This window comes from Zingiber officinale, chromosome 9A (assembly GCF_018446385.1).
Source record: "Zingiber officinale cultivar Zhangliang chromosome 9A, Zo_v1.1, whole genome shotgun sequence".
In the NCBI taxonomy this organism is placed as follows: Eukaryota; Viridiplantae; Streptophyta; class Magnoliopsida; order Zingiberales; family Zingiberaceae; genus Zingiber; species Zingiber officinale.
In genome coordinates, this window is record NC_056002.1 from 113,736,950 (window position 1) to 113,809,038 (window position 72,089).

General features: G+C 38.3%; 3 protein-coding genes across 3 annotated transcripts; 2 read left to right on the forward strand and 1 right to left on the reverse strand.

Annotated features, from left to right (window-relative positions):
• The first annotated feature begins 20,048 nt into the window (after positions 1–20,048).
• On the forward strand, positions 20,049–21,810 carry LOC122021595 (transcription factor CYCLOIDEA-like). The gene has a single exon (XM_042579719.1). It carries the CDS (start codon positions 20,500–20,502, stop codon positions 21,505–21,507), a length of 1,008 nt encoding a protein of 335 aa, XP_042435653.1. The 5' UTR covers positions 20,049–20,499; the 3' UTR covers positions 21,508–21,810.
• Positions 21,811–28,531: 6,721 nt separating this feature from the next.
• On the forward strand, positions 28,532–30,539 carry LOC122021598 (beta-1,2-xylosyltransferase XYXT1-like). The gene is made up of 3 exons (XM_042579724.1): positions 28,532–28,819; positions 28,918–28,986; positions 29,120–30,539. The coding sequence occupies exons 1-3, from the start codon at positions 28,690–28,692 to the stop codon at positions 30,451–30,453; spliced, it is 1,533 nt and encodes a 510-aa protein (XP_042435658.1). The 5' UTR covers positions 28,532–28,689; the 3' UTR covers positions 30,454–30,539.
• A 466-nt stretch (positions 30,540–31,005) lies between these two features.
• On the reverse strand, positions 31,006–53,454 carry LOC122021597 (DExH-box ATP-dependent RNA helicase DExH3-like). Its single transcript, XM_042579723.1, has 19 exons — positions 52,792–53,454; positions 52,163–52,317; positions 51,962–52,049; positions 51,552–51,797; positions 49,538–49,633; positions 47,927–48,115; positions 47,667–47,826; positions 47,442–47,572; positions 41,877–42,044; positions 41,526–41,798; positions 37,754–37,948; positions 37,379–37,582; positions 36,974–37,043; positions 36,730–36,878; positions 35,976–36,284; positions 32,529–32,588; positions 32,228–32,380; positions 32,017–32,127; positions 31,006–31,822 (listed from the first exon to the last, which is right to left on the reverse strand). The coding sequence occupies exons 1-19, from the start codon at positions 53,248–53,250 to the stop codon at positions 31,376–31,378; spliced, it is 3,663 nt and encodes a 1,220-aa protein (XP_042435657.1). The 5' UTR covers positions 53,251–53,454; the 3' UTR covers positions 31,006–31,375.
• Between the last annotated feature and the right edge of the window lie 18,635 nt (positions 53,455–72,089).

Below are 72,089 nucleotides of genomic sequence, written 5' to 3' on the forward strand. Positions count from 1 at the left end.
TAAATTAATTTTCATAATAAATTAGAATTTTGGATTATGTTGAGAATTAAATTTGGATTAGTTTGAATTTTGGATTATGTTGAGAATAACTTTAATTTCTGAAATAATGAAGTTGATTATGTTGAGAATTAAATTTGGATTAGTTTGAGTTTTGGAATAATTAGATTTGTATATTTGTAAAGTTAAATTGATTAAGTTAATTTAATTAATTTCAAATTAAATAAGAATTCATGATTTAATTATTGTTTGAATTTATTAAATTAAATAAATTAGGGTTGAGATTAAAATTCTTTATTGATTTATTTAGTTTCTAATTTATTGTATAATTTAAGATTAATTAAGTTAGAGTCAGTAATTAATTATGAATTTATTAATTAAGAATAATTGATTCATTTATTGATTAAATTAGATTAATTGATTAAGTTGATTAACTTAATTTATCTTTAATTGTCAATTTTAGATTTAAATAATAAGAGTTAATGAATTAAATTAATACATTATTATAATTGTTAAATTAATTATTAAATATTATTATTTCATTACAAAGTTTATTATCATTTTAAGTTAAAGTTATTTTTATTTTAAATTTAAGAAATTCAATTTTAATTAAAGTTATTAATTGATCAATTAAATTTTGAATTAATTAAGATTACTTAGAGTTAGGGGTTCATTTATAGTTTTAATTTAATTTAATTAAGAATTTGATTATTGTTTTAATAATTTATTTGATTTGATTTAGTTAAGTATTAGATTTATCTTGGATTGAGTTGTCTTTTAATTGATTAAAATAACTTTGTAATTTGATTAAGTTAAGAATTTTAGTTTTGATTAATTTATTGTTAAATTAATTTGTTTTGATTAATTTATTGTTAAATTAATTTGTTTTTATTAAGAAGATTAATTATCATTAATTTTTATTTAAATGTTTACTTTTAGATAATTATTTAATTAATTTTGAATTAAAGTAATTTATTAAATTAATTTCGAATAAAAGGTAATTTATTAATTTCAAAATTGATTGATTGATTATTGGTTATATATTTGATTAATTATTAATTTACTTAATTAATTTTGTTTCATTAATTAAGGTTATGTTTATATTAAATTAGTTTGAATTATTAAAAATTCTTGAAAAGGTTGTTTAACCCTTATAAATTAAAATTTAGCTTTGGGTATATTAAGGAGTTTATAGGGTAACTTTTAAAACTATGTTGAGTCACAATGGATATCATTAAAGTAATCATATCTAAGATAACTTTCCAAAAATGACCAACCCAAAGAACTTAATATTAGGTTTTAGTCCAACTAGCTCATGTTTAATTGGGGTAGCTTCGATCAGATCCACTAGGCCTAGTGCACCAGGTAGAACACACATGATTTAGCCGAGACATGCCTTCGACAAAGTTTCCTTAGTGTACTATCATCCCAATCTATTATGATATTATGTTATTAGGGTTTGTTAAACTTTTTTAACTAATCGTTCTAAGTTAAGCAAAAAAGTAAATCTAAACCTAAGCATGCATATTCAATCAATCAAGTAGGGTAAATAATTTTTCTATTTTCTCTCCTGAGTCATAACTTAGATATGGTTTATCTAAGAGATTGATCTGACTCTTGGGGTGCAATACTGATTTGGTTTAATTTGTTTAATTAAATATGATTTGGAGACCCATGCTTGGACTAGTTTTCTTATGTTTTGACTAAGTAAAAAAAATGTATGATTTGTTTGGTTTGTAATCGAGCCCGAATTTATTGTACACGGCTCGTTGTAATCCAAATACCACATTTAGACACTTGGATCCCAATTCGAACTTTTCCAATGTCTTCTTGAGTCACTCCACTTGACCTTTCAAGTTAGAATTTTCTTCCTCAAGTTTTGTAACTTGAGTTGAAGTTCCAACTTGAACTTGGTCAGTCGAGTGACTAAGCTAATTTGCTCCTTAAGGTGATCCATTTCCTTAAGTAGTAAGTCATTTTGCTCCTTGGACTTGGTTAGCTTTTTAAACAAACATTTTATAAATTTAGTAAGTTCGACTTGGAAGAAAATGTTACTATATTGGAGCCTTCGGAAACAAATATAGATCCATGGCTTCTTTTGGACTCGTCGTCAGACTTGGACTCATACTCATCCTTAGACTCGAACTCGGATTCTAGTTTGTTAGTTTATTCTTTTGTTGTTAGTGCCACGAAGCATTTATGCTTTGGTTCCTTCGTGTTTGATTCTTCCTAGGATGATTCGTTGTTCTACTTTTTATTATTAGAAAAATTATTTAAAATAGGATTGCTTTCGATTACCTTTGAAGCCTAGGTTTCCTGATGGATTTCGACCAACTTGTCCCAAAGCCCTTAGCATTGTTGAAGTAACCAACTTGATCAAGTTCTTCATTCATCAAGCCACATTGGAGGGTGTGTGTGGCCCAAGCATCGAATTGAGCTTTCTTTTTCATATTCGAATTCCATTTCTCCGGATCTAGTTGTTCTCTGAGTTTGTTCACTAGTGTTGTATACCCTTTCTTGATGGTGAGCAATAAGTCGATGCCTGATTTAAGATAGCACTCCATCCTTTATTTCCAGTTGCTAAAATTTTCTCCGTTGAAGAGCGATGGATGAATAGTGCCATAACCTTCTTGGTGGGAATTTGTCATTCTTGCAAAAAGAAAAATAATAAAAGAAGATATCCAAGATCTTTGTCTTGGTATTAGTGGTGCGAGATAAAGAAGAAAAGAGTGTAAAAATAATTTTAAAAAAAAAGAAAAGAAAAGATTTTTAAGGGGTTCGACAAATTGTTAAGTTAATTCAGAGCGACCTGCTCTGATACCAATTGAAGGATCACAAATGTGATAGAAGGGGGGGTTGAATATCACTCGTTAAAAATCTTTTCATTTATTAAAGTAAGCAATGAAATAGAATAGTAAAAGCAAAACAAGTGACTCAATTGATTATTTGGTTCGGAGCCTATATCGACTCCTACTCCAAAACCTGTGATTCTTGATTACTCCAATAGGTCATCCACTAAAAATTCCCTTTCTGAAACCTTCAAAGAAGAGGTAATTCATACAATGGAGTTTACAAATTATTATGCAAGCTAAAATAAATATACCGACAATGAAATACAAGATGAAGAGTGCCAGAGCTTTTCAGTGTCATAGCTTACGTAGGGTTGAAGTGTAGATCAGTAGCAGCATGAACAGGGAGGAAGAAGATCAGAAGTTTCACTAAGTTGTTATTTTTGACACTGATCTTGAGATTCTTTTATAAGTCACGTTCAGTCGACTGATCAGTTCAGTCGACTGATCAGTTCAGTTGATCGATCACCCTATTGGTCAACTGATCAACCGACCTTCCTTCTTCATCGAGATCTGATCTTTATATCATTTAATGTTTAGTCTACCGATCTTTGGGTTTGGTCGACCGATCATGCTATGATTTCATGTTTGCGAGGCTGATCTATTTTTCCATTCTCGCTTGTTTGGTCGACTGAACCTCCGTTCGGTCAACTAAAAAAATTGGCCTAATCAGTTGATTGAACCTCCTGTTCAGTTGACCGATGGTCAAATGAAGATCTCTGAGTTATGCAAGTGTGGTTGTTGACAGAGCATAATTCTGAGTTCTGAGTTAAAAGTTATGATCCTTTGAACTTCAAGGGGTTATATGATCCTGCAACACAGAGTTAGATAATAGATATTGATCCTGTGAAATAGAGTTAGATAATAGATATTAAGTATGCATGAGTATGATAGTTAGGACTGTCTTGATCTCAACTTAGAAACCTCTGTTAGTTTCTTCAGTTGGATCAGCGACCTAGGATTTGTCACTTCCTGGGACACGACCACCCCGTCGCTCCATTTCAGTTGCTTACCTCAACCTACTTGCCAAACATTGAGTCCTTTAGACCTATTTGGATCTTAGCTTAGCATCAGATCGCCTTACTAAGGCTTCCCCTCGATATTGGACCTTCCAGACCTATCGAGTCTAATTGCCAGGTGTCAGGTCCTCGACCCACCTGGACTTCCTGCTTGGCTTCCACAGTCTACTAAGACTTTCTTGCCTAGCCGTGACTAGGGCTTTTTCCAATTAAATAAACATCCTGCACACTTAGTCAATTCATCAAATTACAATAAGACAACTTGAACTTTTGATAACATCAAAACTCAAGTTCAATTCTGGTGCACCCTACACTAACAATCCTAAGAGGCTATAAAAAGTTACATGGAGCTAGGAATTATTAATCAATCATTGTATTTATCTTCCTAGCTATTTCGAGCTTTTAAAAACTATAAAAGGCTACTCTGCCTTCACGAAAAAAAATTTTAGTGAAACTTTCAACTGCCTTGGAGTAATAACCATCTAAGTTATAACTACGTAAAATTCTTTTGTTCTCTTAACTATTTGTTTATATTTTTATTTGTGTTTAATTAATATTGTGTTCTTGCTTGGTCCAAAATTAAGAGATTATTCTAACTTCTTTTCAGAGTTATTCACCTCTCTCTAACTGGTCTACCTTGATCTACAATATCAAGATGAGATTATTTATGAATTGAAAATGATCAGAATAAATATACCCACTATTAATCGGATGTTAGATTATAATTCATGAGTGAATTCAGGATTAGGCATTGGTAATGTCTAGATCAAAATATATATGATGTTGAAATTGAGAAAAACATATACTATGTATTAGTATAGAGAAAAAATATCGTAGCATGTGATTTATACCATATGTGTTATAGTGACGATGAGGGCAGTAGGAAAATAGATTCCTACTTCTTTACTATCTGAGATATTTAAAATTATAATTTAATCTCATTTTTACCCTAAGTGACTATTTAGCTATCTACTTAAAGTTTTGATTAGGGTCTCTTATTTTAGCATGTATTTAATGACTATGGATGATTCGGTCTATGGAACATGATTATGAAAGTAACTAATTAAAATGAATGGATTCTAGCTAAAAATAAAGTAGAATTACATCTTTGACATTTATTCACTAATTGACTAATTACATTTTTGTTGAGTACATAAAATATAATTGTGAATAATTAGATTGATTGAAAATATATATTGAATATGATCTTGACATAATAGTCATTATGAAGGATTAGAGATGTTCGTATTGATATAAATAATTTAATCCGGAATAAATGTAAAATATTAATGTCTCCAATTTCTTTTGATGAGTGGCTATGTAAAGATTGCTCAGTATGCTTGCTGTCACACTGACTATTTTTCCATATGTATGGATTGGATGTTTTTATTTGATCTTGAGACTTGACTTGGATGAATGAGAAATGTTGTTAGTAGGCACACATGGCCATGCATTGGTTGTGGGCACACGTTGCCTTCTCTTACTCTCCTTTAATGTATCCAAGTATAGAAGAAGGTGCTACTAGAACTCCTGGTTTTTTGGTGTTTAAGAATCATCTTCTCTGTGAGAGGAACATCCACATAAGGAGAGGAATTTGGTTCATGAACATTGAAGGGTTGTTTGATCTTATGATTGCTCTTCCGATGATAAGTAAGAAGGACAAGATCAACTAAAAATCATTGTAAGTATTTACAGTTTAACCCGTCTTTCATGCATGTTAAACAACATGTCCTATGTTTACTATTATCAGAAAGAGATTTCTCAATGTTGTTGCAAATTGCCTTATCTATTCATTTAATTTTCTTTCTTCCAACACTACAAAAAAACTGTAAATTAGGGACAAATTTAGGGACGAATTTTCCCAAAATTTTCGTCGCAAAATTTTTTGCGACGAATTTTGTGACAAAAATATATTCGTCGCAAATTAGTCGTTGCCACATTTTGCAACGAAAATAAAATATTCGTCCCAAATTTTGCAACGAACTAAAATTTTCGTCACAAATTTTGTTGCAAATCTACACTGCATAGTGTCTTCAAATTTGGGACGAAATTAGATTTTCGTCCCAAATTAGGGACAAATTCTGGTTTGTTCCAAATTTGGGACGAATTTCAGTTCGTCCCAAAATTCAAGCTCCCGTTTCATTCAATTTCGGGACGAAATTATTCGTCCCGAATTCGGGACGAACAGATATTCGTCCCGAATTTGGGACGAACCAAATTCGTCCCGAATTCGGGACGAAAAAATTCGTCCCGAATTATCCCTAAAATATAGTAAATCAGAATAAATTAGATTTTGGAACGAACCTAAATTTCGTCCCAAATTAGGGACGAACTTTAGATTCGTCCCAAATTAGGGACAAAATCGGATTCGTCCCAAATGTGGAACGAACTCAAATTCGTCCCAAAATTTGTCCCAAAATACAATATCCAGCAACCAAACATTTTTCATTTCTTCATCCTATTTTACATATCAAATACATTCAAATATCTATACACATCCAAACAAACATTCAAACAACTTCATATCCAAACTTCACATTCAAACAACTTCACATTCACACAACTTCACATCCAAACATTCAAATATTTATACCAAACTTCAACACACATCATATTTATACACATCCAAACTACATACAAATATATCAACTCATAATATTTACACATCCAAACTACACATCCAAACTAACATTCAAATATATCAATTCAACAAACATCATATTTACACATGAAAACAAGAACTAGTTTGGTTCAACAACTCATAATCCAAATAACAAATACATCTAAGCATAAAATAAAATACTAATCGTCATGCTCCGAGAGCTTCATGCACCTTCTTCCATGCTTCGTTCTCCTTTTCCTACATCAAATTACAAATGAATAACTAACATTTATAACAATATATATATAGATCTAAAACATACATCAATGATATCATATTGAAATAAGACATCTAAAACTTATGCAACTAACAAGTAAAATATTGTCTTGTTTTAAAAAAACTAAGAAAATTAACGATTCTATAATAAAGAAAATTAACTACAACATAAATGAAAATTAGAAATACAATTGGTAATACAATTTCGACCTGTACCTACATGTGCATATCTAGTGCTTCATCCTATCATATGTGCTCACATCTACATATATATACTTTCACATATTTTAATTTCTAACTGGGTTTGGATACCAAGCTAGTTGATCACTTTAATCCAACTTATGGTATGTTTCACTGATCTAGTTTATGTTTAATCCATGCAAACATAAACATTTACAATTAATGCTTAGGACATAAACAAGTCATACTTTGTTCATGCTAGAATCTTCCTGGAGCTAATGAGTTATTTCTTATCTATTAACTAAGGCAATCTAGATTCACTATATGCCTAATAAAAGCTAGTACAATTTTCACAACATAGCTCAAATGAAAGAAGGGGAATGATCATTATGAGGAGTTTATTGATTATTTTCCATTTTGAAGATGTTTATTATACAAACTTGCACTTCATTTATTTTGGATCTCCCTCCCTCACGTACATCTCTTTTACTATCAACTCAAAGAGTAAAGCATTGTTCACATGGAAAATAGGAAATTCTAATGAGTAATGGATTCTAATTAATATAATTAATAAAATTAAACTAAAGTTATTATAAATTTGTATAATAAATGTTAATCCTACTGATAATTAGTAAGTAGCTATATAGTGTTTGAATTTATCACATAAATGGTAGATTTGAATTTTGATTTTAGATTATAATTTTAAAAAAATTAAAAATAGATTGGAGTCTCTCAATGAAAACACAAGACGGCATAAGAAAAACAAGGAAATCTTTACTTTTATCTTTGCTCGTCTCATTCTTTAAATATCCTTGTGATTCCTAATGGCTACAAGGAAATCTTGATCATTCTCTTAAAGATAATAGAGGGGTAAACAAATTAACCAAAGTGGGAAATAAGTTTACTTACATTATGACATTACCTTTTCTTTCATCTCTTCAAGGCAAGCTTCAACTTTGCACAAAACCCAATAAATATTAGAAGATCACTTCAACATAAACAGTGGAGTTTCATAGCTAGAAGAAGTAAGAAAATAAAATAAGATTAACCAAATAAATCTAGAGATATGGTCTTAATACATAGTTATCATAATAGATCAAAGACTTAGATAGCAAAAAAATCCTTATGTAATCAAAAATACATGTATCAAATGTTTATGACATAATAAAATTATTGACACGTATATAACTAAATTGCATAGATTAGTAATAGACAGATAAAAAATATAAAACATGGCATAAAATGCAAAGTAGCAAGGTAAAGTAAAAATTTAAAAGAAACTATAACAATAAGTGTAAAAAAAATTCTAATATAAAACTTACAATAATTTAACTAAGATTCACCACCATCGCCATCATCATGATCACCATCGTCACCGTCACCGGGAGGATTCTCACTTGGAGCAGAAATTAACTTGAAATGTCGTAAAATCAATTCTTGATTTTGGCGCATTTGTCTCATTTCTTCATCCCTTTCATTTAAAATATCCTTCAACTGTGAAACCTCTTCAGTCAAGTGGGTCATCTGCTGGGTCTGTGAGGAGGAGGAAGAAATACGGCCAACTCTATGGATTCTGCTCAAAGAACCCATTCCAAATATCTTTCCTCCTTTTTTTGATCCTCCACTCGCTTGTAGCCATAAATTTAAATCAGTACCAACAGATGACTCAGACCCCTCCATATCTGCACTAGTAGAACCAGAACATCTTTGTGCTACCTCTAGTTCATCATATTTCTCCTGTATTGTAATAAAAAATAAATTATAATTATAATAACATTAAGTTATTATAGTGGGTACATTAATAATAGAATCTAAGGTATAAATTTAGATCAAAAATTTATTCAAACCTTGATTGCTCTAGCTCTGTCCCCGCTCCAAGTCTTATCTTTTTTCTGAAAGGTGCGGGTGAAAGTTTCTATAAATGTAGGCTCCTTTCCTAGTTCTTTGGACTAAAAAAGATGATTAAAGAAAATCAAATAATGTCAAATAGAGTAAGAAAATAATAGGAGTGTTAAGAAATTACCAATCTGCGTCTATGCTCATCAATATTGATAGATCCTCCCGCATATGTAGCAGACATGTCTCCAGAATTAAAAGATTGATTAGTTTTATTCTGGTGACTTCTTGTTTTAAACTCCTCACTTTCCCAATAATTGGTAATCTTTATCCAGTTTTCCTCAGTAATGAATGGTGGTTTTTTCCCCTTTGACTTCGCATGATTGAGTACATGACGAATGTGATCGCCACATTTTTTCATGAAAATCCTTCTTATTTCCATGTCATCATTCATGTCCCAAGTGAATGATCGCTGTAATAGAAAAAAAATAATTATTTATATGTTTACTTTCATTTAAGATATAAAATAAATGAAATACCTTAAATTCACTCCACCATAACTCTCTAGTCGGTGCTGGAGTGCTAGTATAACTCATCGAGTCCCCTCTCCAATGGTTATTCACGATTCTATTAATCTCGTGAATAACATGGACAGAATTATCGAACCTATTATAATTTATAAAAAAAGCATGTTAAAGAATTATGGAAGTTGATAAAATAAAATATTTTAATTTTACTTACGAATCTCCACAAGGGGCTATAGACTCTCGAGTGTCTGGCCTCTCTGCAATCGAATGTCGAGAAGGAATGGAAGAGGTTGCTGGGGACTCGATCAGTGAAGGTACAGCAGAAGGGGAAGGGGAAGGCGATGGTGCACAGGAAGGTATTGTTGAAGGTGTATGCGACGGTCCTGCAGTGTCAGCTTGATTAGGTGGGGGTGTAGATACAGTGTCTGTAGGTGGTGTATGGTGAGCGCCCCGTCTACGACCACCTCGTCGAAAGAGATTCTGAATATTCAAACAAATAACAAATTTAATACAAATTTGTTTCATAATAAATAATATGAAACCAAAGAACTTACCATATTTGCTAAGAAAAAAGTGAATCCACGAACTCCCGAGAAGACGATAAGATGTAACTTGTAATTATCTATAAAAAATACAGAGTATTAACAAATAAGATATATAACTTTAAAAATGAAACAGTTTTGTATATATTTGAGATAAATAAACTAATTGAGCTATGAGTTATGGGAATTACAAATTGAAAATAAATTTATTCTTAATAAAGCAGTATAATATATGAAAATAAAATATAAAAACTTACTCATTATAAAAACTCAAAGTCTTCATCATCATCCTCCTCCTCCTCCTCCTCCTCCTCGTCCTCCTCCTCGTCCGCATCTTCCTCCTCCTCCTCCTCCTCCTCCTCATCATTATCATCAATTTCAGTTGTATCCACATTTATCACTATTCCGGTAGGATCTTGTAACGTTGGAATAATATATTCTTCTATATGAAATGTATTAGTAACTTCCTCTTGTTGATAAGCAATGTCCTCCCAATGTTCCTCAATTTTTTTCCGTGCCTTCGTTTTACACACAGCCCACCAATCAATTTTGTCACGTTTCAAACTAGGATATGAAGCATAGAATACTTGAATTGCTTGTTGTGCCAACACAAATGGTTCATATTTTTTATAAAATCTTTTATGATTTACTTCAACCAAATTATATTGTGGATGCACCTTCATCCCTCTGATAGGGTCAAACCAGCGACACTTGAATAGAATAACTCGCATTTCTGGGCCAGGGTATGCTACCTCTATAATTTCATCCAATAAGCCATAGAAATCATTTCTTGCATCTCCATCATTTGATGACTTAACACAAACTCCACTATTCATCGTACTCTTTCCCATTCCATATTCTTGAATATGAAAATTATATCCATTTATGAAATACATTGGCCATGTGCGTACCATTGCTTTCGGACCCCATGCTAGATGGATAAGCAATTCTTGCTCAATCTGAGTTTGATTATCATGAACCTAAATTCAAATTTGACAATTATTACAAACATTCATATTAAATTCAAATTTAAATTGACTACTTACAAATGATTTGAGCCATGATGCAAATTCTTCTTCGCATAAGCGATCAAACTCTTGTGGTGATAAGCCAGAATATAAATTTTCAAAAATCCTACGATAAAAAAGTTAAATTATAACACTAAAAGTTGCGACATAAGAAAAAAAAATTACAAATATATACTAACTCATAATGTGATGATACTTCTGGACAATTCAGTAAAATATATGTATGAGCTGCCCGCCATTCTTGACCAGTTAAGTATCTCTCCTTACATGTTCCACTTGGTCGACCAAGATAGTTAAAAATTGAGAATGAGTTTATATTGGGATCAATTGGACCTTCATCATTTCTTCCGGGTCTCTGTCGTTTGCTTTGAACATGAGGCTCAAAATAATATGAAGCAAAAGTTGTTACCTCCTCCACAATATATGCATTAACAATAGACGCTTCAACATGTGCCTTATTTTTGATTTTTTTCTTCAAATGATATAAGAATCTGATTGCAATAAAACAAATTATATTAGATTAATTTTATAATAAAATGAGTATATTTTGATACATTCAATTTGTCGGAATATAGCAGATGAAAATTTTACCTTTCAAATGGATATATCCATCGAAAATGGACAGGTCCTCCAACTCTAGCCTCATATGGCAAGTGAACCAAAAGATGTTCCATGGAATCAAAAAATGAGGGTGGAAATATCCTTTCCAAATTACATAAAATAATTGGAATGTCTCTCTCTAACGTCTCCATGTGTGAGTGTCTCAAAACAGTTGAGCAAATATCGTGTAGAAAAATACTTAACTCTGTAATTGTACCCCATACAAAATTTGGTAATACTTCTTTAAAAGCAATAGGAATAAGCCTTTGCATAAATATATGACAGTCATGACTTTTCATACCAATCAATTTGTATTCTGTCATATCAACACATCTTCCAAGATTAGAAACAAAACCGTCTGGAAATTTTAAAAATTTCAGCCATTCACAAACAACACGTCTTTGATCTTTATTCAATGTATAAACTGCTTTTGGCTTTGGTCCCCTACTATTTTCATCGACATCAAGAGTGGGTCTTTTACAAATCAATTGCATATCTTTTCTAGCATTGAGATTGTCTTTGGTTTTCCCATTGATATCCATCACTATATTTATCAGATTATCAAAAACATTCTTCTCAATATGCATTACATCAAGATTATGATGTATTAAATGACTATACCAATATGGCAAATCCCAAAAAATACTCCGTTTTGTCCATTTATGTGTACTTCCATAATCATATGTTGTACCATGTGGGTCTTCAATAACAGATGAAAAGTGTAGCACTCTGTACCAAATATCTTGACCTGTCAATCTTATTGGAGGAGGTGTTCTTTCAATTCTATTCCTAGTAAATTCATCTTTATTCCTTCTGAACTTATGATTTAGTGGTAAAAATTGTCTATGACAATCAAAATAACTCGGCTTCTTCCCATGTTTCAATCTAATTGATTTTGATCTCTCCATACATATTGGGCATCCTAAGATCCCAGCAGTACTCCAACCTGATAGCATACCATAAGCTGGAAAGTCATTTATGGTCCAAAGAAGAGCAGCTTTCATTATAAACATCTGATTAGTATGCACATCGTATGTAGGAGAACCTTCATCCCATAATTGTTTCAATTCTGCAATCAAAGGTTGCAAATAAACATCTATTAACTTCTTCGGATTTTGCGGCCCAGGTACAACCAATGTTAAAAACATATAAGGTGTTTTCATGCACATCCCAGGAGGAAGATTATACGGAGTTAAAATAACTGGCCAACATGAATAATTTTTCCCTGATTTGCCAAATGGAGCAAATCCATCCGCACAAAGACCTAATCTAATATTTCGAGTCTCCTTTGCAAATTCCGGATATGTTCTATCAAAATTTTTCCACGCCTCTGCATCTGATGGATGACACATTAGTCCATCTTTTGTTTGATGATTTGCATGCCACGTCATATGTTCAGCAGTTGTCTTTGATGCATAAAGTCTTTGTAACCTAGGAGTTAAAGGCAAATAAAACAATTGACTGTATGATTTACGTCGTTGTTGACTTCTTCTGATGATCTTGTACCTATCTTGATTACAGAATTTACAAACATCTGCATCATCTCCCCAATATAACATACAACCATCTCTGCATACATCAATTCTTTCCACTGGAAGACCTAATTCTTTAATAAGTTTTTTCATATTGTAAAAATCATTAGGCAATATATTATCACGCGGCAATGCCTCTTCAAAAGTTTGAACAAACCTATTAAAACAATATTCTGACACATTACACTCAGCCTTGACATTCAACAGTTTTGCAGTGAGAGATAATTTGGTGTGAGTGTTACAACCAGCCCATAATGGTTCATCAGCAGCACTCAACACTTCTTGAAATTTAGTATATGTTTCATTAACACCTGGTACTTCTGCCTCCTCCAAAGGTGATGTATAAGTAGTAAACATTTGTTCAACTGGTGTTGCAAAATGATTTCAAACCTCAGTTGTTAACTCTCTTTCTTGTTCACTAGGGGAAGCATCAGCAACAGATGTCATATTCGAACTTGTGAAATCTCATGATTTATTTTAGATAGCAGTATTTCATTTTCTATGGTAAGATCTGTTGGGTTCATTCTATAGACTTGAAAATGGTGTCGTAATGTATGTTAAAATAAAGAAAAGGCAATATAAAATAAAATAGAGAAAACAACATTGGTTTTCTACTTCAAACTTTGATTAGTAATATTATTAACTCTTTCTCATTTCCGGACTCTTGTCTTCAAATAAGATTAAGAAGTGATAACCATAAAAAGTAAAAAATGACAAATACCTTACATTGCACTCTTTGTCCATTGTTGGAAATTGAGATTTCATCTTCTTTTCATCCAAAAAAAAAAAAAGTTAAAATATATAGGGTTTTGGGTTTAAAAGTGGAAGATGGCAAGTCAGGTCTGGTAAAATAAAAGCTTTCTTTAATATATATAGGAATATTACCGTACATCATATGTCACACATAGGGATGTAAATTAATCGAACCAGTTCTCAAGATTTTCAAGTCTATTCGAAAAATATTCAATTCGTATTCGAAATTAGCGAATTCGAGCTGAACTCGAATATGTTCAATAATTTTTTTAATCGAATTCGAGTCTATAATATTCGTTCGATTATTCACGAGTTGGTCACCAACCAAACTCAAATGGAGTTCTAAATTTTTTTTTACATAATTTTAAGTTAAATATATTCAAATTAAATTTGGAATAACTTGAACCAAATTCGAATTAAGTCATTCCGAATATGTTTGAATCAAAGTTCGAATAATTCAAATCGAGCTCGAGCTAAAATTATTTATATTTCTGAGCTTCGAATCAAGTTTCATATATCATATATGTTTTTCTAGCTCGAACTCAAATATCAATATTTTTATATTATTCGATTTGATTCAATTTGATTCGTTTGCAGCCTTAGTCGCAAAACTCGTGAGCACCCAATGTAATTTTTTTAAAAAAAAAAATAGACTTAATACTATACCCGAAATGGCTAAACCCCAAGCTTAAAATTTTTTAAAACAAATTGCTATGTGGTGCGCATCATAACAATAATGTGTATATAATTGGTATTCAAGTCGGTATGAGTAAGATTCTACCAACCCTATTATTTAATCAGGTCTAACAAATTCATTCATATTTTCTTTTATTCAGGTCCGATATGAATCCTTTTTCAAATTCAGAATAAATTATCATCCCTATTCTATATATCCAAGCCTACAAGGATTGCTTCTAATGTTGTATGTCATCGCTCACTTTCAAAGTGAAAGATAAATCAATATATCAAATTTTTATTGATCGTAAAGAGAAGAGAATCTTCTTTAACCTAAGCCACCCACCATTTTGCTTCTCTTTTTCGGCTCCTTTGTTTCTCTTTTTTTCCCTATGCCAATCTCTTCTGCTGTGAAAATCTCATAGTATTTTGTGAAACAATAAGGGTGCGTTTGGTTCAAATCATCATGTATAATCTTGATTATGTGATTACCAGGTAATCACATAACCAAGGTTATAGGGAATAAAACATAACCAAATGTTGTTTGGTTCAACTTAGGTAATGCAACAAAAACTTGTTTGTTTGAAGGTTTTAATGAATACCCTAATTTAATATTTTACCGTATTATCCTCAGTTACAAAACCAACTATACATAATAATAACAATAATAATAATATTATTATTATTATCATTATTATTATTATTATTATTTATTATTATTATTATTTATTTATTTATTTATTTTTTAATATTTTTTTACTTTTCTTTTTCCGGTATATTTTTTTACTTTTTTATGTGTTTTTTATTTTTTAATGTTTTTATATTTTTATATTATTTTTATTTTTATTTTTTTATTTTTTTTAAATTTTAATTTTTATTTATTTATTTTATTTTTATTTTTAATTTTATTTTTAAAATTTTTATAATTTTTTAAAATTTTAAAAAAAAATTAATTTTTATAAATTTTTTTAATTTTTTTTTATTTTTAAATTTTTTTAACATTTTTAAAATTTTTATTTTTTATTTTTAAAATTTTTATTTTTTTATTTTTTTATTTTTTTAAATTTTTTAAAACATTTTTTATTTTTTAATATTTTTTTACATTTTTTCTCTTTTTTTCATGTTTTTTCTTATCGGAGGGTATTTTTGGTAAAAAAAAATCGTTAACCCCGGAATCAACAAAAACCTTAGTTTTCTGAGGTTTTCCGATTCCGGACTGCATGACCCTTTTGCTGACGTGTCAGGCATAGAACATTACTTGGGAATCATCGAATACCTAAACCAAACAAGGATTTTATTGATAACCTTGGATGGATAACCAAGGTTATCAAGAATAACCCCGAACCAAACGCACCCTAAGCGTTGGGAACATACTCATGTAAAACAAGTGCTCTTAATTTGAGTTTTTTTTCGATAAATTATCCTCAAATTTTCATACAAAATTTTAACTTTGACATCAATTCTTATGTAAGAAAATATTTATTTCAATCATCTAATTCATATTTATTCACTTAATTCATTACCTGTGCATAATCTTATAGAATTATACCCAAGTAGACTATATATACTTGATTTCAAATATTTTATACCTAATAAAGTGATTTATGTATATATATATATATATATATATAGATGATATTGATCGATCTATTATAGATAATGCTCAATTGAATAGTAAATATATTAGATTTTCATTTAAATGGTACTAAATTTAAAAGAAATTTTTATACTTATATTTTGCCACATATCTAAAAAAAAGTGTGCACAGGAATGATGCTTAATTTAGGAGGAATTATACTTCATTATGAACTTCTTATACCTATATTTTACCATATACTTAAAAATTATGTGTATAAGCAGTGTATTAGGTTTGAGTTTAAATGATAGTGAATTTAAGAGAAATTATACCTCATTTTGGACTAATAATACTTTCTTTTGAATTTTTTGTACATATATTTTGTAGCAGTCCTTTGAAATGTATGCATAAATAGTAAATTAAATGAATTGGCATGAATTAAAAAATTGAAATAAATATTTTTTGACATAGGGACTGATGACAAAACTAAAACTTTTCATAAGATTTTAGGATAATTTGGCTTTTTTTAAAAGCTAAGTTGGTAAGTGACACAGGGGTAAATTTTCGACCTTTGAAAATCTCCTGCGCGACAGTTAAGTTCCGCACTTGACTCTCATGCTCCCAACGAATGCACCACAAAGGCACAAAGAAATCTGAAGGCAAAGACACCTCAAAGCCATAAGAAAATCACAGCAAAGCAACACGCACAATTACAGGAAAACTCCCAACCTTTATTAGCCTCAATAAAGGAATACAGGTGAACAATATAGATACACTTACAAATCCCTCAAGATCCGCTCATACAAATCTTTCATGATTTGCTCACAACCCTTCACGATCCGCCTTCACAAATTCCTCACGAATTTGTTCACAATACACACTCTTGCATGCTCTTTTGGCACACCCTTAGCACACTCTAGCACCCTTGGCATTCTCTTGCCAATGAACCCACCATGCCTATTTATCATGCATAGGCGGCGGTTACAAAAGAGTTACATGGTGGTTGCACCAACCACTTGTGTCACATGAATAAAACTAACTCAACTTCCAAAATTGTCTTGTCCACATGTCTTGGCTGCATTGGCACCATGCCAAGTGGCAGCCTGCTTTGCTCCATCATTATGCTGCCTTGGTTCATGCCAAGTGTCGGCATGCTTTGCTTATGTTTTGTCGCATGACTCTACTGCATTGGTCCACGCCAAGTGTCAGTCTGCACGAACAAATCCATTTGTCCGCCCAGTGTACGCACAACGACTCCGCTTCTTTGGCACCACGGACAAGTCCATCTGTCCGCCTAGTATTCGATCCATGGCTCCGCTTCTTTGGGCCCGCGCCAAAGTAAGTATGTATGCATGTCAAGTGCTCGGTCCACTGCTTCATTTCTTTGACACCACGAACAAATCCGTCTGTCTGCTCCCTTGGCGCCATGGACAAGTCCATCTGTTCGAACCACGGACAGTCCGTCTGTTCACTCCTTTGTTGCTGCTTTGGCATGCCCGGCACACATACCATACTCGCATGATCACCAAGTCTACTACTGCATGTCTGGTGTATTGGACAACACCTCACACACTGTCACAAGTCTCCATTGTTTTGGCATGCCTTGGCACATGTCATGCTTGAGAGATTACCAAGTCTGCATAGTGCATGACTTGGGCTTGGGCAGCACCTCGCGTACTACCGCATCCGCTTCTTTGGCATGGCTCGTGCACAAGCCACGCTCGAATCATTACCAAGCCTTTCTTCTATAAGACTTGGGCTTTGGATAGCCACATGCCACCACTCCATAACTTGACATATTTTGCATGTCATGCTTATTGATTTGTCAAGTCTTTGCCTTCTGCATGACTTGGACTTTGACAGTCCTGTGCTGTCGTTCTACTGGCTGCTTGATATGTCTTGCACACATGCCATACCCGTTGGTTTGTTAAGTCTTCGCCTTCTGCAAAACTTGAGCTTGGACAATCCCACGCCGCCCAAATATTTCACTGCTTCACATGTCGCACGCCCCATGCACATGTTCAATAGGTTGGATCAAAGGAACAATGAGCCAATCCTCATATCCAACCTTACTACCAAGTTAGGGGGCTAACAACAAGCCACCTTATTCATACCAAGCAAGGGTTGGATCCCGTGCATAGTTCAACCCTAAACTAGCAGCTAGCCCTAAGTCATTACAAAGATAGTTATCTATAGTCTACAATAAAGGAGGGGTAAGATCTTTTTTAGGGGTGACAATAGTAAATCCAATCCGTTCAATTTGAATCGATTTAAAAAATATCAGATTTAAATCGAGAGTTTTTGGATTCAGATTACGATTTTTGAGATTATGATAGGATGAAGTTGATATCGAATGAAACTAAATTCAAGATTTAATAAACTTTTTAGGTTAAATTAAATTGAAGGAAAATATTAAAAAAAAATTGTTTTAAATAATATTGATCAAGTTATTCGAATTCAAATTTAGGAGTTTAAAATTTTTTTTTAATAAAATTTTTATTTCAAAACAATCCGAACTCATCCAACCTATCCGACACCCTTAAATTTTCCAACATCTATATCATTTTTGAGCCTCGTAATAATCAAAGCTTTGGTTCATTTGTACAGCTTACTGTTTTCTGTTGTCACTTGTGTATATATATAACACAGTTTTCTTAATTCCAGCATTATGTTTGTTTTTCTCGCTAGCTTTCTTTCATCACTCTCGAGTTGCGAGTGACCTAATGGCCACTGCATCAGCAAAGAAGATCAGACTTGGATACGCGGTGCTGTGATATAAAGAAAAGGAAAAAGAACAAACATCTCGAGCTTGGCAAATGTGGATCTGTACAGTACCTTCCTCTGTTCAGAGGAGAGAACAACCCCAACGTCTGCCATTGCCTTTGGCGCACCAGCTAACCAGACATGTATGATGCTACTACGCTAAAGTTGCGAACCACAAAAAACAAAACCAAAAAAGCTAAGTTTTTGCTCGAAATATTAAAGGCGCGTGACTTGGAATCGAAGGCAATGATTAGGCAGAGATTCCAGCAGTGCAATGAACCGAGACACTGAAGCCAATTTGTTCTCGGGCCAATCATGGCTCGACACAGTGAGACATGGCACGCTGGGAAGGCAGGCGGGAAGGAAGAGCAGATGGCTGGCTGGCTATAAGCTCGCAGCCGAGCATGAGGCGATGATTGGGACGGACGAAGGAAACAAGGGAAAGAGCGGCATGTATAAAAAGAAAAGGGACGGGGGGTGGGCGATAGCAACAGCACGAGAAGCTTTCTTAAGTGATGGCACGACTACTGCCACTACCAAAGGCAAAAGGCCTGCCTGCAGCAGCCTACGCGAGGCTTGGCCGCTTGCTTCCTCCTCCGCTTCCTCCTCCTCGATATAAAGCATTTTGTTTGTGTGCCTGTACGAGCCAATAGAAACCAGGGGGTCATTCTTGTGTGCGGGGGGCGGCCCAAACTCAACAGTGTAGCAAAGTGACACCATGCTTCGCTTTTTAGTGTACTGGACAGAGAGAGAGAGAGAGGGAGGAGGGAGGTAATAGGGTTGCAGAGGAGGGAGAAGGGTTTGAACCAGCATAGTGAATTAATAATTGTGCACAATGTGCGTTGCAGGATAAGGACACGCGTAGGCTCTGGAGAGGAGAGGCGAGGACATGCGAAGGTACGTTCGTAGTTGGAAACGTCAAACGCCCACCACCTGTTCGACGACTGTTCTGAAAGAGCCTTAACCCTAAAACCTCGCTATTACCGCAAGGGAGATGCTGTGTTACCATAACGATATGCTTCCTAATGCAGGAGTGTAAATGTCAGACTGCAGACTGATCGGTATCGCTTTCCCAGTGATTGAACGAGTGTGATCTCCTTCCTCCTCTGCCTGCCTGCCTGCCATCCTTCCATCCTTCCTGGTCAGCTTGCGAGTAGCCAGCGACAAGGAAGCCCGTCCACGCTCCACGTGCTTGTGATCTCGACGAAGATTCGTTTAGAATCTTTTTAATTTAACTGAAAATTTTGATGAGGACACGTGGATATCGTGTTCGATATATGATCATAAATGCGAGGGAGACCATCAATGCTGCTTTTCTCTCCATTGTCAAGTCCACTTCTCCACGCTCCTATCCCCCCTTCCTTTCTTCCTCCCAGCCTCCCTCCTACCCTAGAGGTGTGATGGATACGATCTCCTCCGTGCTCGAGTTGAGGAAGATCTCGCCGAATCCATTTCACTGCACATAAAGCAGCAAGTGGGTTGTTGAATTAAGAGGGAGGAGGCCAAGGGAGAAGATGAAACGACAGAACCGGAACTGTGCAGATTTCGTTTGCTTGAGGTAGCTAGCTCCTCTTTCACGCAAAGGTAACTCCCTCGACTGTACGTACGCCTTCATCCCCTTCATCCACGTAGGTTGCGAGATGGGTTACAGTCCATAGATCTCTGTGTCTCTTCCACGCCATTATCCAATTATCCGTCGTCCAAGTCTTTACCATCTACTTAAGGGGAGAGAGAGGGGGGGAATATGCTACCGTTTCCCGATTATCAAGATCATATCTTTGCCAAACCTTTCGCCGAGCAGCTTCAGGCTTACCCTAATCAGCTCGTCGCGGATGCGAGCTATTCCTGGTTCGCTCCCCCTCCGCCAATTTTGTGCCCGGATGACCTCCTCCTCTTCCCCTCTGCTTCTTCGCTGGATGCTTTTGTGAGCAGTACTACGGCGGCAGCGGCGGTTCCGTTGGTACTACCGGCGGCGGCGGCGCCGGCAGTGACGTCGACGCGGGGGAGCGAGGAGAAGAGTTCCTCTTGCGTCGGCCGGAGGCTGAGGAGGAAGGACCGGCACAGTAAGATAGTCACGGCGAGGGGGCCGAGGGACCGGCGGATGCGGCTGTCGATCGAGGTGGCGGGAAAGTTCTTCCAGCTGCAGGATATGCTGGGGTTCGACAAGGCCAGCAAGACGGTGCAATGGCTGCTCACGATGTCCGCCTCCGCGATAAGGGACCTCGCCGCCGCGGTCGCCACTTCCGTCGTCCAAAGCCCCTACAGCACCGAATCCTCCACTCTGGCCTGCGAGGATTACCAGTACTCCTCTCACGGTCCCAAGGGCAAGACGACGACGACGACGACGACGACCAACGACGAGGCGCTCACTGACGACCGCGAAGCGTCCAAGTCAAAGAAGAAGCACAAGACGGAAACCGCCTCCAGGAAGAAGACGGAGTTCCACTCGGCGACCGCGAGGCAGTCGAGGGCGAAGGCGAGGGAGAGAGCGAAAGGGAGGGCGATGGAGAAACAACGGCTCATGTCTTCTTTCTCGGACGCCATGAAGATCAAGGAGGAAACGAAGTCTGCGCAGGCGATAGAGAGAAGCTGTCATCTGATCACGACGACGGCAGCCGGTGGTCCGGTAGCCATGCCGTTGTACGGAAATAACCAACTGGAGCCCGGAGGAGCGGCAGCAATAATCCTCAAAGCTGCCGGCGTCTTCCAACAGCCAACGTGGGACATGGAAGCCATCTCCTACTCCAGGTAATTCTACTGCCAATTAATTTGTGCAAATTGGTGTAACAATAAATGCAAACCTCCTATCGAGTTCTTCAAACTTTCCCTTAATTGTTCGTTCGTCTTTTGCTTTCATGTTGTGCTCGTGTGCTTTCTGTAATTAAAAACCAATCTTAATTATGATCCTCCTTCTCGATTGAGGCACGTACCTTTTTTATTCCCAGTTAAACGCGACTTAATTTGAATCATCCTTAACCACACTTGATCGTTGTGGTGAGCAAAAGCTTTGTGTTTGTGCCTAATGTATGATATCTGACATACTTCTTTTCGAATATTATTAGTTGTTGTCAAGTATGAATTTAAATATCTTTTTTGAATGACAAGAGATCGTGATCATCTATATGCTCTGATTCTCTCTCTATATATAATTAAACTATTTTTTAAAATATTTCTTTATTTTCTTTTGTTTATGACTCTTTTAGCATGATCTCCTAAATAATCCAACCTATTGTTCTCATTTTAACATCTCCATTAATTGGATCTTTTTTGAATAAAAAAAGATACTGAACTCTAGGGCAATCCTCGTAGCCCTTTAGTTCTTCTACTTAGTGTATCTTAATAGACATCAGAATCATTTTCAATCAGCCCATTAGCTTGTAGATGAACTTATTTACACATTTTCGATATCATTTCTATTTCATCAATACTTGTGTTTTATTCATCTTTTACAATATTTATCGTTCCTCGTTAAGTTGTGTCTCTTGGTTGATATCTAACAGGATGTAGGCCATAGGCATTTCTTGTAGTTGATAAGATTAATTATGAGAACATTTACAGTTACTTGAAATCACTTGGATGTGAAAAAATGATTAAGAATAGACATTTCTCCTTTTGTCGATTTTTAATAAGAAGAAAAATTTACAAGTGACACTAATTTAATCATTTCTTAAATTATAGAGGAGAAACTTGGTCTCCGTAATAATCCTAATGCTTACAAAGATCACTTTAGGAAGAACACTCATTAAGTAATTTACAAAGATCACTATGTATATAGATAGATAGCTAGAGAAATACATTGGAAAATACATCAATTAGACATGAATTCACTAAGTCAACTTTACTTCTTCAAATACATCACATAGAGTGACCATATTTTCTTAACTTCAAACTAGGGTAACAATTGAGTTTTGTTTTCTTCATTATGAACCACGGTTTATGTTTCTTCATAATCATCATCATGCCTTAGCTTTTATCCTTTCATAACTAGCTGTGGTTTATGTTTCTCAACTTCCCATTGTGCATTCTTCTTGGTGCTGTATACACATTTTAACTCTAATGAGCTTCTTCTCGTTTGATTACTCTCAATTTCTTCAACTCATCGACATTTTTCCTCCATCTTCAAAAGCAACTGCAAAATCATCGCCTAAAGCTCTTCTCTTTTTTGCCTCAATTCTAGTTATGCTCCTTATCTTTCTAATAGGTGATTTTGAATTTGTCAAAGATGATGGAGATGCTAAATTTGAGAATGGGGTAGTGGATGGTGGTGATTTTTACTCCTAAATAGTTTGCAAAGAATCATTATCTATCAAGAGTAATCTTTGTAACTTCCTTTTCTTTCTCGCAATTTGATCTCCTTAACTCGTGTGTCGTAGAGCTTACTCTACCGGACGAAGATGCATTTTTCAGATCCATCGATCATCATGTTTCCCTCCTAGACACCAAAGCTTTTGAAACGAGAAGAGTGCCACGGCCTGCTCACGCTTAGACCTCCTACTACTCTTCTTCTATTCAGGCATATTTCTCTCTTTTAGAACTTGTATAGAGCTTTGGGACTTTGCATTGTAGAAGTGTTGAGTCGATATAGTCCTTACTTAGGGGAATTTTGATTGGCCTTGGCTTTGCACTAGCTCACTTTTTTGCTGAAACATGCTTACAAAGTATTCAAGAGTCGTCTCTTTGTGTTTGTGCTCTCTTGGCATTATTGGAAACTTACGCGCTAGACACACAAATTTCTTAACACATCATTCATTCTTTGGATTGTATTGAAATTGCATTTTGTTTCTATTACTTCTCCATTTGTTATTCTGATTTTAGAGTAACTGTATCTGTGTCTGAAAATGCATGCTCATTTTCGATCGTATGATTACTAGCTACAACAATTAATTAACATAAATATTAGATATTATTATTTTTGTATTGACAATTGTTTATGAAAGTTGAGTTTCTTTGATACCTTCCTTTTAAAACATGAAACATTAATATGATTTGAGTTTATGTGGCTTGTACCTTTGTGAGTTCTGTTGGTTTTTATCTTAATATGAATTAAGATTAACACTATTTCTCCAAACGTAATTATGAATTGAGATTATCAAAGCTTAAAATATTGATCATTATATGAGATTCTGTCCGAAAACGACAAAGATGGTTGGCTGGGATATGGTTCCTTGGTTGATCGCGTAAAGTCTTTGTTCCACTTTGTAACACAAGGAACGTTAGTGCTGGGTTAGGGAAGGGGTCTTCGGTGTTAGTCCTTCAACGTTCAAGCCAGTCATCGAAGTAGTTGAAAGATGGCATAGCAATGTAACAACAACGAGAGCACATGCACAAATAACAAATAACACATATCTTCATCGGTACATGGATCTCTTTTATATAATGTTCCAATAAATTATGTTCACATTTCTCAAGGTGCGGACACGATTTCCTAATCTTCCTATGAAAAAAATATATTAGGAAAGTGTTTTTGATATCATACTTTAATAGGGCGTGCAAATCTCTAACACGACAAGAGAAGTTTTCATCGTATGATTTGTCTGTTGATTATGTTTTGTTGTCGGCAACACTACCTCTCAGAAGGATATGACGAGATACGGGAGGGGTTCCACTATTAGTCCGAGCAGGTGAGTCATTCGGACAAGATTTCCTGCTCTATCGTTTAAGGTTGTTCTCCGTAGTCTCTTGACTCAGTAGGTTGTTCCTTGTTCGATCGGACAGGTGATTCGATTTGTCTAGCATTTACTTGGTTAGTTATGAGCATATGATGTTCTTTTTATTCCGGTTGGTCGAGCGATCTACTCAGGTGAGCCTCCTACTCGATCGGTAGTTGACGCTCGCTTGGCTAACTTTGGTGAGTCTATTGGTTACCTGACATTGATTGCTTTTGACTTTGATTGTCTTGACTTTGACATCTACATCGGTCGCATTTTCCGCCTCTGATTTATTTCTGGTATGTCCCTTTTACCATCACATCATGTATGTTTAAATGAGATTATCAAACGGTGTAGCACAACAGTGACGGATCTAGGAGGGAGCGGGGTGTGCTTGAGCACTCCTTTGTTCTCGAAAAATTCTATCAGTATGTTACAGTCCGAGGGACAGCGAGAAGGAAGACAAGCTTCAATTTTCTTCTTTGAGCACCTTCTTCCTTTTTTGTCTGGACCCGCCACTAAGCACAAGCAATTGACGCGGTGATTAACAAATTACCAATCAATGCTTATGGTTCATACCATGGTTATCTTATGCCTTGGTGTTGTATTATTATTTTTGGGATAGGGTTGAGTTGGCTAGTGTGGGTAAAGTTGTTAATCTGAGGATAAAAGTTTGGATTTTAGTAAAATTGAGAAAAAGAAAATCTGTACTAGTTAATTATTATTTTTCGATTTATTTTGTCATAGATAGTTATAGGATTCATCGTGTGGAATTGTTGCATAAGAATTCTATCTTATGCTACAATTAGTGTGTTATTATTTGTTAAAAAAAACATTATTTAAGTAATTATTTTATTTTTTTTTTTTGCATTTATTAGTATGGGTATGAATTGGGTCACTTAGAGTTCAGCAACAATAGATTTAATGATTAAACGATATTTTTAAAATAAACCTCTTCCAAATGTTGTCTATTAAGCTCAACCTTAATGATATATAGCGTATAAACATTAGAAAACCATTGTGATTCACCAATTATTATTAATCCTATTTTCACAGCATTTCACCAATAAGAAGAGGTCGTCTTAGATTTTTCTAATCAGATAGTAACATTTAGGTTCTTTTAGAGGATAGGAAGGGTTGATCTGATTAAATAATTAAATATTCAGGCATGGGTAGATGTGATAAAATTCTGTGTATTGGAAAGAAGGAATTTTAGTATTATTTATGTCCTAGGAAAAAAAACTCGATTATCAATGTTTCATGAGAAATTCTCACTAACACTCGGTTCTATAAGAATTTAATAAATATTTATAATTTCATCGAAATAATTTTTTAAAAAAAATAAAAGAGAATTATAGATGGTAATGGATAATGGAAACAGTATGGATCTTAATTCTTCGACAAATAGGAGTGGGGATGAAAGTTAAATACTTGATGGGTATAGAAGTTGGTAAAAGACGATTGTGTTCTCTCCCAGTGTCTTATTCAATTCGTCTTATAGTCAATACGAAGAAAGTAATTACGGGTGGTTATTAGTCCTTAATGGATCTAGAAGTTGGCAAAATATGATTGTGTCCGCTCCTAGTATCCTCATCAATCTGTTTCAGGGTCAACACGAAGAAGGATAATCATGGGTGGTTATTAGCCTTTAGAATAGTGGTTAGCGTATGAGGGATGTATTTATTTCGACTATGTCGCAATTTGAACCACAGATCTCAAGTTGGCAGCACTTTATGCACTAGTCGTTAGATTCTCCCGAGGGAACTATCTGATGGGTATAGAACAAAATGATAAATCTAGTTAATCTCATTAACTAGTCATGGAGTGATTGATCAAATTCTATGAAATTTTTTTATCGGTCATTAGGAAGTATTTATTGATGATAATTTAGATATTCTATAGTTGCATCATATTCAGAGAACTACCCGATGGATATAAAGTGGCAAAAGGCGATATCTACCCGATGGATATAAAGATGAATACGAGAGTAGATATAATAATAGATGGAGATTACGGAGGAGTCATTGCCATCCACGTGTTGTCATCTATATTTCTCTCCCGCCTTTCTTCCTCCCATTGTAGATCTGAATTGGAACTCTTCAATGTCATCGCCCCGGATTAAAGTTCGCTAATTGCTAACACATGACTTTGCTCTTGATTATAATCCCAATAATAATAAAAATTACATAAAATAGGATGGTGGACGGTTTTTTTTTAATTTATTTTTATTGAAAATCTTTACTTTTATAATGCTGGGTAGATAGATTTGATAACTTATGAGAGGTCATTCGTTGAATACAATCCCAATTTCATATTGAAAATACATTAAATAAAAAAAAATAGTACGAGTTTATATATATATATATATATATATATATATATATATATATATATATATATATATATATAATGAGATTTTTTGAATAGAATTTAAAAATAAATCTATGAAAAGTTAGATCGAACCTGAATAAATTCTTTTCATCTTAATAAATTCAACAGAGGATTATATCATGAGAAGGTAGTCTAAGATTTTCATAACTTTTAACGTGCGGTTTAAAAGGTTGTTTTATCATATCCTAATTATTAGACATTTATTAGTGTCCTTACCTAGCGTGTCTCGATCAAGTGGTCCATAGAGATAAGTAGAAACCAAGAATCTTCCTTTGTCTAGGTAGGCAAATCGCAAAATTAGCTCCACTACCAACCAATTTTGGCACTCTGAGGCTGCTCCACCACGTTTCACGTTTTGTAGTGTCTGAATGAATGTTCGGCATACGAGTCTGGCAGCATCATAGAATATTACGAGGAATAAAAAAATAGAATTTAAATTTTTTATGCATGAATTGTATTTTAAATTTGTTCGGAGTGACATGATATAGTGGTTGTTCAGTGTTTGCAAAATCACGATTTTACCAAATCGATTCGGGATCGTACAGGATTATTTTTTACAACGGAATGGAGTGGGGTTGATGGAATCATAGTAGGACCAGAGTAGGATTAGTAAATTAAGATTTCATAAATTTTAATTTGAATTGAATGACATGACATTTAATATATCAAATTAAAATTTATTTAAAAATCTAACTTTGATCATTGGATGAAATTATCTAATTTTAAATTCAAAAAATATCATTTAAACTTTTTCAAATGTTTAGAAGATTTTTATTTTTTAATTATAATTTAAATTATTTTTTAGTTAGTTTTTTGTTATTAATATTTCATCATTTCTTTTTTCTAAAACAATAAATTTTTAAATGTCTATTGTCTTATATTATGTGGAATTAATAAGTCTTTTAAAAGATTATTTTCAATCTTAGTATTTAAATCAATGATTTCAATATCTTTCTCTACGTCAACTATTTTATTAGCCTTTAAACTAAGTAATCTTATGAATAATGGAACATTCTTAGGTTGAAATCGTATTATTATTATTATTATTATTATTATTATTATTATTATTATTATTATTATTATTAGAACTCTTTTATTTTTATAATATGAAAATATAAATATTATTAAGTATTATTATATTAGAATGATAGTTAAATTATTAATTAATTTAAATTTATAAGATGATTTGTAATTTTAGTGTATATATATATATATATAATTATTAATCATATATTATAAAATTTTTTAAAAATATAAGATAGTATAATTTACGATCCTGACTTTAAATCTTATAATAATAATAATAATAATAATAATAATATTATACATGTTGATGATTTTAAAAACTATGATGATAATACATTTACTAGACTCACAAATATTTAAATCTTAATTATAATGCAATGTTAGTTATTTTTTTCACTTATTTTTGGATTTATCCCGTGGGCGGAGACGGCTAAGTCTTCAAGATTAATCTAATCCCAGATTTGGATTCCTAATTAAATAAAAAATAGAGGTACCTCCTTAATTATAATAAAAAGGCAATTACGATTATATCAGACGTCCTTCTAGTTCGTTCCCAAGGAAAATAAAATAAAAAATAAAAAGAGATTTTTTAAAAAATATATATATATACGTCCGTTAAAAATTAATTCAAATTTTATTATAATAAATTTACCACCTTTAAATAAATTGAGCACCCACGGAGACAAATAATATGTCCATCATTGACGGTGGAATGGCCTGATACTGCACAGGTCCAATGATCTCCGATCGGACGGCCGACAGGGCCCCTCCCCTAGATTTGTGTGGGATTGTCCTTGGTGCCTGCCCTTAGTTTTTCCAAGTGTGGGCGTCTTCCTCCTCGAGTCGCAGAAGATTGTCCAGGCGGAAAGATGAAACTGGCAGCGCCGCTGAAGGGAGTTCCCCCTGTGTACTACGGAGCGTGGTTGCTCGTCGCTTGCTTCCTTCTCTCCCTGATCTACCTCTCCGCCACCAACTCCGACGCGCTCAGTTTTTCCTTCCGTAAGGGCTCTCAAACTGTTAGTTAGTTCACTCAAATTGCTCGCTTACTGCTTTCTTCATCGTTTTTGAGTTCTCGCGTGCTGATTTATGCCTCGCAGTGGGTTCTCAGATGTCTTACTCTGTTACGGCTCCTGCGAGTTCTACCGCTAGTAGCAACCAGCAATTTGGTGAGTTTTCTTAATTAAGCTGGAAAATGAGACAAAGGATCCACATTCTTTCCCCTTTTTGTTCTTTTCTTGGAATTGTGGTCTGATTTTGCAGTTGTTAGTTGGTTTATAGTACTTGGCATCTGCTCTGCAGGAACGAGGGAAAAAGAGGGGATTGAGAGATCATCGCCGTGCGATCTGAAGTTCAACTATTGCGAAGTGGATGATCGTGCAGTGCTCGATCGGAGCCGAGAGACTGTCGAATCCCTAAACAATAACAATGCATCTACTAGTGTGGATCAGTTGCAGAGATCTCCCACGACGAAAGCAGAAATGTCGGATCGATCGCCACTGTGCGATCTTTCCAACTACAGAAGCGACACTTGTGAAATCAAGGGCGACGCCAGAGTAGCCGGCAAGGATTCGCCCTCTGTGGTAGCAGTTCTTCCCGGCGGCTCAAGCGTGCAGTCATGGAAGATCAAGCCGTACGCCAGGAAGTCGGACCCGACGGCGATGCGCAATGTCCGGCAAATCGATGTGCGAGCGGTGGTCGACCATATTGCCGCCGTCCCGCGATGCGACGTGACCCACACGGCGCCCGCCGTCGTCTTCTCCACCGGCGGCTACCTCGGCAACTACTTCCACGATTTCACCGACGTGCTGGTGCCGCTCTTTCAGACCGCCGGGCCGTTCGCCGGCGAAGTCCAGCTCGTCGTCGCCGACTTCAAGTTCTGGTGGGTCGGCAAATACTTGCCGTACTTCAACAGGATCTCGCGGTACCCGATCATCGATTTCGACAGGGACGAGCGCGTCCATTGCTTCCGGCACGTGCTCGTCGGACTGAGAAGCAGCCGGGACTTGATTATAGACCCGGCGAGCTCGCCGGCGAGGTACACCATGCTCGACTTCACCAAGTTCATGAGAGAAACCTACTCGCTCGACCGAGACCAGGCCGGCGGCGCGCGGGGGAGGAGGAACCCGAGACTCTTAGTGATCTCGAGGGCCAGGACCCGGAAGTTCATGAACGTCGACGAGATCGCGAGGCTAGCAAGGAAGGTGGGGTTCGAGGTGGTGGTGGCGGAGGCCGACTTCGGCGGCGTGGCCAACTTCTCCCGGCTCGTCAACTCCTGCGACGCCATGCTGGGCGTGCACGGCGCGGGGCTCACCAACGCAGTCTTCCTGCCGACGAATGCTGTTCTGATTCAGGTGGTGCCTTTCGGGAAACTGGAGTGGATCGCGGCGAACTACTTCAGGAATCCGGCGAGGGAGATGAGGCTGCGGTACCTGGAGTACACGATCGGAGCCGAGGAGAGCACGCTGACGGAGCTGTACTCGAGGGACGACCCGGTGTTCAGAGATCCAGAGTCGATACACAAGCTGGGATGGTTCACCATGGGCGCGATCTATCTGGACAAGCAGAACGTGAGGCTGGATTTGAGGCGGTTCAGGCCGGTTTTGTCGAGGGCTCTGAAGCTTCTCAGGAATTAGGGAAATTAGGGAAAAGGAAACGAAATCCACCACCCAACAACGAATGTATCATGAAATCATAGCTGTTATCTACAAAATCATAGCCACTACTATTTGAAAATGGGACGCTATTTGAAAAAAAAAAAAAAATAGAATGCTCTTTTGATTTTTGCCCTTCAACTTCTGATATGCAGGTCTTAAAAGGATGAATCAAACCTCAGCATAATAACCCTAACTCGCTAATAGCACTCAAAATCATTCTGACTGACAACTTTGTGATCCTACAAAGTAATGGTGTTTGGACCTTGCTTTATGTTTAAAGTATTAAATGTGCCAACATATTAGATTGTTTGGAAACAAGAGGACCTGACAGTAATACTTGAAAAGCACAAAATTAATAGGCACTCAGCATAAGCCATGTTTACCATAACACTCGTTTGAGCTCCCTGCCCTGCTCTGTCCCCTGTCCATGTAGGCATCCAAGGGCATTCTGGAGCTTTGGCGATGCAGAGGTGCTGCTCATAGAAAACAAAGATGGAAGTTATGAAAAAGGGATTTCAACCTAGCTACAAATAAATATATAAGTGAGCATTATTAATGCAGATTGCCTGGCCACAAACTGGCTGTTCTAACACAGAAAGCACAAGTGAGTTGGAACTCAATATACAAGAACTAAATTACATGTTTTGTCCATCTAATCCACCTTATCCAAGTTCCCACCTGTTCTCCAAGACCTCTAGAGTCCAAGAATTTGGATGCCTGTGAAGTTATCCCAATGAAAAATGAAAGTACATATGACCAACTTTCTATGACGCTAAGGTGTATCGCTCCTCAACAATTGGGGAGAAGCTAAAAAAATAGACTTGGTAAACTCTGCCATGGCAGGTCTTGTTCCATATGCAGACACTTCTGTGGCATTGCTTCTTGTTCAAGATGTGTCACTTTAACTGTAGTGTTGTTGCTTTTTACTTTTTTTGAGCAGCATGGATTTGGGATTGGTGTCCCTTGAACTAGGCAATGGGCCACCACCCTTGAGCCACTCCAAGGCTTCCGATGCAGCATCCTTCTCCGCAAGTTTCTTGCTGTTACAAGGTTGCCCAATAAACTGCATTCCATTGAACTCAACCATCGCTCGGAAACGATCATTCCTGAGTTGCTTTGTCTTGTAAGTAGGGTTCTGGTGCCCAGCTCTGCTGAGCAATGTCTGCAATTGGTTCTTGGAGTTATCACCACCACCTGAGCTGCTTTCAAGCAGGGACTTTGCTGCCTTTGGTCTCAGCTCCTGTCGACCAACGACAAAACGACCATCGCAAGGATCTTCTGCTGCTAGCAATCTAATTGCTGAAAGGAGATCCTCACTGCCCTGTATGTCCATTCTAGGATTGACAAGCTGTTTAAGAAACAGGTGTGAGCAGAAAGTTAAAAGGAGTGCATATTACAAGAACTAAATGTTTCAAAAAAACACCTAATGTGCAGCATCAACCCAAGGACGAGAAGATGGTTATCAAGCTAAACACGAGTATTCTTTCTACTAAACAGCACGCAAAGCTAACAACTAATACTAAAGTGAAAAAATAATCATACTTTGCGTTGAATAAGTTCTTCGAGCTCTCTTTTGAGACTAAGATAAGTTGATTGTAGGTCGGGCTTCATGAAGAATTCCAGGTAACCATCCAACATCTTCACGTGACCATCCTTAAAAATAATAAAAACATAGTAAGCAACAATAAAGTGGAATGCCCAAAAATGCATAAAAAAAAATAAATAAACAAAAAATGAAAGCAAAGAAGCTCACAAGTCCGCCTCGCAAAATGTTTCCCCCAAAGAGCAGCAGTACAGAATCAGATACACCAGTTGAATCCCGAAGAAACACAGAATTAACCTTAATCTTCTCGTTGAAAACTAGCCATGGATATGGAATCTTTGCCACCTTGCTATTAACTGAATTCTGTGAAAGAAAAATGATGATGTAAACAAAACTATAACTGTAGAGACTACTATTATTATGAGCTTAGAACTTTCATTTGTTGCAATAAAAAAAAAAACTACAGGCATGTATCATGCGGTCAAATGAACAGGTAGAGAGGATAACTTACAAAGTAAAGCATAACTTGACCATCATCCATTGTCTTCAAAGATATAGACTTTGCCTTGTTCTGTAGAACGTCAAGTTAATCATCATGAATACTCACTTTAATATTTTCATGACATTATAGAAGTTGTACAGTATAAAATCAAAGAAACAGAAACAAAACCAAATATTTTAAAGAAGAATACTTGATACAATCTAGCTATGTTTGTCTCCACTATTTGAGTTGGCTACATCAATCTTATCCAAATATTGAGCTCCATGCTATATAATTAGTATTCTTAATATATATCAATTAATTGAATTTTGATTCAATTAACTAAATAGAAGACATTCAACTATAGACTCTATTAATCACTTTTGAACATGTATAAAAATTATGTCCTAGTTATAATTAACTTCCAATTTTTAGGTAATGAAGTTTATTTCTACAATTCAAACTTCATATCTAATCTACTTGTCCTATCACAATAGCATTTGCAAATCATATACAAAAGTCATTTATCTTTAATATGATTACTGAAGTCAACTTGTACAAAGTTAAAATAAGAAGTTAGAGACAATACTATAACAACAATCAAGCCTTATTCCACTAGAGACAATCCTAGATGATAATCGTCTGTCACACAACTCTAATACTAATAACTATATTAATTAGACATCTTTTACTCCAATAACATAATTACTAGATATAGCTTTATTCACGAAACCTATAAATAGTTTACACATACCATTGCAGAATTGGTGTGTGTGCGCGCGCGCATATTGATATCGCTAGTAAAATATATTAAGTATAAGTTGTATTGGATTGTTAGGATTGATTGAACGAAATGGGTCGAAAAAATTTAGAAAAAAATGAAAAATAAAAAAGATAAATAATTTCAAGATGCAAGAAAAAAAATTCAAAAATATTAGGAAATGAACAATATTATGTTTCATTAAAACAGTTACTATATTGCTTTAGGAAGTCAATAAAAATATTGAGTCAGATCTTGTCCCAATAACTAGTCAATTACCTACTCTTTCTACCCCCTATATAAATCTAAAAAAATTAATAGCACAAATAACATTAAACCTGCTTTGATAAATTAATAATATTTTTTCACAAAAATTTAAATTTTCATTTAAGAATTATCCATATAAGAAAATATATTGTCCATCAATACATTTATTTTATTCTAAAAAGGCAAAAAAAGGACAAATTAAATTATTGCAAAAATATTTAGAAGATGTAGTAAAAATCAATTATGATCATGATTAAATTATTAATTTCAACAAATAATTCATCGTGATTCAATAAAAAAATATTGCACAAAATGTATTCTAAAACTTAAATAACTTGTTATCAATAATAAAAAATATACATAATGTGAATGCATGATAAAATAATTAAAATTAGTTCTTTCATGGAAATTTAATAAACATTATCATTAAAAAATTTGTTAGAATTAAATATAGCACCAATGCTAATGGGAAAACTAAGAAACTTCAAACTTATGTAGCAAAAGGCGATTCGCTCGCCTCTAGAGCCCCCGCCAACCTGTCCCTAGACTAGTACGGAGGAGGTAAATTACGGGTAGTGCAAGTGGCCAAGGCATGGGGAAGGCATGCTCACACGCGCCGAGTTTCGACCCCAAAACCTCATGTGGCAACACTCCATGCCTTAACCACCGCACCGCCCTGAGGGGACCAAGAAACTTCAAACTTAGCTAGATATGATTGAGGAGAAATCAAAATAATCACATTTGGTAGTACATTAAAACAATTGCTAAATATTATTAGTTTTTCATGAAGAGGAGTAGAGGACCAAAAATCCTATGAGACAATAAAATAGATGGGAATCTCTTTGAACATTAAAGAGATTTCAGTATAAATACCAAGGAAATTTCACTCTTCATAAATAAATATCACTTCTCAATTCACTGCAATATATTTTATTGCTCAATTTTTCAGGATATTGAGAAAAACAATCTGATTATTAAACTAATAACATATAGTATAATTAACTGATATATTAATATAAAAGTAATAACCACTCCTTATAAATATACAATTACTTATATTTTAGTAATGTCTAAGAAAGATATGTTTGATATTTTAAAACAAAATATATGATTACTATATTTAATGATATATAACAAATAGTATAATTATAATTATTGATGAAAAATAAAATAAAAGTAAATGATATAATATTTGGCTAAATTGGAAAATTGGATTATTTAATAAAGCAATAAGGAATTTAACTACCATTTAAAAATTGGATTACTATATTAAATTAATAGTTAATATAATTGACAATTGAAAAACAACATCATATTAATAAAAAGTTGGTCTAACTATAATCATTAGACATGTTATGGAAATTAGATTACTAATACTCAAATTAATAACATCAAAAATAAAATGAATTAATCTAATTATACAAACTAAGACAATAATTGAATAATTAAATTAGCTAAAACGAGTCCTAAACTCCTCCAAATTTCATTAGGAATATTATGCAAACTTATTTTTTCCTACCTTCATTTTCTTTAAAGTTTTTTCAACTTCAGACAATCCATCTGTCTGTCTATCTATATCTATCTAACAAATTTATGATTTCTAAGTTTACCAGAATTTTAGTCTCTAAAACCAAATATTTTTTTATTAGAATTATTAATAATGAGATATGGCAACATTCAAAATCATGCCATCCTCTTTCTTTCTTTCTTTTTCAATTACAAAATCCTCCATATGCTCCCTTGTATTCCTCATAAATTCTCTCTGCATGTTCATTTTAATCTGTCAAGTATAAATTTTTCAGTCACAAAAATACGATGATCTATGTTCTCCCAAAATTCTCATCCGATTCGATCCTTCAATCCTACTTGAGAAGCATACACACTTGATCATCAAATCTCTTTTTTTAAAAAAATCCATCTTACCGCAATAATTTTATTTCCAATTCTATTAGCTATGAAAATCATTTTAGATCTCGCAAAATGCCTATTTATCGAACCTAGCTTCAACTATATTTTTCCTACAAACATGTTATTTTATGTTCTTTGCATCATTGGATTTACAAAGTCCGGTCATTCTCTTAAAAGTGTTTATATGTTGAAGAGGTTAATCTAATGTTACAATAATAGACTAGCTTCTAGACCCTCATTTTCCCCCAACAGTGTGAATATCCTTGCCTATTTTCCATCATATCTGGGTTCTTATGTGATTGATTGCATCTAGCCAACTTCCTAGGTCACCCTTTGAACATCGAGGTACTCAAGTTGTCAAGGTTCCTCGTGTCGCTTAAAGTTTACAATGTGATTATAAGAAATACGGTTGAGATTCATGCTCAATTATTTACACACTATTACCACTAGTTGTCAAGGCCTAATGTAACTGTTAGCCCTTTTCATTTTTTGTTGAAAAGAATAGTGCAGAAAATTACTGGTTTAAAGTATTGAGAACTTACAACAACAGAACAGACCCCTGGATATAAGCCAGCACATATTACAGCACGGACAAGGCTTTCATCTCGATGCCATTTGTTGCAAGTAATTAAATTATCATCAACAAGACCAGATTCCTTCAGAAGAGGAAGAAACTGCTTTCGAAGAGAATCAATAGCTTTCAAAGTTTGTGCTGAAAGAAAGTTCTTCCAGCAATATTCGTATCCAGACTGCTCTCTTTCTGCATTCTTCCATCCCTCATAAGCTCGAACCAAAGCAAGATGATCACTATAATCACGGGAAGAAAACTGAGATTTTGCAGATTCTGCCAACTGCAATAAAATTTAGAAGTCATCACAATCAAAATTTGTCGTGCTGGGAATTTTTGAAATCTGAGAACTCAAACATAGTGAAGGTTACAAGCAAGATATTATATGCAAAAAAGGAATAGGAAATGTTCTTTCCATTTTATCATCCTATATATGGGGCTGGAGTGATCTTTTTGCAACTGGATCTCAATTGAAACCAAATTTTGTACTCCTAAATGAAAATCCTCACATTGCAGGGCCCAGATGATATGTGGATGTTTTGCATGTCATTCCCTTTTTATTTGAAAAGTAATTCATTGCAAGCTAGCTAATGGTAGTTGGGTTAGCCTTATAAATACTAAGAACATCAGAAGACAAATGGAAGAAGCTCAGCCAATTATAGCACTAAGATCCAGGATACAAACATTAAGTTAATAATCAGTTAAAAGCACACAAGAAAATCACATACATCTTTCTTATCAAAGGGCGTCAAAAATGGATCTCTAACACTTAGACCAGCAACAACAGTCAATATAGGATCAAGACAGTTGAACATAGCTCCATAAATAAGCATTTTTCCCAATTTGGGTTCCAACGGAAGCATTGACAAGTGATGTCCTGTAGAAAGAAGTACATGACAGTTCAAGAAAAAAAGATTATTACAACAAAAAGAATGGTTAATAACGAGCAGATGAACCAATATCACTTGGTACCTAGAATGGTCAATTCTTCCTTCTCATCCAATGCACCAATTACTTTAAGATATTCAACGGCATTTTGAACCTACAATGGAAATAAATTATGCTTCCACGTGGCATTCAAATCACTCAACTACCAAAAAATTACAGGAAGACTGTATGCTAAAGCATGAGAAACAAAATCAACACCACCAGATGGGATTGTCACCAATAGCAGACCATTTGATTTTCAATGTTTATTTTGGGCCAAGCCCTCAGTTTGAACAGGTATAACTAGACAAACTGTAGTTGAGGGATGATCACATCCATTATTTCAATGAAAAAAATAGAAATACATATTTGAAAATCAGAGCGCCTAGCTAGCCAAGTCAATTAATTGCTACTGTGACATAAATTAAATGAAAAAAATCCAGAACATACTGAAAGACGTTCTGGTGACTGCAATGCCCTGGATAAGAACTCAGATATGCTTCCAAGACGAAGACTTTTGATTTGCAGGCAAAGAGATTGTAAGGGTGTCCTTAAAAGCTCAGGTAATTGGTAATCAGCAAATGCATCATAGACACATTTTGGATAAAGGTGATAGCACTCCCCAGGCTGTACACGACCAGCTCTCCCTCTTCTCTGTAGAATAATCCATGCTAACATTAATAATTCTCAACATAATCAAATTAAGAGGAATTCAAAAATGATTAAGGGAATCAGGGAGAAAACATTGAAAGAAACAAAATATTAATTAAATTCTTTTGCAATAGTTTGAACTAAAAATTTAAGCAGGTCGAAATTGACTCTTACTTGTCTAGCAGCTGCCTTGGAAATCCAGGCTGGAAGCAAACAAGGGGTGTTATTTAGAGCATCATATGAAGTCTCCTTTGCCTTTCCACAATCGACAACAAAAACCACATCATTGATTGTGATACTTGTCTCAGCCATGTTAGTTGCAAGAACTATTTTCCTCACACCATTTTCAGGTTTATCAAATATTAACCTCTGCAAAAGAAGAACAAGAACTGGCTTAGAAAAAATAGACTAAAATTAAATAAGACAAAGTAACAGTAGATAATACCAAAGTATATTAAATAGATTTGAGGAGAAAACAGATTTACTACTCAAACTCATAAGATTTCTGGTTAATTAAAATAATGGTTTCTGGTTAATTAAACATAAGAATTTTGGTTAATTCAAACCATGATTTCTCCTTAATTAAATACAAGAATAGTTAATTATAACCATGAGTTCTCCTTAATTAAACACAAGAATAGTTAATTATAACCATTATTTCTGGAAATTAAACCTAAGATTTCTGGTTAATTAAATGCAAATTTTCTAATTTATCAATTCTAAATTTCTGATTTTAATAGTGGAAAACAATTAAAAGAAAAAAGATGACATCATGAATTTAAAACCAAAAACTCTTGAACCAACACCTAATTGATTAATTATTTTAAATTAAATCTTCTATAATGATTTCTTTACTATCAAAAAAAAAAAATACTTGTACATCTCTCTTACATACTTGGACACTAGTTGCTCCAGTATGCAAGAGTCCAGTTTTGGTAGTTCTATGTTATGTAGTGGCGCTAACTCAGATCTGAGTTGTCAGATGTAGCAACAACAGGGTCACCGCATTGCGAGAATAATAGATCCTCAATCCAAGCACACTAGTGAGAGTGTAGACCACATTAAGGGAGTGTAAAAGTTTCTTTATCAGAGCTCGCATCTTGGTTTTTGTGTTTCAATGTCTTTGTAATGACACATAATGATGGCAAAAGGCGAATGCGCTCGCCCCCAGCGCCCCCGCCAACCCGTCCCAGGGTCAACACGAAGGAGGTAAATCACGGACGGCTACTAGCCTTTGGAATAATGACTAGCACATAAGAGAGGCATTTACCTCGGCTTTGTCGAGATTCGAACCCCAAATCTCATGATGACAACACCTCATGCGCTAGCCACTAGACCCATCCGAGGGGACTGTAATGACACATAATGAGGTTTATGATGTGATGGATCATTATTGTAAGATTTTTAGATTTTTATCCTTCATGCAAATTCTTTGTTATCTATATATCTCTTGATATTAATATTTATTTATAACATTTGACCTTGACTCCTACTTAACAATTGTCCTTATTGCTTTTAACATTTTTTTTTTCATATTCTAGTGAGTGGTCTAGTGAACCCAACCAAAAAAATAATGTAGTACCTTTATATACAGTTATTGATTTGTTCCTTCAATAGATTTTTTTAATAGTTGGTGTTGCCATCGTGATATGTTTTGGAAAATTGTAAAAAAATTAGATATTGTGTCAATTAATTGTTCTCCTTTAGGCTGTGGACACCGACATTATTTTAAAGTGGATGACAATTGTTGGAATGCCCTAATGCACATATTAGTGGGTGCATTGGGCTGCAACAGTATAAGCACAATAATTGAATGACAGAGACTTCTAAAAAAGTCAAGATAAAGGCTTAAATGTTCTTTGGTAATGGTAAAAAATGTCTGTGTCCGTTAGTTCACAGAAAATGCAATTGAAAATTTGAGTACAGTATCAAAAAATTTCAATAAGGTTTTCTAGAAGTAGCCAAAACTTAACATCCCGATTTGACAAAAGCAGTGTAGGTAAATTAAGCAACCTACGAATCTCCATAACAATGTTGTGATATAACAAAAAAAAAAGGACAACCCGGTGCACGAAGCTCCTGCCATGCGGGGTCCCGGAGAAAGATATATTGTACACAGCCTTACTTTGATATGTGATGCATAATTATTTTTCTGATATAAAAGAAAGTCAAATAAAGGGCAGTCCGGTGCACAAAGCTCCCGCAAATGTGGATCCCAGGGAAGGGTCTATCGTACACAACCTTAACTTGCTTTGCAAGAGGCTATTTCTGAGACAGGAACTTTACCATGGCGCCAAGACTCCCCTTCAAAAGAAAGTCTTATCATTTTGTAAAATTTGTCCATGACCACCCTAACAGAATAATGAATCTAATTGTGTGCAAAAATCAATATTTTTCTTGACAGTACTAGTTGTTCAATATGTGCTACACAAAGACAACCCTTGCAACCTCACAAGGATGAAAAAAAAACCGATCAATTACTAAGGCTGCAATAACCTTTCCAAGCGTCTCAAAAAGTTACCTTCATATAATGCACAAAATATTTTGAATGGATGTTCAAGGAACAAACTAATGTGTTCCCTTAAATAGGTAACATCATTGATCATGTAGTTCATCTAGTCCTGATGGTTCCCACTTTATATCTCTTAAAAATCATTCCAAAGTAGACAAGTAATAAACTAATCCCTCTGACACTCAAATTCTATGATTTGTGTGCTCATCCTGAAGCAGCAACAAGGCTGCTGAGTGCATTAGCAAGTTTGTTCTTCCCAAGATGATGTTTCAAGATCAAAATTGTATTCTTGAAAGATCTAGCATGTTTGACACAATATTTCACAATTAGATGAAGTTTTGTACCTTATGATCAAAGTGCAAGACGAACACATTCGGCATCTTAAACCCTCAATGATAGCATAAAACTGTTCATCATAAGTTGAGAAGCATGTTCTAGTCTTGTTGAATTTTTCGCTAAAGAACATAATTAACTCTTCCTTATGGCTTAAGGTGTCTCCCACCCATACATGTACAAGTGGCTTCAAAAGGCTTGTTATGATCTAGGTGACTAAGGACAGAAGACCAGTCATCCTTTCATTGATCTCCAAAAAGATTGTGAAAGCAGAGTATATCCAAAGTGAACTCTCCTTTTCTAATAAAGGTCCTTATGGGATAGTACTAAATTTTTTAATGAAGTGTGCAAAAGAAAAAGAAAAAGAAATAGTGTGTAGTAACATTGAACTTCTTAAATGTAATTGGATTTAGGCCAACCCTTAGTTATCTTAATTTTGTCATCATCAGATCTTTATTAGAAATGTTAAAAGAATTTCTTAACAAAAACATTTTCTTGAAATTGATATAAACTTTTGGTTTTGAAAGACTTAAAGAACACAAATTAAATGCTTCACTTTCTATATATCAAAATATCATCAATCTAGACTACCAATAACATTCGCATAGAGATCCATACAATTTGTTGTATCACCCTCATGAATATGCATGGAATGTTTGACAGTTTGAAGGGGATGACTAACTATGTACACAACTAATCTTGAGTTTTTTATAAAAACTTTCACGCATCATCAATTTCTGATTTTAGTTTTAGCAAATACCCACTGCACAAGTTAATTTGGATGCCAATTAACCATCCAAATGACTTTGGTTCTCAATTTATGATCCCACAGGATTAAAGAGAATATTTGAGAACCAAGAATATTTATTGTTAGAATAATGAAAATCATATAGGTTTTAAAATAATCTGATTTCAGAAGACTAGGACAAAATAGACTAGATTTAGTAGAGAAAGTAAGAAAAAAATAGAAGTTATTCAAAAACAAGTAGAGCAATGTAGACCATAGATTGATTTATTTATAAAATTTCTATTTGTATTAGCACATGATTCAACAAATTGAAAACATATACACAACTAGGGAACAGCAAGATTAAGTTTCACCTGCTCTGAACTAGCCATTGAGCCATGGCATGCGAGAAGTAGAACCTTTGTAGGATCTCCAAGAAGAGGATTAGCTTGCAACTGATCTTTGAGAGAGTTGATGTCATCCCAACCAGTCATAAACACCAAAACTGCACCAGGCCTTTCATTCCGACAAATATGGCAAAGAACACCTTCTATAAGGTTAAAACCAATGGAATCTGGATTCCAACAAGATAGTGACTCACGAGTCTGTGAACCATACTCCCTGAAATCTGCAGCCACTAAGGCATCCTGAAAAAATGATAACATTATTATTTTTTTATTTAAATTAGAGCTTTAACTTATAAATTATAATGCTATATTTCATACCTCAACAGCAGAAGCAATCTGGCTTTTCCTTTTCCTGAGAGTTTGTTTCTGCATTTTCCACGTTTTATCTTGGCCATAATCATCAATTTGATTGTATGGGGTCAACCTATGGCCAGTCATTTCCAGAACACTCTCCAAAAAATGTGTACGAACTGGATAGGTAAAACCCTGTAAATTAAATTAGAGGACTCGTGGTTCAAGTATTCAATTAATAAACTACAAGAAAAGCAGCATATATGAGTGAAAACAAAAAATGTAAGCACACATCTGAGCATACATCAAAATGCTGATACTGTAAGGTAAATTTTCGAAGATTAATAAACCAAGATTGATCAACCAAAGTAAGCCAACCAAAATCCCCAATTCAGACAGATTAAATTGATTTTCCAAATCGAAATTGGTCAATCAAGATAATTTTAATCCCATTTTAAGTTTTAGATCCAAATATTGAACCAATGGAGAAATTAAAACTAGAACAGTCAAGCACAATCTACACATATTTATAAAGGAAAATATATAAATGAAAGCAAAAATAGTGATATCTGATCATGCATCACAAAGTTGATACTAAACAACAATGGTTAGAACGCTAACCAATTCAAGGATATGACCCACTAATTTAAGCCAAACAAATCTATAAATAGAACTGATTTAGAGTCTGGGATTCTGGATTATAAGTTCAACAGATTTTAAAATCTACAAACTGTTGGTGCAGGAAGCATCATAATCAAACATATGTTTTGATGTTGTCAAGATTCAAGTTAAGTCTTGTTGTTATACGATGAATTGATTCAGTGTACAGGATGCTCAACTCAGAAAGTCCTAGTATCCCAGCTGGATCCGATACTAGGCAAGGGAAGTCTCAGTAAATCATGGAACAAGACAGGAAGTCTAGATGGGTTAAGTGGACCTAACATCTGGCAAGTGAACTCGGTAGGTTTGGAAAATCCGATATTGAGTCAAGTGGAAGCCCTGGCAACCGATCCGATGCTAAGTGGTAAAGTCCAAACAAGTCTGGAGAGTCCGATGTTTGGTAGGTGAATTGAGGTAAGCTACTGGAGGTAGTGTGGTGAGGTCGTGTCCAGAAGAGACAAATCTTAGGCGCCGATCCAACTGAAAAAACCAACGGAGATTTCTAAGTTGAGATCTTACTGTCTTGTTTATTCAATAATATATCTGTCTAACTCTACTTTACAGGAGCGCTATTATTATTGTATTTGTGCTCACTCTGTTTTGCAGATAAAACTGAGTTCCGAGTTGACCAAGGTTCAGTCGACCAAACCATAAGATCGGTCGATTAATCAAACAGAAATGGCAGAACTCGTGAACTTGGTAAACAGGCGGATTGATCGACCGATAATGGGGATTAGTCGACCGAACCCAAAAAGAAAGTTCCAGACAATCAGATTGAATCTTTACTGTAATTGTAATTCAGAGGTTCGGTCAACCGATAGGCATGATCAATTGACCGAACAGCGAAAATCACGGGATCAGCCGATTTGGATCAACGTAAATAAGGAAGGTGCCGGATTCAATTGACTGATAGTAGGATCAGTCAACCGAATGATATTACAGTCGACCGAACACTGCTTATAGAAGTAGCCCTCAAGCACCCAGCCAACAACAACTCTCTCATCCAATCTAATCTGCTCTTGTTGTGTCCATGCAAGCTTTGACAACTCTGATCCGAGTTCTCCAACAACTATGCTACATCTCTATTTAATTGTTGTTGGTAACTTTAATATTGTCTTACACTTATTCTTTGAAGATAGTAGGATTGTTACTATCATCATATCATACTTGTACGATCTTGTTTCTTCAAAAGAACTAATATTAGCATTGCCCAACGAAAGCGATCAAGGATCAAGGGTCTTGGAGTAGGAATCAGCTCTCTGAATCAAGTAAAAATAACCGAGTCTTTAGTTTTACTTTCATTTTATTTCCACTGCAATTCTTACTCTAATTCAGTCCCCGTCTTGCACGATCCAACACAAACTAACTCAAAAGAGAAACTCAAATCAGAACATAATTTACCACTAACCAAGATCTACAAATTCACTATTATATATTCAAGTATTCAATAGCTTTCAAATGGTAAAAGGTGTTTCGCTCACACCCCAGCACCCTCGTCAACCCGTCCCTAAGCCAACACGAAAGAAGTAAATCATGGATGACTACTAGCCATTAGTGTAAGTGGCCAAGGCATGGGGGAGGGTGTGCTCAAACACGCTGAATTTCGACTCCAATACCTCATGTGACAACACCCCATGTCTCAACCATCGCACCGCCCCGAGAGGACCATTCAATAGCTTTCATGAGAACCATGATTGGCATGTATCAATATCGCAAATATTCCAAAAACCTAAGTATCTGCCGTATCGAATTAGTGGAATTAAAGAGAAAACCTTAAAAATTGAAAAAAAAAATATTAATAAATAAATTTATTTAATAACTGAAATAACAAAAGGGATCCAAAAAAGTCTTTCAGACTATTAATTAATATTTGAAATATTTCAAAAGATAGGCAATGGTATTGTTTGCTATTTATTTCCTTCTCATATAAATTACCTGTATTCTTGATATCATTTAGAAATATTAAGAATATTACTTGATAATCAATTGATATTGTTACTTTAAATGAGAAATAATCACTAATAATTATAATATTTAACATAATGAATACCCATTTAGATTACTAATTTAGCAATAAATTATTAATCATCAATAAAAATATTGAGTATCACTATATAATGAAAATAATTACACTCGTTAATTGACATTAAAATACTAGTAACTATTACTTTATTTGAATCCCCGCATAAAAAATATTAATTTATTTCAACTTTACTAAATTATTGATAAATGAAAAGGTATTAATAACGGACAATATATCCTAGGAACTATAATTTTAATTAAGTCTACCAATAAATATTTTTTTATTAAAATAATATTTGATATTTTAACATCAAAATATGATAATAAATTAATGATAATTATATTTAATATTTAATAATGAAGGGGAGTCTTGGCACAATAATAAAGTTGTTGTCATGTAAAATCTAGAGGTCACAGTTCGAGTCGCGAAAACACTTACAAAGCGGTAACACTACGTACAATAGATCCTTCCTGAGAAGCCGCATTAGTAGGAGCTTCGTGTATCGACCTGCCCTTAATTAAAAAATAGCAGTATTTTTTTAAACAAACACAATTTTTTCCTGATGATAACTAACTATACAATAATTAGGACAAGGCAATATCAGAATCATTAATTAATTGTACCAAACCAGGATATCATATTAAACTGTACAATTACATATTTATTAAAAATAAGTTAATAACTGATATTTTACATTAAGTATAAGTATATAAGTTGAAAATCCTAATATCTTTATGTTTCTTACCCCCCACCCCCACATTTTCTCACAACCACAACACATGTCACTCCCCCACCTCATACAATCAGATCTCCTAATGGCCACAGAATCACAAGTCAAACAGAACCAAATACCAACAACGCACAGTTTCACCATCATCACTGCTTCATTTAGTCATCAATGCATTAGGTATCATTCAATTAGCCTGAAATTCTATGACATCCACTTGAACTTAGGTTTTTGAAGCTTCTAACCCTTGCATTCTTCTTCTTCTCCTTGGTTCACTTGAGATACCCAAGAAAACATATAAAATTGTTAGAACCCCAAGTGGTTGAGCCACGATTGTTTTGATGTGTTGTCAAATGAGTTTAAATTAGGTCTTGTTGTTACTTCTGATGTGTGTGTTTAAGTACGTAGAGACTTAAGAGGACACACAAGTATGCAGAAATCAAAAGGTAAAAGGTGGTATGGGACACATAAGGGACCGGAAAGGATGAGGAGCATCGGAGACAGCAAAACGTTGGCAAAAGACACAAACAAGCGAGAATGATGGCACGAGAAGGGAGCTGACGTGTTTGGTAAATTTGAGAGGAGAAGATATGGAAGGGTACTCCAGTGAAGGAGAAGAATGACACAAGGAGTGAGAATCCAAGGGACGATAAGCTGGGAGGAAGTCTATGCAAGGTAAGCTGGTGGGATGAGTTGAGTGACATGTATTCAGGTAGAGGGTAAAGCTCAACCATAGGCAAACTCAAATGTAGTCGACTGAGTTAGAAGGTTCGGGGGATTGGAAAAAGATTTTCAATCGGTCGACCTATGCATAGGATAATAGTTATTTGCCTACAGGTTATTTATCGAGTTGGATAAGTAGCTCGAACATCGGAATCGAGCGACCGGAAGCCACATGGAAGCTGACGCAGCAGCCCAGATCCGACGTAAGTGAGATTGAGCAATCGGAGTGCGGGATTAGGCGACCGAATCACACATGGCAGAATATCAAAAGCAGTTATTCGAAGCTAACCAAGTTCCAGTTGACATGAATGGTGATCAGGCGACTAAAAGGACGCCACATCAGCAAAAGGATGAGCAAAACTATTTCGAGGATTAGATCGACTTGCCATGTCATTGGTTTCTGACGACTGAAAAAGCCTTTCAAGTCGATCGTATGTACCGCATCAACACTCGATCACAAGTCTATAAAAGGAAGTGAGGAGCTCAGTTGCAAGATACAACACACATCCACGACTCAAGTTTCATTTACATTCAAAGTCTTTAATTCTTTTCTTCTCTTTGTACTCAAACAATTGTATGAGGTTTCTCCACCTCCGGTATGTTATCAAAGAGGAGAAGAATAGTGGACAGAAGCTTCCGTGCACAAGCCTTGGAGTAGCAACCTATGGATTGTGAACCAAGTGAATATTGGTGTCCATTTCTTTCATGTTTTTATTGTATTTTAATTAATGTGTGTCCTTACTGAGTAGTTAGCAATAGAAAAAGAACGCTTAATTTGCAAGTACATTATTCACCTCTCCCCTCTAGCGATCCAGCCACTTCCACAACACGTACAAAAATAAGATCAAACTAAGCCAATTTCAATCCAATTTTCTGATCCAGATGGTGACGTTGGCTAAGTTTGTCAATCCATGTCAGCTCCAACTCCATTAGCATCATCCTAGGTCAGCCATCATAAATAGAAGAAGAGAAGGGAAGATGTACGAAGGATATAGATCATTGATTAAGAATCATTTCATCTAGAACACCTCAAAGGAAAAAATCTAAACATGCAAGACAAATAGTTTGGTAACTCTATGGATAGCACGGATTCAGAAGGTGCCAAAAACACACAAATGCACTATACTAATTAGCTACTTAACTATCAATTAATGTTATGGCATAAATCATCTTTGATTATGATCAAACATGCAACAAACCAACCAGTAACTAGACTAGGACCTCAAGCTTTCTAATCAAGCTTTCATAGCTAAAGTTGCATTTCAAAAAGATGGGACCAAATCAATGGAGACAAAACTGAAAAAACAAAAATGGAATAGGTAAATGAAATAAGAAAGAAAAAAAGAACAATAATAAGTGATAAGTAGAATAAGAAATAGCTCTAGACTAAAATCAGTAAGTAGCACTAGAGGTCAGATTTCTAAGAATAAAGACATTCTTCAACAAAATGCTAACTTACAGGGATGTGCAGCATTGGAGAACCGCCAAAGTAGGAAGAGAACAATTCAGCATTCAGAGTCGCACTCATCAAAATTAACCTAAGTTCAGGTCGACGGGGGAGAAGATCTTTTAGAACAATGAGAAGGAAATCTGGTGAATGCAAGCAATAGATAGGTCGTTAAAGATAAACTGCTACTTTCCCCTCAAAACTGGATTTCATGACAGTCTCAACAAACAAAATCACCTTCATTCATTCCACGTTCATGAATTTCATCGACAATAACATGAGTAACACCTTTTAAGTTTCTATCAACTAGCAATCTCCTCAACAAGATTCCTGTTGTGCAAAAAAGTAAGTGAGTATCCCTTCCTTTCATGCCTTCCAGACGAACTTTATATCCAACCTACAAAAAAATGATAAAGATTACTAGTTCTTTCAATATACTTGAATCTGATTCACATATAGAGCATTTGCGACTAAGTGTTCAATGTAAAAGCACTTACAGATTCACCCAATTTCTCTCCCCTTTCAGCAGCAACCCTCTCCGAAACAGCCATTGCTGATATTCGTCTAGGCTGAGTACAAATAATACTGCAGGTCGCTCCACGTGCTGCATCTATCTCAGATTCTAAAATATATTGAGGTAGTTGTGTAGTCTTACCACATCCTGTTTCACCTGAAACAACCACCACCTATAGAAGGAAGAAAAATATCATTTGCTGGACTACTAACAAAAACTTGGTGAACAATAGGCAAACGAAAGATGTTCAGACTAACATCAGAAATCTAACAATTAGAAACATCAGGATGTTACCTGTTGAGTGTATTGGAAAAAGATATTAGATATCTTGGTCACACAGGGCCAAACTACTAGAGTGAACAACAGAGAAGTGTGTCGGAAAAAGACATTAGATATTTGGTCATACAAAGCCAAACTACTAGAGTGAACAACAGAATGCATGAAAATGGGGCTCAAGTGTGACTAAATGGTCAAATGTAAAATAAAATTAGACCCAGGTAATTTCAGATGCAGATCTGCTCAAGCACATTGATCAGCACACAGAAGATATCAAGTTCATCTTTGATCATTAACTACTTCACCATGGTGACATGATCTAAGTTCCATTTTGTGCCGTTCGAAACAGGCAAAACATTTCATTCCACCAAACAAGCAGCACCCAGCACATCCAGCACCTTCGTTTCATGAGCACTAAAGTCATGGCGCACAACTTATTTCCGTCTCACAGAACTATCTCACGAACAACTTATTTCCGTCTCACAGAACTATCTCACGAACAACTTATTTCCGTCTCACAGGACTATCTCACGAATTCCTCCTACGCACAGAATGAAAAGAGCACATGTGAGCCAACACCTCCTCCTTTGCGACTTATTTCAAATAAGTCTTCCACTTTGTTGCTCCACAAGTTTCCTCCTCGGCACAGAATGAAATGAGCATTCATAAGTGGGCACATCTTCCTCCACAGCTTATTTCAGCAGCGTCTTCTACAGTTCGTTGTTCCTCTGCACCGTCGCTCCTCTACACTAGCTCCACACTGAAACCCTAACATGCAAGCTAAGTTCCTCATCTCATACTCTTCTTCCTCTGGCATCGGCCTTCTTCCTCCTCTCTTTTCCCCTTCTCCTCCTTTGGCATACATTCAGCACACCTCTGATATACAGGCACCAACCACGCTGCCTTGATGTCAAGTAGTTAATGAGCAAAAGATGAATTGTACTAAATGAGTTTACAGTATGTCAAAATACACAAGATTAGATGAAACACAACTAAAGTTTCTAAGCAAGGATTTTGAAAAAGCATAAACAAATAGAAACACCAGGAGGTAGGAAATGCCATTTAGTATTTTAATGGATGAACTCCAGAGGCACTCAAGCAGGCCTATGAAACTAGCAGACGAATTCAAACAAAAAATATTGTAATTGCTTAGAGTATTTTAATGGATCAAACATCACACATGACATGTCTTAAACCAAGAAAATTGCAAATGGTTGTTTATTGCAGATGAAGTTCAAGAAATGAAGAAAAATGCTTGTTGATAGTGAAAATCAGTATGATATTTGAAGTAGGAGAAACAGTAGGAACTGTACACAACCTGATTTTGAGATATGGCTGACAACAAAGCTTCCTTTTCTTTATAAGCTGGAAGATTTCTGCGAAATTCAAGCATCTTCACACCTTCTGGAGATTCCTATACAAGAATATAAGATTTGTCAAGGTATGACACTAGCCTGGATGCTACAACACATGAAAAGTTTACCCGAGCAACTAACATCTAAATCTTTAATTGACACAGGGAAATCAGAGGCATGCCAACAATTCTAGTAATTTTCATTTCTACAATTTTCCCTAATTTCTATTGTTTTACCACAGCCATTTGATGGGTGAAATTTGGGTTCAAACAATAAGCATTCCATCATTGGCTAAACATGACCAATACTAAAGAAAAAGACCCTGATAAAGTTCAACCACCAAGGTCAATCTATATTACAGAGCAATGCCAAAGGAATCATATAGCAAAGAAGAATACAGGTAGGAAATGAAGACAAGCTTACACAGTTCAACCAAGGAACAACATATAAAGCAGAGTCTAGATCCCTCAACTAATATCTCAGTAACAACAGGCGCTAGACAAACAAGAGCTTTAGGAGATCATTTTTTCTAGCAAAGCATCAAAGCGGAATAAAGATGTGTAAGTGGACTTTAAATTCTTCAAAATACCTCAGAAACCATGAATGCTAGTGAAGCTAGAGCTTCATGAGATCAATCTTCTCTTGCAGGATCTTTTTTTTCTTCTTTCTACATAACCAACTTCAATCCCACATAAAAAGCAATAAGAATTAATTGTGTATTCCCACATTGATTTTGATTTAATCATCAGATCTTATGTTGGAGCCCTACATGAGTTTTTGTGATTCTTTTTCAATTCAATAATATTTTTGCTTTATTGTCTCTTTGTATGAAAGCAACTTTAATTCAAATTTTGTGGCTGCCAGATTCTTTATTTCACCATGAATTTTCATTTTTCATTCAAGTTTTTGTTTATTGATTACAGTACCTAAAACGAAGATTATCAATTGTCTAGCTCTTCCAATATCTTTCTTTCAGAATCAATGTCAAATTTCACGTTATCTAATGTCATCTTCTCTTAACATTTCTCCCCTCTGAGAGTAAATGTTGGAGCACTAATCTCTTTAATGACTGCAACACTTTATCAATCCCTCGATAACACAGTAGGCTACAATTTATAGGTTATGTCAATCTATAGGCTGCACAGTGGTTACAGTTTATAGGTGTCATTTTCTCTCTTTCAATATCTTCCTTCGTCTTTCAAGCAGATAATAAAGCTTTAATCAGCCTATTCTCTTTTCAGGCATCTTTAAATCAGAATTTTACTCAATTTTAATGTCGCATGTATGTGACAAGAATAGATATTTATTTTTTTTTAAAAAAAACTAACATATCTTTTTTTATTTGTGATCAATTTTTCACTTCACTTTTGCTTTTAATCAGATGTTGTGGTTGGAGTTTAAGTACCAAATCAAATCCAAGAAAAAAAATTCTTTGTCAAATTCTGTTCAATATTCCACTTATCTCAACAGCACCAATATTGCATCTTTGCTATGTTTGTTAACTCTTAGTGGTCTAATTTCATATCTATAGACTGTAGTACATTTATTATTTTTTGAAACAAAATGAACATTGATCAACATCTATAAACTAGCTTGAGGGAAAATGGCTGAAATTGTTCACTGCAATGGATCATTCAAAAAAAAATATCAATGATATAATTTGATATCTACAATAAACTAGGCATGTTGTGGAAGGATGAATTATGCTAGAGTAAACTACACAAAACGGATCATCACTAAGCTATGCTACATGGATTGACACATATAGACAAATCCACTCATAAATGGCTAGATCTTCTCATTTCCCAAGTAGATAGATGGGAATATGTACAACTACCATGTAAATACAGATATCATATGATTCATATCCACATACATAACTAATGTCAAGAGGCTTCTGACAAACAGCATTTTTTACAAATTTATGAAGATAAAGCATAAATGATATAAAAATTATGTGAACTAGGAAAATTTAACCTGCCAATTCTGTTGTTGATTACGGAGCTGAAAACTTTTCCTTCTGAGGTTTTTCTCCATCACAATATTTTTAGATGTTTGTATGTCTTGTTGTTCAAAAAGGCTTTCATTGGTAGCAAAACTGTCAGTGCTACTTGTTCTGGAAAATCCAACACTAGGAAAATTTTCAAGATTTTTTCTCTTTCGAGTGAGATAATCCTCAAGTAAAGAATCTACTTGTCTATGCAAACCAATAGGAATAGAGACCTAGAAGAATAAGAAGTAGGTTATGTCAGTATACCTATTTCAAAAAAAGACAGAATAAGTGAAATCAATAATGAATTTTGATAAAGAAAAAAACAAACTACCATCCTAGATTTTGAATGTTTCATATACTAATGGATGGACTGTAAGTAGTTGCTCAGAAGTACCTCTCTTTGAGGCCTTTTATCATCAAGGTCTGGTCTATAGTTTGGCAATGGCACCTTACTGAAGACAATGACCTTTGCATACTGTCGACTGAAATAGAAACAATTTTCTTTAAATAAGCACTTCATACTCAAAAGATAGAGAGGATATTTTACTTGGTGAAAATATACTAAATCGGAAGGAATAAGATGGATAAAGCATACCTGCATAAGCCCATTCTATCAGCCACTGTTGCAAGATGCTCAAAGTCACGCCTGTCTTTTCTTTCCCTTGACACTAATTCTTGCTCACTTTCATTTCGGAGAAGCATGCTTAGTTTCCACTTCCATTCATCAACATTTTCCAAAGTTGATGCACCCTGAACATTTCAAAAGCGGAATTCATGAGAGAGAGGGAGTATATATTGGAATATAACAGTGAACTAGACAAACACGCTAATAAGATCTACAAAGTCACAGTTGCGGAATAGGAATGTTATTCAAATTTCAGAAGCTATCATAGAGGAAAACCACATTGTGAAAACTAATGTGATTATTTTTTATACCGATATCTCTGTAATGTGTAGAAACTAAAGGAAGGAATATTATTCGAATCCAGTAATGGACCATGAATTTGAACAGCTGAGTTTGTAATCTGAGCTACAGCTGCGATCAAATAAAAAGGGAAAGAAAGTGACGCAAAGATTGTAATTCCGTTCTCAGCTTCCACTTAACAATTTTCCGAACAAAGATCATTTTTTTCACAATGATTATAACAGGTCTAACATCAAAGTAGAGTACACTACAGAGCAGACGTACCCTATCAACAAAAAATATAAATACAAACCACCAACCTTGTCAGACGCGGATGATGGCTCCACGTCGCGATCGGACTCGTCGTCAGGGTAATCCTCGTACGCATACCTGGCGTAGTGCGAGCTTTGCTGGTGTAAATAAGGCAGATATCCATCGGCTCCCAAAGCAGCCGACGCAGAGGACGTCGGACTGAGAGCCACTCCCTGCCCAACCCCATCACGCCAATCGTAGTCGACAGACCTCGCAGCGCTGAGGGTCCCGTTCGCCGAGCTGATCATGGACCGGAGCCGTCGCGGGATCGGCGGCACGTAGACACCGGAGGTGGAGCCGCCGCCGGTCTTCATGGGCGCGAAGGTGGGACCAAGGTTTGAGGTAACCCTAGGTCTAAGGGTAGGATTTGCAGGGTAGAAAGACCGAAACAGAAGGGTCGGAGCTACAGGCATGGCGAAGCGGCGGCGAAGCTGGCGGCAGCCCCGCAAAACGGTGGCAGAGAGCATCGTAGCTCTCCACCTCTCATCCACCTTCCGCCGGACCTATTCGCTGGCTACCAGAGGGATGAAATCACCGCAAATTGTGAACTTTTTCTTGCTTCTGTTTTATTTTGTCGAAGGGAAGGGGGAGCAAAGCAGGGTATGAGAGGGGCCGCCAGGGATGGCGATCGGGCGGGCCGTAGGGCGTGGCCAGTTAGGGTTTTTGTTCGGTTACGGGTTGGGATCCTTCGGGGGAGTGAAAAATCCCCTGAACTGTGAGATGCGCGAAGCATCCGGTGGGACTCGACCGATAGAGAAAAGTGGGTAATCGAGTGATGTCAGATGTACGTAGGATAGACTCTCAGAGCTCTGGATTCCCCACGTGTCAGTAAAATAGACATGAAATATGATGGGTGTTGCCTCAAACGCAACGGGGCTTCCGAATTGGCAAATCGTGCTTAGTTGTATTTTGTTAGCCAATTAATCAAAACAGTAATTAAGATTACTTGTTAATAATTTTTCAAAAAAAAAAGTGTAAATAAATAGGACTAATTCTTAAATTTTAAATAATTATTTATTTCGGTTTAATTATTAAGTTTTCATTTGAGATTGTTTGATGGTTTTGAAAAAAAATATTTTATTGATTAATGAGTTTGATATTTGAAGTTTATTTATTTATTTTATTTTATTTTAACATTTGTTAAGAGTTTTTATTATTTATTTACTTATTAGTTTAACAAATATTTATTAATGGATATTGTTTATTTAAAGTATTTAAACAATAAAAATTTGATTCTAGCTTTTAAATATAAAAATTATATATTATAAAAGTATAATAATAATATAAATAAATAAAATTATTTATAAATTAGCTTGTATTTTAAAAATAAACATAGATTTACAAAATAGTTTTCATTTAATATATTTAAAAACTTTTCGATGTTTAATGAAAGTATTAAAGTTATATTTAAGGAATTTAGAAATTCATAATAGTTAAAATATTTAATTTTTAAAGCGCAGACATTTTAAAAATTGACATTGAATTCAATCAGCATAAACTATTTTATAAAATAATTTACGCTCAAATTTTTTCTTTCATCAAAAATGACTTAGGTGTTTAAAAGTTTATAATGGTCAAATTCCTTAAATTTGACTTTTAGTTGACAATTGATGTTATATTTTAGTAAATTGACATCTTTAAAAAAAATTAACTAAAACTATATGTAATTTAATCATTTAAATTAAATAATAATAATAATATATATATTCATAATTTCATATAATATTTCATCGAAATATTATAATATGATGATTCTATCTAAAATAGATAAAAACTAAAATACCAGCAAACTAACTTCAAAGTTGATTGAAAAAAAACTTCAAAATAGGAATACCTATAAGCTCATGAAAAGGGAAGGAAAAGAAACATTAACAAGTAGACCAAAGATGTCCAACGTGATCATTTCAACACTCAAGTTAATGAAGTGGAGAAAAAATAGAAGATGAATAGTGAAGAAAATGAATGTGAAATATGATCATAGTAAAAACAGACATGTGCAAAGTACTTCTTTAATCTCTCTCATTGTAATCTTTTTATTAATAAGTATCGTATTTTGGTCAGAGAAATATTAAATCACTATATTTTTATTATATTGAGCAGTCTCATCATTCATATATTATTCATATAATGATATTATTGCATGTGCCTTTGGCATCCCACGCGTAGTATTTAATATGGTTGGACACGTGAACCTCAGAGCCTATTGGGCATTCAGGACCTAGACCATTATAGGATGAATCTAATGGAGGCTCAAGGGGCTATTGCAAGCCATGGCGACCAAGCGTAGGGTTGTGGGTGAGCGAATCAAATAATGTGCATGTTCATCTATAAGGGTTTGAAGGGAGTTTGAGTCCCTAAATTCAGAAAAATCTAATTAGAATATGGTGAATATATGGCGATCGGATAAAGGAGTCGGGGGAAGCATGACCCTCATTAATCAGGGGATCCGATTGGCATGTTGTAAGAATTACCTGATCGATAGAGCATCTATGAGATGACTAAGAATGTTTGTTTAGAATATACATCAAGATTAGACTAATTCAATCAATTAATGGTCTCCCAAGTTCAACAAAATCGAACACTAATGAGGATCCCTTGGGATCGAGATAATCTACTCGGGTAATTGTTTAGGAACTGAAAAAGATGGAACCGACTACTGGAGTTATACGATTTTGATTGGGTATTGACAGTCATAGTCACATTAACTAGACTAGACTTGTGTTGGACAATTTGTTGTCGGAGATATTGGGGAATTAACTAAATTGAAATTAAACAAAATCAATTCTAACTTATCTGTTGAGATGACCTGAGTTGATAATCTCAGGCTATCAGCGGGGCTGATTCTGTTAAGCTTCCGGTGGTCTGAGTCACGGAGTCGATGCGGTGCATAGCAGAATCGGGAGTTGATCGTCGAGTCGAAAAAAGATTTCACCGAATATGAAGTCGAGGCATGCGCTTAACGCAGTTTTCTTGAAACAGAGTCACCCCACATCCGACTGTGCTTCAAGGTTTTCTCGGGTCATCTATTTCCTAGGATACAACGACAAAATCACAAACACAACCAAGCACTGATTGTTCGTGGTAAACTGAGAATGCACCTGAGTGCTATTATGAATAGTTCAACCGAGCGGATGCACAACTGAGAGAGTTTTGTGGGAGAACACGGGTGGATAAAGTTCGCTCCCTGCTCTTCCTCTAGCTTTCTCTTTCACTTATCTTCTGCTCTACTCTTTGCTAAAGATCCAGCTTTCTTATATAGGAGCTCTCACCTTGCCTGCAATAAATAATCAAATTATGATCATTTAATGTTGGGTTTAATGTCGTCATTAATGAGTTTAATGTCTCCATTAATATCGAGATGTTACGAAATCATTATTAATGAGTTTAATGTCATCATTAATACTGAGACATTACGAAATCATCATTAATGAGTTTAATGCCGCCATTAATGTTGAGACATTACGGAATCACCATTAATTTCACATTAATGCTTCCGTTACACTCTTGAGCATGTAACAAAAAAGAGATTCAAGTGGTAATATGTTGGTTTATTCTTTTAGGCAAATTTTGCCTCGACCGGTTCAACATTCGACATGCGCAGGTCGTGCTCGCACATGAGTCAACCTTGGTTCAGTATAATACAGGCTCTGAATTTGCACCCACCCCTGCGCACTCACGCATGAGAAAGTCTCCCCCCATACATATGTTTACAATATCAATGCATATGTCATAATTTAAACAACAATAAAATCAAGAGACTTCTAACGTGGGACTAAACTCATGCACAATAAAGTATTTTCGTCTCCGCCTCTTTATTTCATTCACATTTCCAATAATCCCCCACATGAATGGAAAATAGAGTATATAATAGCATTCAACAGTTGAGTTAAATATAAGATAGGTAGATTTTACCCTTTGAACCTTCCCTTGTGAAGATTTGTTTGCTTACTGGCTGACAGTAGACGTGATGTCCTTGAACTGTTTTGCCGTCTGTGTAAGCATTAACATATTTCACCCAAGACTCCCTAATACAACTCAGTTCTCATGAGTGTGTTTGTTCTTGGCCATGAACATGCTTGGTTATGTGAGAAGTTCTAAGAATTGTGTCTGCAATTCTCTTCGAAGCGGCTCCACTTCTTCCTCACATAGGTGATCTCTCAAGAGTATTCCACATTACTCTTCTTGGATCATTAAAAGTCGTGCGCTTAACCTCCATACTTCACTGATTTATTGGGTTATCCCCCATAATGTATATAGTCAGTGCAGATTAGTTGTCTCTTTGAACCTAGTTCTTGGGATCTCCACTTAACATAGGTTGGGTGTCCTCTGCACTGATCGCTGACGACGACATCAAACTCATTCCTCATGATGAGCTTGCAACTAACTTTTGATTTAACCTTTTGGTTAGCGGATCTGTTAGGTTATCCTTTGACCTCACATAGTCAACAATGATAACTCTCGTTGAGAGTTACTATCTAATGGTATTATGTCTACGACGTATATGTCTAGACTTACCATTATACAAATGACTCTATGCCCGAACAATTGTTGATTGATTGTTGCAATGTATACAAATTATCAGCACAGGTTTTAGCCATTGTGGAATATCTTCTAAGAATTGTCGTAGTCATTCAGCCTCTTCATCACATTTATCAAGAGCTACAAACTTAGATTTCATCGTGGATTTGGTTATTACGGTTTGCTTAGAAGATTCCCAATAAATGATTGCACCTCTCAGAGTGAATACATATCCACTCATAGACTTAGAGTCTTTTATGTCAGATATCTAACTTGCATCGTTGTATCATTTGATCACAGTAGGATATATCGTATAGTGTAAACCATATTCACGAGTATACCTTAAGTACCACAGTACTCTTGTTATCATTTTCCAATGCTCAACACTAGGATTACTCGTGTATCTACTTAGTTTACTTATTATGTAGGCCAAGTCTGGTCATGTATAACTCATCAGGTACATCAGACTTCCAATCACTCGAGAGTACTCTAACTGAGAGATACTTTCACCTCAATTTTTTTGATAGATGTTGACTCATATCTATCGACATTCGTGCCAACGCAGTATCACCTTTGGTGAATTTCTCAAGAATTTTGTCCATATAATGTGATTGACTAAGAACAAGTCTTTCTGTTGTTCTAAGAATTTTGATTCTTAGAATCATACAGCTAAACTCATGTCTTTCATGCTAAATCTTGAGTTCAACATATTTTTAGTGGATTTGATTATCTTATCATTACTTCTAAAGATAAATATGTCATCTACATATAGGCACAATATGACATAGTCACTCTCTGTGGCTTTCATGTAGACACATTTATCAAATTCATTATTCTTGAATCCGCATTCCTTCATGACATTATCAAATTTTTCATGCCATTACTTTGGTACTTGTTTCAAGCTATATAATGACTTCACCACTCTATATATCTTGTTTTTCTGTTCTAGCACATAAAACCCCTCAGGTTGCTCCATGTAGATTTTCTCTTCTAAATTCCTATTTAGAAAGACCGTCTTTACATCCATCTGATATATTTCGAGATTCCATAGAGTGACAATAACCAACAATACTCTACTAGAAGTTATTCTCTATACTGGAGAATACGTATCAAAATAATTAAAGTCTTCTTATTGTCGATATCCTTTGGTTACCAATCTGGCCTTATACTTATCAATTGTGACATCTGATTTCATTTCTTCTTGAAGATCTACTTACAACCTAATGGTTTACTTCCCAGAGGAAGATCCATAAGTTTCTAAGTGTAATTTTACAAAATAGAGTCTATCTTAGATGTAATTGCCTCCGCTAGTGAGACCATCAGAAGAGTCTACAGCTTCTGAGTAACTTTTGGGCTCACTTTCCAATATAAAAGTGATAAAATCCGATCCATAAGATTTTTCTACTCGAGCTCTTTTGCTCAGTATAAGCTCAACCTCCACTGGTTCCTCATCATCATTTTCACCTTGTGTTTCATATGCCCGCTTTGATTAGCAAGCATCCTCTTAGGGCTTATATGGAAACACATACTCGAACAATGAGGTATTTCTCAACTCTATTATCGAGTTCTTGTGTATCTCTGGTATTTGTGATTCATACACAACAAACCGATAAACACTACTATTTTGTCCATATCTAATAAATACATAATCAAAAGTCTTTGGTCCTATCTTAATCCTTTTCGGATTAGGCACCAAAACTTTGGCAAGACACCCCCACATTCGTAAATATTTATAGGACGGTTGTCTTCCATTCCACAACTCGTAAGGGCTCTTATCTATTTTCTTCCAGGACACCTTATTTAAAAGGTAATTAGTTGTTAACACAGCTTTCCCTCCACATGAACTCTGACAATCCAGAGCTTAATAGAAGAGCATTCATCATCTCCTTTAGAGTTCGATTCTTCCGTTCAGTAAATCCATTTTCCTGAGGAGTATAAAGAGCTGTTGTTTCGTGTCTGATCCCATGTTCAGCCCACAATTCAGCAAGCGGTGATACATATTCACCTTCTCGGTCACTTTGAACCACCTTAATATTTCTATTAAGCTGGGTTTTCACCTCATTTTTATAGAGAGCAAATTTCTCTATATCTTCATCCTTACTTTTGAGAAGATACACATAATAGTATTTTGTATTATCATCTACAAAAGTGATGAAATACTTATTCCCACCATATGTTGGTGTACCTTTGAGGTCGCACACGTCGGTGTGAATTAGCCCAAGTGATTCGTTACTTCTTTCAATATGTTGAAATGATGACCTTGTTAGTTTTACTTCAACATAAATCTCACATTTATGTTTTGGGTCAAGGTGGAATGTAGGTATGCTTTGTATATTTATTAATTTATGCAACACATCATAGTTGATCCGGCGGTAAGAATGGGGGGCCCACCTTCTGAAGGGTCCCAGCTTAAGGACGGATGGAGGGCTGGCCAAGCGGGTAATGGTCCGAGCGGAGCTAGAGATAACCCATCCATGGGCTTGGGTTTCCGACGCCAAGGCAGGAGGATCGAAGGGCCGAGCGGGAGTCCGCCCGACTGGGACCGAAGGGCCGAGCGGGTTGTCCGTTCGGCAAAGTTAAGGGCGAGGGTACAAAGGTGGCCGAGCGGCCTAGGCTCTCGGCTCGGGATATGGGATATCAGCAGAAGCATGTCTGATGATTAGGCCGTACACAAGATCGCACGATGGAGGATCTTGCCGTCACATCATGGAAAGGTTGATCTGATGCAGATATGGCCTCTTGGACGCGTCTTCCCAGCAGATCCATATCGAGCATGGCCCTTCCGGCACCCATACCAGGCATGGTCAGCGGTGGTTGCTTTGATTGGCGCTCCGGCTTCTTGGAGAGGTCTCTATAAGGTCTCCAATTCTTCCCCGGAGGTACACAAGTCTTCATTCTGCCGCCACTTTCTTCATCCATTCCTCGCTTGACTTGAGCGTCGGGACACCCCCCCCCCGGCTCGGTTTTGTTGCAGTTCACGGAGCACTCGAGGATCCAGCGAGGAGCGCCACGTCCCAGCGTTCATTGACCCCTGGTTCGGACAGATCAATTTGGCGCCGTCGTGGGACGCACCTTGCATTGAACAGAACAATGGGCGGTGGGCGACAACACACGGTGGCGCTGTCGAAGAACTCGACGCTTTGGTCGAGATGAGGCCGCCAAACTTGTGGAGTTAAAACAAAAAGCACGAGCGAGCGGAGCAACAAGCAACATCAGCGTCTGGCGGCCGAGCCTCCAACCACCGTCGCATTCCCGGGCCTTATTACCCCTGAAGCCGCACCACTCGAAGAGATAGAGGCTCTTCTTGACGAAATGCCAAGGCGGGATGATGAAAAGGGAAAGGGCGGACTCATCTCCCGAGCGGATCAATCGCCAATTCTCGGAGGCTATTCTACGAGACCCTCTACCCAAGCACTACGTGCCTCCGACGATCGGCGAGTACAACGGAACAACGGACCCGGATGATCATCTGGGTAAGTTTGATAACACAGCTACACTCCATCAATATACAGATGGAGTAAAGTGCCGCGTCTTCCTTACAACTCTCTCGGGATCGGCTCAACGGTGGTTTCGGAGGCTGCCGGACGGATCCATCACTAGCTTCAAGGACTTCCGAACGGCTTTCCTCCACCACTTCGCCAGCAGTCGACGTTATCAGAAGACAAGTGTCAGCTTGTTTGCCATCAAGCAAGAGTCGAGAGAATCGCTTCGAGCTTACATCCAGCGATTCAACCAAGTGGCGATGGATATCCCAACGGCCACATCGGAGACGATGATGAATGCCTTCACGCAGGGCCTTGTGGATGGGGACTTCTTCCGGTCGCTCATCCGAAAGCCGCCCCGAGATTATGATCATATGCTACATCGGGCCAACGAATACATAAACGTGGAAGAAGCACAAGCCGCCCGGAACTGAGCGGGCACCTATTCATGCCGAGCGGAAACAGCACGCCGCTCAGCAGCCACCTAGAGGACCGAGAGCCGAAGCAATCCGGTCCCCCCACGCCAGGTCGCACGTACAAGAAGTGACTGCCGCTCGGCCCAAGCCAAAGAAGAGGTGGACCCCTATGTTCTGCTCCTTCCACCAGACGGATACGCACAACACGAGGGATTGTCGAAGTCTTCCCTTCGTGGCCAATCCCGTTCCTAGGAAGGTCGAACGACGGTCACCTCCCACCGACAGGAGACAAAGGACTCATGAAGCTGACCGGACTCGCACCGAGAGGCGACATCAACAGACACCCGATCGGCACCGGTCTCCGAGACAGGATAATCGCCGGGCGTCCAGAGAACGGTCCCGACCGTCCACTCGAGAAGAGGAAAACAGAAGCAATACTTCCCGGGGCGAGATCAACGTTATTGCAGGCGGGCCGACCGGAGGAGACTCCAACCGAGCCAGAAAGGCGGGCGTCCGGCAGCTGCAGATCCACGCAGTCGGCTGTAGCCAAGAGCGGGCAAGTGGACCTGAAATCACTTTCGGGCCCGGAGACTTAGAAGGAGTTGAAGTGCCCCACGACGACGCTCTGCTCATTAAAGCGGTAATAGCAAATTACACTATTCACCGCATATTTGTTGACACAGGGAGCTCGGTCAACATCATATTCAAGAAGGCTTTCGATCAGCTGCAAATTGATCGAGCCGAGCTGCAGCCCATGACGACCCCCCTCTACGGGTTTACGGGCAATGAAGTTCAGCCGGTCGGACAGATCCGGCTGGCTACCTCGCTGGGAGAGGAGCTGCTCAGGAGGACCAGGACAATAAATTTCGTGGTGGTTGACTCTCCCTCGTCCTACAACGTCATTTTGGGACGACCGGCGCTCGGCGAATTCCGAGCGGTCGTCTCAACCTTCCACCAGAAGATGAAGTTCCCCGTCGAAGACAAAGTGGGAGAAGTACGGGGAGATCAGTTAGCAGCTCGGCGATGCTATATCGAGATGGTCCGAGCAGAATCCAACTCTGCTCGGAAGGCACCCCGAATAGAGGTAAATGCCATCACTGAAAAGCCGCCCTCTTTAATTTATGAAGAAAAAGAGGAAGTACAGATTCACCCGACCCGATCGGAGGCTACAACTTTTATCGCCTCTGATCTGGAGGAGGAGCAGAAGAAGGAACTGATCCAATGCCTCCAACGAAATCATGATGTCTTCGTCTGGTCGACACATGAGTTGCCCGGAATTTCGTCGAGCCTGGCGCAGCATGAATTGCATGTCCGACCGGACGCTCGGCCAGTGAAGCAGAGAAAAAGGGATTTCAATGCCGAGCAGAATGCCATCATCCGGGCGGAAGTAGAAAAACTTCTGGAGGCCGGCCACATACGAGAAGTGCAGTTCCCGAGCTGGCTGGCTAACGTAGTATTAGTCTCCAAGCCGGGTGGCAAGTGGAGAGTCTGCATCGACTTTCGGGACTTAAACAAAGCATGCCCCAAGGACTTCTATCCTCTGCCCCGGATAGATCAGCTGGTGGACTCTACGGCCGGCTGCGAATTAATTTGCATGCTTGACGCCTATCAAGGATATCATCAAGTGCCGCTCGCACGGGAAGATCAAGAAAAAGTAAGCTTCGTAACGGCCGACGACACATATTGCTATAATGTGATGCCGTTCGGATTGAAGAATGCCAGGGCCACCTATCAACGCTTGATGAACAAGGTGTTCAAGGAGCAGATCGGGCGTAATCTGGAAGTCTATGTGGACGACATTCTTATCAAATCCGTCCGAGCGGCCGATCTCTTCAAGGACATGGAAGAAACCTTCCGAACGCTACGCAAATATGGAGTCAAGTTAAATCCCCAGAAATGCTTGTTCGGAGCAAAAGGGGGGCGTTTCTTGGGATATATAGTGACCGAGCGGGGAATTGAAGCCAATCCCAGCAAGGTGAAAGCCCTGCAAGGCATGCCGCCTCCCAGAAATACAAGGGAAGTGCAACGGTTGACCGGTCGGATAACTGCTTTGTCCAGATTCATCTCCAAAACCGCCGACCGGAGCCTACCATTCTTCAAGATCCTGCGCAAGGCTACTAAGTTCCAGTGGGATGAAGAATGTGACCGAGCATTCGAAGAATTGAAGACATATCTAAATTCTCTGCCTGTACTTGCCAAGCCGATCGGGGGTGAGTCACTTTATATGTATCTGTCGTCAACTGAACATGCCGTAGGCTCAGCACTTGTGAGGGTGAGCGGCGAAGAGCAACCGGTGTATTTTCTAAGCCACATTTTAAAAGATGCTGAATCTCGTTACACCGGGCTTGAGAAGTTGGCATTTGCTTTAGTTCTAGCCGCTCGGCGCCTTCGACCATATTTCTTGGCTCACACCATCATCGTCCGGACGAACAGTCCACTAGGAAGAGTGCTGTTGAATCCAGAAGCGTCCGGGCGGCTCATCAAGTGGACAACAGAACTAAGTGAATTTGACATCCAATATCAACCCCGCTCGGCGATCAAAGCGCAATCCTTGGCTGATTTTGTGACCGAAGTGCAGAGGCCAGAGCCGGAAGCTCTGTGGAGAATATATGTGGATGGGTCTTCCACTCGGCTCGGAAGTGGGATTGGAATATTACTGCTCTCACCTCAAGAAGAAAAGATGCACCTATCTGTCCGACTGGATTACAAAGCCACCAACAATGAAGCAGAGTATGAGGCTCTCATAGCCGGATTGCAGGCAGCACGGCATGTAGGAGCTGGTCGGGTGACACTCTATTCGGATTCACAGTTGGCCGCTCAGCAACTTTCTGGTACCTTTGAAATCAACAGCGTTCGGCTTAAGCTCTACGGTGAAGCCTTTGAAAAACTCAAAGCCACTTTCCGAGAGGTCCTTATTCAAAAGATTCCCCGAACGGAGAACCAGGCAGCCGATGAGTTGGCCAAACTAGCAAGTTCTATAACGTCGGTCGTCATTCAACAACCAATTGAAAAAGTACTGCTGGTGGCGCACGTCGACCGGATGGAAGGCCTCACATTTCCAAGCGACTGGAGGACACCCATCATAGAGTTCCTCCGCTCGGGAGCCACACCGGCCGATCGGGATGAAGCCCAGCTGCTCAGGAGGAGGGTCGGTCGGTTCACACTTATCGGCGATCAGCTCTACAAGAAGGCTTTCTCTCGCCCGTTGTTGAAGTGTGTGAGCTCGGAAGATTCGACTGACATCCTCCAGGAGGTACATCAAGGATCGTGCGGAGGACATCCGGGCGGACGATCATTAGCCAAGAAGATTTTGCTAGCTAGATACTTTTGGCCAACCTTACAAATAGACGCCGCTCGGACAGTATCTACATGTCTTTCATGCCAGAAGTATCACAACTTCTCGCACCGACCGGCAGAGGAGATGAAAGCATCAACCGTTTCATGTCCGTTCGATCAATGGGGAATGGATATTGTGGGTCCATTTCCGATGGCGACCGGGCAGAGGAAATTTTTGCTGGTGGCGGTCGATTATTTCTCCAAGTGGGTGGAGGCCGAGCCACTAGCCAGGATCACCGAGCAGATGGTCAAGAAATTCATCTGGCAACATATCATATGTAGGTTCGGTATACCTCGCCGATTGGTTTCCGATAACGGGCGACAATTCACAGGGAAAGTGCTGGAAGATTGGTGCAAAAGCTACGACATCGAGCAACACTTCACGTCCGTGGCTTACCCCCAAAGCAACGGTCAAGCCGAAGTAGCCAACCGGAAAATTCTCCGTATTCTGCGCGCTCGGCTCGACAACGTGGGAGGAAGTTGGCCGGATGAAGTGCCGGGCGTTTTATGGGCCATCCGAACAACTCCTAAGGAAGGAACGGGCGTTACACCTTTTCATCTGGTATACGGCGGTGAAGCGGTCATTCCGGTTGAAGTCGGCGTCGAGTCCGTCCGGGTCCAGTGTTATGATAAAGGCAACGCCGAGCGAAGGAATATGGAGCTGGATTTGGTTGACGAAGAGCGTGCCAAGGCATCCGTTCGGCTGATGGCGTACCGTCAACGGATGAAGCAAAACTACAACCGGCGCGTCATTCCCCGATCATTCCAGGTCGGCGACCTGGTCTGGAAGAAAGTCAAGCCGGTCGGCGACGTCGGCAAGCTTGAAGCTCCGTGGGCAGGTCCCTTCAAAATCATCGAAAAGCTCCGCTCGGGCGCGTATTATTTGGAGGATGAGGACGGTCGGCAGCTAGATAGGCCGTGGAGCGCGAACCACCTCCAGCCTTACCGGGCAGGATGAAAGGTGTACCACTGTAAATCATCCTGTGCATTTTTTTCGACTGAATACTTGAAATGCAGAAATGAAAAATCAAAAGAACAAATATAAGGCATCGTCATCAAGGAACGAAGGCCCCGCGCCGCTCGGCCGGTGGTAAATGGGTCGAGCCAAGCGCTCGAGGAACGAAGGCCCCGTACCGTCCGGTCGGAGGTACTTGCGATGCAGGAAGTAGAGATGAAAGCACATTGAGTATTCTCTGCTGAAAGGAAGGCCAAGGTCGCTCGACCTGGTGAGGAGTTAACCTTAAAGCCCGTCTAGCCCAGACGTTAAACCGTAGAGCCGCGCCGACCGGCTATAAACATCCGCGCCGACGAGCACCGTCGTTAAACATCATCCTAGCCGACGAGCACCGTCGTTAAAGATCGAGAGCCGCGCCGATCGGCTATAAACATCCGCGTCGACGAGCACCGTCGTTAAACATCGAGAGTCGCGCCGATCGGCTATAAACATCTGCGCCGACGAGCACCGTCGTTAAACATCGAGAGCCGCGCCGATCGGCTATAAACATCCGCGCCGACGAGCACCGTCGTTAAAGATCGAGAGCCGCGCCGATCGGCTATAAACATCCGCGCCGACGAGCACCGTCGTTAAACATCGAGAGCCACGCTGATCGGCTATAAACATCCGCGCCGATGAGCACCGTCGTTAAACATAGAGAGCCGCGCCGATCGGCTATAAACATCCGCGTCGACGAGCACCGTCGTTAAACATCGAGAGCCGCGCCGATCGGCTATAAACATCCGCGCCGACGAGCACCGTCGTTAAACATCGAGAGCCGCGCCGACCGGCTATAAAAACCGAGCGAAAAACCGACGAGCACCGTCGTTAAAGATCGAGAGCCGCGCCGATCGGCTATAAACATCCGCGCCGACGAGCACCGTCGTTAAAGATCGAGCCGCGCCCGGCGGCTATAAACATCCGCGACCGACGAGCACCGTCGTTAAACATCGAGAGCCGCGCCGATCGGCTATAAAGATCCGCGCCGACGAGCACCGTCGTTAAACATCGAGCGCCGCCCGGCTATAAACATCCGCGCCGACGAGCACCGTCGTTAAAGATCGAGAGCCGCGCCGATCGGCTATAAACATCCACGCCGACGAGCACCGTCGTTAAAGATCGAGAGCCGCGCCGATCGGCTATAAACATCCGCGCCGACGAGCACCGTCGTTAAACATCGAGAGCCGCGCCGATCGGCTATAAACATCCGCGCCGACGAGCACCGTTGTTAAACATCGAGAGCCGCGCCGATCGGCTATAAATAACCGCGCCGACGAGCACCGTCGTTAAAGATCGAGAGCCGCGCCGATCGGCTATAAACATCCACGCCGACGAGCACCGTCGTTAAAGATCGAGAGCCGCGCCGATCGGCTATAAACATCCGCGCCGACGAGCACCGTCGTTAAACATCGAGAGCCGCGCCGATCGGCTATAAACATCCGCGCCGACGAGCACCGTCGTTAAACATCGAGAGCCGCGCCGATCGGCTATAAACATCCGCGCCGACGAGCACCGTCGTTAAAGATCGAGAGCCGCGCCGATCGGCTATAAACATCGGCGCCGACGAGCACCGTCGTTAAACATCGAGAGCCGCACCGATCGGCTATAAACATCCGCGCCGACGAGCACCGTCGTTAAACATCGAGAGCCGCGCCGATCGGCTATAAACATCCGCGCCGACGAGCACCGTCATTAAACATCGAGAGTCGCGCCGATCGGCTATAAACATCCGCGCCGACGAGCACCGTTGTTAAACATCGAGAGCCGCGCCGATCGGCTATAAACATCCGCGCCGACGAGCACCGTCGTTAAACATCGAGAGCCGCGCCGATCGGCTATAAACATCCGCGCCGACGAGCACCGTCGTTAAACATCGAGAGCCGCGCCTATCGGCTATAAACATCCGCGCCGACGAGCACCGTCGTTAAAGATCGAGAGCCGCGCCGATCATGATCGTTCGCAAGTACCAGACTGATTAAGGCCGATCGGCCGTCGGTTTGCCAACACTTCGCATTCACTGAAGGCAATTAGCATAGCCAAGCGCTAAACGATTCTGAGGAAACAAGTCAATTGATTAACCCGGTCGGTCGTTTAGTAGGAAGCTAGGGGACTCCAACTGATTCTACGAATAAGCAGCAACACACTAAAACGAGACAATGAAGGGCAAACAAAAAATGCAAGCAAAGGAACATAAGGAGGCCGAACGGCACGTACAAAAATTTTTGCATCCGCTGAGCGGATGAAATACAGAAAGCACTTGAAAGAACTCGCCTCACTCCGGGTCTTCAAAATCAAAGAAGGCGTCCGGGATATCATCAATCATGGCCGCCAGGTCGGAGGCGGGAATATGCATTCCCTCGGGAAGGTGGCCACCCTTCTTCAAGTACGTCATGGTGACCTTGACCGCTTCGGCGAAAGTAGAAGAGACGTTGCCGCCGAATTTTGCGCCGAACCTCTCCGAGCGGAGGTATTCTTGGCGCGCTGCTGCTAGGCGGTTCGGCTCTCCCTCCTTATATTTTTTAAGTGTCGCTCGGGAAGCGGTTAAGGTATCTTGGACAGCCTTCAAGTCCACCTCGGCCTTTGTGCGTTTTGCCGAACGGACCTCTCGCTCGGCGTTCAGCTGGGCCTCCAGATCCTTGGATCGCTGATCTAGCGCACGGACATCTACTTTCATCTTGTCCAAATCAGCTACCGCTCGCTTCTTCTGGGCAGTAGCGCGTTTGGCATCCGCTTCGCGCTTCTTGACTTGGCCCTCTAGCCGAGCCACCTCTGTAGCCAGGTCGGCAGCCTTCTTCTGTTCGGCCTCGAAGGCTTGTTTCTCTCGCTCAGCCGACGGACCCCCCGACACTTGGAGTTTTTCCAGGAGCTCCTCCAGCTCGGCTAGCCGATGGCTAGTGGCGATTTGCTTAGCCCAACGTTGTAAGGGAAATAATGAAATCAGGAACCAAACAGTAGCATGGTGCGGGAAGAAAAATGAATTTACCTAAGTGGCCTGCTACATGTTGTTGTCGCCGAGCTGCTTGGGCGTCATGAGGGCCACTTGAATCTGCGCGTCCTCAAAAAGCTTGGCGAGCGGACCCGTCAAGGTTATTTCGTGAACAGGGCTCGAGGGCCGATCGGCGGACAGTAAATATTCCTCCGATGGGAATCGGAGGGTAGTCTTGATGGTCGGATGGCCGGACGGCGCTTCTTCAGTCGCGGCAGCCGCCTGATGAGAGGACTCCCCTATGGTGGAAGTTTCGCCCAACCGACGTAAGTGGCGACGAGTCCGGGGAGGAGAGCCGGAGGGCTGTGCGGTAGGCGAAGCCACGGGGGTCCCGATCTGTGATGGCGTGCGAGCAGGCGAATTTACGCCGATCGGCGCCTGTGGTGCCCCCTCTTGGGTCGGCGGAAGGCTGGAGTCTCTTCGTCGTTTCCGCCGAACCTCCAATGGTGGATCTCCGACCTGGGGGACGCCCAGCTCGGCGGGGGCTGAGGAAACAGGATCCGCCTCAACCTCCGTTGAAGCCGATGGGCAGCTTCTGTTTCAGGGGCGGACTGCGCACCCCCCTCTCCTGCATCTGCCGGGCGGCTGGGGATGAGACCCCGCTCGGCGAGCTCTTTTTCGGTGGCCGCTTCAATTTCCACGGACTTTAATTTCAAATGAGCGGTAGCCTTGGAGCGCCACATGACTTAAAAGAAATTAAAATCAATTAGACAAAAAGACTAAGAGAGTAAAGAATCCTTACTCATGCGGAAGGGAGATTTGCCGAACAGGAGACAATCCAAAATATACAACACCCTTGAGAAGCAATCGTCAATCTTGTATGACCGGATAACCACGCATGAAGATAGGTGGGTTTTCGAACTTCTGAGCTCTGAGTCAATGATCCGCCACTTGGTTCGGAATGCTGGCCGCTCGGGAAGTCGGATATAGAAGAAAAACTCCTTCCAGTGTTTGTTGGAGGTCGGCATATTATCAAAAAATCTAAAGCATATTCTACTTTGGAAGATAAAAGTGCCCAGCTCGGATTGTTTAGGGTAGAAAAAGAAGTGGAATATTTTGGGGTCCAGAGGGATACTGTGCAGCTTAAAGAGGACGACCACCCCGCCCAACAGCCTAAAGGAATTCAGCACAAGTTGGCCGAGCGAGATGCGAAAATAGTTACAAACCTCTAAAATAAAGGGATGGGTAGGAAATCTAAGGCCGCCCTAGAATTGGTCTAGAAAAAAACAAATGGTGCCGATCGGGGGGTCATGGGGCCGGTCAGTCGGGTCGGCTACAACTATTTCATAGTTATCGGGAATCCCATACGTCCGAACAAGGCGCCGAGCACCCTCCTCATCAAACCGACTTTCCATGGTCAGATACCAAGGGCCATGAACACCAACAGCGGGTTCGGAGGAGCTTGCCATCTCGAAGAAGCAAAAAGATAGCGAGGAATCGAAGGAATGGGAGCAAAAGAGGCAAAACAAGTTGGGAAGACCTTGTAAACGAAGGGAGAAGACTCACTGAGAAGGAAACGGACGGAAAGGATCACCGGTGAGATGGTAGCCGCCAAAAAATAAGAACTGGATCGTCGGAGGTCACGACAGAGGAAGGAGCAGAAGGCAACGCACAAGCGAATATGCGGCGAAGGAAGGAGATGGAGGCTTTATACGGTTGAGGTCGGTCGGCCTCCGCCGTCGGATGCAGGTCACGGTAGACAAGGTCATCATCTAACCGTCCATTTCAAAGCAATCGGCGTCCCATCGTACGGATCATCACCGCCACGCAAGAGGAGCCACGTGGCGCTCTGTCACCAGGCGCAATTAATGCGCCCATACCGCACATGCTTCGACTTAATGAAAAGGATTTGTGCGATGTTCGAGAAGATTTAGACAAGCGAACATCCACGTTGAACGCCAAGACATCCAAAACAAAGAGCCGAGCGGCTGAATGTGGCGTAAGGGCCGAACGGCTCAAGGGATATTATAAGCGACGACCGCTCCGTTCGGACACATAGTCCAGTCAGTCGGACTCACTGCCTCCTTCGACTAGACTTGAGAGAGAGGCAAGTGATCCGGCGGTAAGAATGGGGGGCCCACCTTCTGAAGGGTCCCAGCCTAAGGACGGATGGAGGGCTGGCCAAGCGGGTAATGGTCCGAGCGGAGCTAGAGATAACCCATCCATGGACTTGGGTTTCCGACGCCAAGGCAGGAGGATCGAAGGGCCGAGCGGGAGTCCGCCCGGCTGGGACCGAAGGGCCGAGCGGGTTGTCCGTTCGGCCAAGTTAAGGGCGAGGGTACAAAGGTGGCCGAGCGGCCTAGGCTCTCGGCTCGGGATATGGGATATCAGCAGAAGCATGTCTGATGATTAGGCCGTACACAAGATCGCACGATAGAGGATCTTGCCGTCACATCATGGAAAGGTTGATACAGTAGCAGTATGGCCTCTTGGACGTCTTCCTGACAGATCCATATCTGAGCATGACCCTTCTGACAGACCCATACCTGGGCATGGTCAAAAGCAGGTGGTTGCTTTGATTGGCGCGCCCAGGCTTCTTGGAGAGGTCTATATAAGGTCTCCATTTCTTCACCGGAGGTACACAAGTCTTCATTCTGCAGCCACTTTCTTCATCCATTCCTCGCCTGACTTGAGCGTCGGAGGGCCGTCGCCGGGACACCCCCCCGGCTCGGTTTTGTTGCAGGTTCGCCGGAGCACTCGAGGATCCAGCAGGGAGCGCCACCCCAGCGTTCATTGACCCCTGGTTCGGACAGGATCAATAGTTAACATGTTTTATTCTACCATACCACAAACATAAAGATTCAAGCATATAAGTGGAAGAGCTTTCATTTTTATTTGTCTTAAACCTAATGGTCATTGCATTGAGCTTGAATAGCCCATCAGATACATAGCTCATTCCTATAAATATTTTATTCTTGGACAATACAACTCTGTCCGACTCAAAAATAATGTGAAAGTCATGTTTGCTTAACAGTGATCCGGACACTAGATTCTTCTGAATTTATGGAACATATAGCACATTGTTCAGAGTAAGATCCTTCCCCGAAGTCATCTTCAGCATCGCCTTTCCTTGGCCTATGATGTCTGAGGTTGCTGAGTTTCCCATAAACAGTTTGTCTCTAGTGACTTCTTCGAAGTTGTGGAGCAACTCCTTATTGTAGCACATATATCTGCTGGCTCCAGTATCGATCTACCATTGTCGCGGGTTTAAACCGACCAGGTTCAGTTTTGAGACCATTGCGCAAAAGTTCATCCATTTCTGGTCTCTCGTTCAGGTTGACCTCTGCATCTTCTTCGGCATCCTGGACTCTGATGATTTATCACTTGCTTTTCACAGTTGAAGCATTTCCCAGAGAACTTCTTCTTGTTAATGCCTCCTCTGGGTCCCATCTTGGAAGACTTGGGGTTCTTCCATTTCAAGTTTTGACCGTACTCGACCACGTTGGCTTTCACAGTAGCTTGAGAGAATATTTTCCTCTCTGAACTTTTGTTGTCTTCTTCGATGCGAAGTCTAACAATGAGTTCCTCCATATTCATCTCCTTCTACTTGTGCTTCAGGTAGTTCTTGAAGTCC

Coding starts and splice junctions, on each gene's coding strand:
- LOC122021598 (XM_042579724.1), top strand. CDS start 28,690: ATGAAACTGGCAGCGCCGCTGAAGGGAGTTCCCCCTGTGTACTACGGA. Junction 28,820..28,917: donor CGCGCTCAGTTTTTCCTTCC/GTAAGGGCTCTC, acceptor TATGCCTCGCAG/TGGGTTCTCAGATGTCTTAC. Junction 28,987..29,119: donor TAGTAGCAACCAGCAATTTG/GTGAGTTTTCTT, acceptor TCTGCTCTGCAG/GAACGAGGGAAAAAGAGGGG.
- LOC122021597 (XM_042579723.1), bottom strand. CDS start 53,250: ATGCTCTCTGCCACCGTTTTGCGGGGCTGCCGCCAGCTTCGCCGCCGC. Junction 49,634..51,551: donor ATCAACAACAGAATTGGCAG/GTTAAATTTTCC, acceptor ATTCTTGTATAG/GAATCTCCAGAAGGTGTGAA. Junction 37,949..41,525: donor CAATGGCTAGTTCAGAGCAG/GTGAAACTTAAT, acceptor CTTCTTTTGCAG/AGGTTAATATTTGATAAACC.
- LOC122021595 (XM_042579719.1), top strand. CDS start 20,500: ATGCTACCGTTTCCCGATTATCAAGATCATATCTTTGCCAAACCTTTC.